We start from the raw sequence: 72,089 nt of genomic DNA, 5'->3' as shown, positions 1-72,089 counted from the left end.
GAAGCAACGACTGAGCTACTCAGCAACGCAGCGACGCAGCAACAGCTGCTGTATTTTTCGACGCAGCAACTGTTGCGTGAAGCCGCGACAAAAGGGGTCGTTGGAGGTGATGAAAGGAGCAGCTATGGAGGGTCGTTCGTGTAGTGACGACGCAGCAGCAACTGGGCGTCGTCTGTGGTGGCGTTCGGACGTAAGGTCGAAGAGCTGGGGTCCGACGTGAGAGAGGGTGGTGTTTAGACTGTGTCGTTGGTGGTTTTGGGTTAGGTTTGAGGGTCCGTTTGGTGGTGGTTTTATTTTACAGTAGGGTTTTTCGTTAGGAGCAAAAGGGGAGGAAGATGACGAGCAGTGTACGCCGGGTTTAATGGAGGAAATGCCGGACTGGTTTGGCGGAGCGGGGAGGAGACGGGATGGTCGTGTTTTCCGGCGTTAATGGAGGTGGGCGTTTGGTGATATTGGGTGTCGGACGGTGGTGATGGGGCTGGTGGTTATGGACGTGGGAAGCCAGGAGGAGGAGGGGTTGCCGGTGGGTTTTTTGACGCGGGGGGGGGGGGGGCAGTAGGTTTTTTTCACTTTCTTCTTTGAAGAAGAAGAAGGAACAGTGGTTGTTTTTCTTCTCGTAGGTTTTCTCCTTCTTCTTTTTTAAGAAGAAGGTCTACAGTAGTTGTTTTAAAAAAAATCGAAAAATCCCCCTTTCCTGTTGGCTTTCCCGTGTTTTGTAACACAATGCCCATGAAAAATGAGCCCCACGCGTGGTGGGGTTCGAGGCATATGTCCCCCACGCGTGGTGGGGTTCCCCATGTGTCCTGGACACTGTTTATTATGGGCTAGGTCCGAAAATTAGGCCTAAAACCGGGTAGTTTAAACCCGAATATTATTCTTTTGCCCGGACCCGAGAAATAGGAACACGTTGTTTAACTAGTCCTATGTAAGCAAAATAACTACCAAAAATAAGACTAGTATTTAAACAAAATTATATCTTTTTAAATATTTTTTCAGGATTTAAAATAGCTACAAAATATTAATGAAATTATTTTTGTAATTTTCGTTTTTAAAATATTAAGATAAAATATGAAGTAATATTTTTTGTATTTTTTCAAAGTTAAAATAACTATAACATATTAATAAAACTATTTTTTTGTAATTTTCGTTTTTTTTAATAAAGACAAAAATATGAAATAATATTTTTTGTATTAAAATGACTTCAAAACATTAATAGAATTATATATATATTTTTTGTTAATTTTCGAATTTATATAAAGTACCAAAATAAAGTGCAATTTTTGATTTTTTTCAAGTTTATGAGGGATACATAAACTAAAATTTATATATATACTTTTTTGTAATTTTTCTTTTTGCAATGAAATAAATTAAAAATAGTTAAAATAGCTATACTAGACCCAATTTCACATATTCACACTAAAAATGTGAAAATTCTTGGGGAGGGTCAAAAATCACGTGCTTACAGATTTAATCGAAAAGGTTTCGATATCGTTTTAGTCAAACAATTTGGCACCGTCTGTAGGGATTTCTTAATGAAATTTCCTAATCTCTTCCAGATCAAAAATCGGAAACATGATTACCCACCGAAGAGAGAGCTAAGGCAAATTCCAACCCATGCAGGGCGAAAACACAACATAGAAGAGGAAAGAGAGTTGAATACGGTCACCTGATTTAGAAACCATCGCCCCATCAACCATTGAAATGCCAGGCAAAACGAGCAACGCTATAAACCCACCCTCATTCACCGACTCATCGGATAGGGTAAGGAAAATATCATTTTGACTCACCTTCTGCTCTTTGCTCATGCAGAAACACAAGCGCCGCGCAGGCAAGCGAACAAAGAAACATCTCAACTGGAGAATGGGAAACTACTACAAAACAACCGAAATATCGCCCACCTGGCAATCCAACTTCTAGAAAATGACGCCCCTTAAGCCGTACTCTCTCTCCCTCACCAAGGGGTTGCCCTTATAGGGTGACGACGAGGGAGACATCCCCAAGTTCAAAGTATAATTCATCGTCCCGCCCACCAATGACATCTCCAAACTGGAAAGCTAAAAGATTAGACAAGGAAACTCCAATGTATGCACGAAACGAACACGAGCAAAACAATGACGTTTCATACTCTCCGACATTACCCTCTCCAATGCAAACAAAACCAAGCGAACTGGGACTCACCTAGGAAACTCAGAGGTTGAGCAGAACTGTGACTCCCCCAGAGGATACCAGGTTCTCCCAAAAAGCTGGGGCTGACAACGGGTTAATATTTCGACGAAAGATCGAAATGACACCCTTAAGTCCAAGAGCCTTCGCCAAAAGAATAGTTCGACCTCGATCGAACAACGACGGGTTAATAGTTCGACGAAAGTTCGAAATAACAACCTCAAGGCCAAGAGTCTTTGCCAAAATAAGAGTTCGACCTCGATCGAACAACGACGGGTTAATATTTCGACGAAAGTTAGAAATAACACCCTTAAGTCCAAGGGCCTTCGCCAAAAAAGAAGAGTTCGACCTCGATCGAACAACGACGGGTTAATATCTCGACAGAAGATCGAAATAACACCCTTAAGGCCAAGGGCCTTCGCCAAAAAGAAAAGTTTGACCTCGATCGAACAACGACGGGTTAATATTTCGATGAAACTTCGAAATAACACTCTTAAGGCCAAGGGCCTTCGCCAAAAAAGAAGAGTTCGACCTTGATCAAACAACGACGGGTTAATATTTCGACGAAAGTTCGAAATAACACCCTTAAAGCCAAGGGCCTTCGCCAAAAAGAAAAGTTTGACCTCGATCGAACAACGAAGGGTTAATATTTCGACGAAAGTTCGAAATAACACCCTTAAGGCCAAGGGCCTTCGCCAAAAAAAGAGTTTGACCTCGATCGAACAACGACGGGTTAATATTTCGACGAAAGTTCGAAATAACACCCTTAAGTCCAAGGGCCTTTCCCAAAAAGAAGAGTTCGATCTCGATCTAACAATGACGGGTTAATGTCTCGACGAAAGTTCGAAATAACATCCTTAAGGCCAAGAACCTTCGCAGAAAAGAAGAAGTTCGACCTCGATCAAACAACGACAAGGTAATACCTTGACAAATATTCGAAATCACACCCTTGAGGCCAAAAGCCATCACCGAAGAGAAAGTTCGAAATATTCCTGAGGCTAAGGGCCATCAGAAAATAGAAAGGGAAAGAAAGACTAGGACTCACGATGGGATAATACTTCGATATAAGCCCGAAAGTAACATCCCTACGGCTAAGGTTGTTATGAAAAAAAAGAGTTTAATACCATTCGGATGATGGGATAGCATCTCGACACATATTCAAAAACACCATCCCACCAACGAAAGTCGTCATCAAGATCCCCTTCAATCCGAACGGCATTAAATTCCCAAAGAATTAGGGAACTCGTCATGCGGGAATCTGCTTCTCACCGAAGTCATGAAAAGCAAAACAGAGAAAAAGTACAGGGCATATAATAATGAAAAATTTCTCTTTATACAAAGTCACTACGCAAACAGTGGCAGATTACATACGGTTCGAACCAACAGTCTAAAAAAAGGAGAGAAAAACAACGACAACAAACAAAAAAAAGGATAGAAAACAGATAAAAGATAGCAATTCTTTCACTCGGCGTCATCATCGCCACCCTCTTCACCGCCATCTTCAAGAAGTCTTCCCTCGCCATCCGCGCCTTTATCATCTTTCGACGTCGCGGAGTCATATCCACAATTAACACGAGCCTCTCGCGCCTTCGCTCGTGCTCCTTTATATGCGGCCTCGGTAACATTGCCCGCCTCCCACAAACTCTTATATATATCTCGCTGGGATTCAACATGAACCCAAAGCTCGTGCAAGTAGCAGGGAACATCGGCGGAGGAAGACTCGATTTGATCCAACAGTTTCTCCTTTTTGACCTCCAGAGCGGCGACCCGATCTCCCAAGGTCGATGCTTCCCGGTTGATCTCACCAATTGCTTCCTCAAGTCTCGCCTCCATTAGCGTGGTCGTCGCCCTCTCTGTTTCCTACTCGAATTGGAGGACGCGGATAGTGTTCTCCAGGGCCGCCACCCCTTGCCGAAGCCGAAGGCCAAGCACTCTCGATGCTCTCCAGCCCGACAACCTTTCTCTCCAACTCAGCCAATTTTCCCATCCACGCGCGCTCATCACCTCGACCCGGATAAGGTTCTGATTAATCTCAGAATGCATTAACCTCAGTTCCCCCTGAAGATAGTCACACTCTGCGGCCACCCCCTTGCCTAACTCAAGCACTTCGTCCTTCGCACGAATTTGCTCCTCAAGCACACTACTTCTGCAAATGGCCTCCATCAATTGCTGGTCCCTTTTCTCCAATTACTTGCCAAGGGATCGAGCATCAGGATTCTCCTTCAGCCGCTCGTGCATCTCACATCATTTATCGCGATAATGCCAATATTTCTCCAATGCCTTTAGGAAAATCTTTGTCCGAGTGTCAGCCCTACGAGCGCTCTCAATCTCCAACATATACATAAAAACGAAAAGATGGGTCAAGACCACATCGTCCAGGAAAATAAAAGAAACATGAAAGAAAGGCGGAACGTACCCTCAGGACCATAGCGGCCACTTCATGTATCAAGTCGATATCAGGAACGTTCCGAAGAGCCTCGTTCTCGGCAGCGAAACACAAAAGGTCAAACTGCGGCACCAGATCCTCCGTGTCCCCTAGGAGATTAATATCCAATGGGATCTCAAGAATACGGGACGAGCCTCCCGCATAAACCACCGTGTGGGTAAGACCCTCTTCAAACATCCTAACATCATTGGGATCGAGGTCCAACTTGGATTCATAGTCATCGACCACTATGCACTTTCCCCTTTAGCAGCCGAGGAGGAAGCACGACCAGGTAGTGAGGACGAAGGTCTGTCCAGAACGACAATAGTGGCCTCAGAAATCTGACCCCCCATCGCGGCAGGTTGTTGATCAATGACAGTGGCAGGAATTTCCATCGACGGGGCAGATATAATGGCTGGCTCCGTCTCCACAGGCGGAATTGTATCAACCCTCTCCCTAGACCCCGTCAAAGGAGAGTCTTCGTCTAGATGTATCATAGCCGGAGGTATTGTCCCGGACTCCACTCGTCGCCTCTTGAACGGCCCCTCTCCTTCCTCAGCACGGGAAGATTCACACGTCGGATGAGCAGCATGGGTCGGACCTTCAGTCTGAGGGGTGGCCTCCGTAGGTATGACCGCAGTCATAGACTCGACTGAAGCAGCCCTCCACGAAGGTCGAGCAGTAGATACTGCAGTAGGGCGAGCAGACGATGTAGGTTGACAAAAAGCCAATTGAGGAAGGTCGCCCTCCGCACTCTCCCTGACATCGACCAATAGCACATAAGAAACCAAGTAAAAAGAGAAAAGGGAGAAGTAGCGAACGGAAACGACATCTCACCTATAAGGGCTTACGTCCATATTTTTCATAGAAGGTCGACCAGGTGCGGACCCCTACCGTATGAGGAAGGATGGAACTTACCCACTCACGGATGCCTTCAGCAGATGGAGGGGATAGTTTCACAGCTGCAAAAACATAATAGGATTTTAGTACAACGGAAAGCGGTCGAACATCTCTCCGACTAAAAGTACAGAAACTTACGCGCAAAGTTCCACTTCTTAGGGAACCCCATAGGATTCGCCATGAGGTGCTCAGTCCGCACATAAAAATAATTCCCGTAGAATCGACGGTTAGCCCTGTCGTCCATCTTCACCACCAGACTCTTCGACTCTCGATGGTGCATGTGAATCATCGTACTGCGAATGAGCTGAGGGGCGAAGATATTGAGCATATGCCCCAAAGTTATCTCACGACTGGCGAGCTCCGCAAACTTGAGCAACATAAGGAACAGCTTATACAGGTACGATGAAAGTTGAGCGGGGCATACCTCGTAAAAGTGGCAGAAATCTACCACCATGAGAGGAAGAGGAAGCATGTATCCAACAAGAAAGGGGTAGGCGTAGAACATGCAGTACCCTAGGTGGTCAAAATGGACTAGGTCGTCCCCTACCGCCGGTAGTATTTCGATGTAGCGAGGAATTCCCCACCTAGCCTTCAATTTTATGATCTCCTCCTCTTTCATAATAGATTGAACAGGTTCTGGCTCCTCCCCGGTAGGACTGTAGAAGTCGGTCCATGCTTTCCCGGGGCGAGACAAGATCTCGGCTACTGACGGGACCTCCTCATCCTCCACCACTTCTGCACCTCCAGTGACCAGAACATCACTTTCCGGTGCCGGAATTGTGATAAGGAGGTCAGCGCGAGAAGAATCACCAGCCATTGTGTCAATTTGGTAAAGCAAAAAGATAAAGAAAAGGGAGGAGGAAAAGTTTTCGGTTAACTGGGGGCAATTAAAAATTCAAAGTATCAGGAAGAAAGTATATTCGCAAAGTTCTTTCAAGTAAAGGGCAAGAAAGTGTGTCAATCGAATGATGTGTTCCTTCTATTTATAAGAGACATAAATCCCCCAAGCACGAAACCCAAGAGTCGCCAATCGAATCTGATAGGGCACGAAATGTTTCAATTCCCTGGGAACGTGTGTCATAATGGCAGCAACCACGAACGATGTTTCAATCCAAATGACGCTTCGGTTCCGAAACAGCCGCAACGGTCCAAAGATATCTAAAGAGCGTCATTACCTCACTTGAGCCTAAGGATCATACCCAAGGGTAGGTAGTCAGATTTCTCTTAGATATGTAACAATCATAGTCCATCTGTCTGGCCCGACAGGGGACGACCCAAGCAGTCGGAGGGACTAGCTGTATTGGTCAAAATCTGATCGCTAGGGTTTTTCTGACCGACATCCCATCCAAGCGGCAAGGCAGCGAAAGACGACATGGTTTACTCCAAAACCAGTACTCGCAATACCCTTCGAGTCAGAAGAAACAACGTCTAGGGGACGACAAAGGCGGACGCAGTATGAAAGAGCATCAAACCAAGTACATAGCAAAGACTCCATAACTATATATATGAGGGAAAAGTTCCTGAAAAAGAGGGGCCGGCTTCTCTTTCTCTCTCTCTCTCTCTCTCTCTCTCTCTCTCTTTCCTATCTTCCCAATAGAAAGAAGAACAAAGCAATCTCGCCTGAAAAAGAGGGGCCGACTTCTCTTTCTCTCTCTCTCTCTCTCTCTCTCTCTCTCTCTCTCTCTCTCTCTCTCTCTCTCTCTCTCTTCCTATCTTCCCAATAGAAAGAAGAACAAAGCAATCTCCGAGAGAAGGTGTAAAATGGTCTCCTCCACTGATTAGTAGGAGACAAAAATAAAAAGTATCAATAAGACTAATTACATCTATCTCATCTTATGCATTATTTTCCGTTTAGTTTATAGATCTGGAGTCTATTACGTTTAACTAAGATTTACCCCTTCATTGTTTCTATTGATTCAATCGAAAAGGTTTCGATATCTTTTTGGTCAAACACTTATCACCTCTAGCTTGTTATTACTCCTCTCTTCCGCTCCTATTTATGTGTCACACTTTTATATTTAGACTGTTCCAAAAAGAATAGTATTTCTTCATTTAGAAATAAAACTTTAAATTTCTTATTTAATCTTTAGTGAAGAAATCAGAAGCGAAACCAGGATATGAAGTTTATGGTTTCGGCATTCTAATCTTTTTAAGTTGATGGGTTCTATATAATTAGTTTGTGTTCAATCCAATGGACTTTTAAGATATATACAAGATTTGAACCAAAATTATTGAGTTCGGCTAAACCCGTAACTAAAAGGCTAGCTTCGCCACCGAATGAAATATAACACATGTCAATGGCTTATTTAAAAGACTACAAATTTCAAAAAGTCTCTCTTGAACAATGTGTAAAGTCCATATTCACATAAAATGGAAAGAAAGCACTAATTTACTCTATTATGTTCTAAATTTTGTCAAATATGATGAAGCGAAACAAGACGTAAATCATGTCCCAAAAACAAAACTAGTCGAGACTAGAGTAATTGTCAATAGAAACGAAACCAGTAGTTTGATTATGATTATTTTGTATACTATCGTCGTTATTGGCATACTATTTTGATTAATTATAAGTTGACAAAAAAGAAAGTATTAACGCTGCAGGCTTGATGGATACTTCAATAGGAAAAGAGACTTGGCTAGCAGAACTCTCTTTTAATTAGGAGTTTCGGACAAGGGAGAGGAATACATGTAAAGACAAATCAAATACCACATAATATAACTAAAATTTAACATTAACATTAGTAGCACTACTTTGTAGTTAGGGCCTGATCTGAAATTAGGCTCCCTTAATAGTTCGTACAGACGTTAGGAAGAGATTTAATCGTTCCAACGTAATAACTTCAATCGATAGAAAACCTAAAACACTAATCTAAGGGGAATTAAAGAAGAAATTAAAAGCTAAAAGCAGCCATTCCGGCCCTTCTTTTCTTGTAATTAGCCTTAAAACAGGTTTGACGCAGCTTCTTGGTTCTTTCAGTTAGCTCCATTTCAGGTACTTTCTCTAGCATTCTTTGGTGCTCTTCTAGCATCTCTACTTCACTTGTCAGTCCCATTTCCTGCATTAATTAAATATGATATCACTACTAAAAATCACATGTTTACCGACGCAATTTACCGATAGATGTCCGTCGGTAACAAGGCTTTACCGACAGAAGTCGGTCAGTAAGTGGTTGGTAGGTAAATCCTTCCTCGGTAAAATGTACCGACAAAATCCATTAGTAAATTACCGACGGACCCCATCGGAAAGCCATCGGTACATTTCTGATAGCAGTTGGTCAAATAATTTATTGGTATATACCAAACAACCAATAATTAACTTAATAAACCACAAATTAACTCTTAATTAGTACAAAAACTTTATTAGTATTAACACGTACCTTAACGCTATCAATGAGAGTCTGCAAACTCTTAATCTTACGATGAGGCCATCGCATGATATTAAGTTCCCTACATCTTTTCTTCAACACTGTCAATCCAACTCTCAACTCCTTGGCTGCTTTGTTTATTGGTACATGAAAATACCTCTGTATCTCATCCAATTCTAAGGTATCACTCTTCTTATGCCTTCCATTATTATTTCGCTTCCTAATTAACTCCTTATTATTAGTTCCACTGCTAAATTCTATTTCTCCAACTGTATAGTCGTAGTAGTTCTTATCCTGCATATGAACTTCATTTCGAGCACTTGTCACGTTTTGACATTCCTCTAAAGGACTAAATGTCATGTTCTGCGGAATGTCTTCTTGAAATGGAGGTAGTCTGACGTCTAACGTGCCCAAATCTTGACATATTTCTTCCAACTCTTTAAGCTCAAAAAATGGTAAATTATTGTTTTGAAGATCGTTGGGAAATTGAAAGGGATCAAAGTACTCAAAGTTGAATAAACCTCCATTGGACAATATTCTTGAATCTTGTTGTTGCCATGTTCTATCCAAAAACAAGAAAAACACAAAAGAATACATAAATGTTAGTCGATACAATATGTATATTAAAGACCTATATTTAGTTCTTTCTTTTCCTTAAACACAAATTTGCATGCATATTGATGCTTTGAAATTTTTCTCACCAATATTGCACCTCAATATAAATCAAGATCATAACAACTAACTTGTTTTATGTTACTTACCCGAAAGGGGGAGGAGCGTGTTCTGAATATAACCAATCGAATTGATCATTTTGGTTTTCCAGCGTTAGAACATGAGAATCCATAATTGGAAAAATTTAGGGGAGATGGCGGCTGAAGAGAGAGTCAAGAAATTGAAAAGGCCAGCGGGGGTATATAAATTGGAATTAGAGGGAGAATAAATGAGTGATAAATAAATTGGAGTTCGTGCGAGTGGATTATGGGAGTTACAATGTATAGAAATTATGGGTTCTAATTAATGACCACGGGTTTTACATATGAATTAGTGTAGAAAAGAAAATGCGCTATTTATTGTACGTTGATATGATTAATTGTGGGACACGAATGTCTTCATCCTAAAATACATCTACATACATTTATTGTGTGCTTTATATGTGTGTTTACACTAGCAATACATGCATGCATTGGTTATGTAAATGTGATTTACACTTCTATTGGACCAGGAAAAAAATTGTCCACAACGTAAAAAAAAAAAAAAAAGAGTTAAACGTACATATACCGTGAAATATCTACCACTAAAATGTATATATACACCGTGAAATATCAGTGCAAATTAAATAAATTACACTATCAGGTTACCTAATTAATGATATCTACAACTTAAAATGTGGGATTTGTAATCTTGAATATGATAGATTACATCTTACAACATGTGAAGATGATGTGATTCTATAAAAATTCCTTATTTGATGTATATAGCTTAAATTTTCAAAAAAAAATATTATAACAGCATATATGTCGTCTACATTAAGTCTAACTTGTTTGTCTAGAAAATAAATAAATAAATTGCTTTAATAGGTAAAAATAAACTGATAGTGTAAGAAAACATTAAGTTACGAGTCTATTCAAATTAAATCCTTACTTCTATTATGGTAATTCTAAAAATTAGACTGCCGAAGATTCTTCTTAATTTGGATGGGTCGTAATGAACTTATCCTAATTGGTAATTGATGTATGAATATGAGTGCATGGTCAAAAGTATTGGGATTTACGTAGATGGAAGTTACAAATACAATTAATTAATCAAGTGTGAGGAGACTATATTATTAGGAATAAGGAACACAATGAATGGACTCAAATGCGTTCACAAAAACATTTAAGTTCATCCGTACAGCTTGGTTTTAGGGTTTTTTCATGGGTTTTTTTCTCTAATCCAATTAATCCTATGAGTTATATCTGAAACTCTTTCACTGATAAGCCCATACTTTGGAGCTTGGCCCAAACCCAGATTTTGTATGGGCTCTCTCCCTCTCTCCCCCTCTCTCTCTCTCTCGCGTTTTTTTTTTTTTGCGAAAATGACATTGTATAGTCGCTCTCAAAATAATAGCCGAAAGAATATATACTTTTTTTTTGTGTGTGTATATATACACACACACACACATTATGTATGTTATATACAAAAATTATACAAATTTTATACTTTTTCGGCTACCGAATATAAATAGTTTCTGGTGTGGGCTAAAATTAAAAAAAGCCCGTTTTCTTTCTTCTTCTTTTTTTTTGGAGGGGATGGGGGGTAACTATATATATAAGTAATTTTCAAAGTTTTCAGTAAGGTTTTCGGGTTTCCCGAAAGGGAAATCTCTCTCCTATAAGCATGTAAGTTATTCATCTTTATCTAAATTATGTTTCTGATAAACATTACCCCAGTTTGTATTTTACTAAATCTATGATTGTTAATTAGTTTGTATTTTACTGTTCTTATGATTATTAGTTAACACTATGTCTGTACATTAAATTATTATAGAACACTCTTAGTATATGGTTAGCTTCCCAATTTCTTAACAACTATGATGGATTAACCTGTAAATTCCTAGGAAAAAACTGGTTAAAAAACCCAATTAATGAAGAAAGGGTATAAGTGTTTAACCATGGCCAGGGTGAGGTTAAAGAAATAGAAGTTAAGAAAAGGGTAAAATCTTTAAACGATTGGGAAGAAGAGATGAACAGAGTAAAAAAAAAAGAGTTACGGGGTAATATCAGTTCATAATTTAGCTAATATGTTAACTTTTCAAGTCTATAGAATAAGAGAGAGAGAGAGAGAGAGAGAGAGAGAGAGAGAGAGAGAGAGAGAGAGAGAGAGAGAGAGAGAGAGAGAGAGAGAGAGAGAGTACCGAGTAGGATTTTCACAAATATAAGATTTAACTGAAAAGAATTTTACTATTAATGTCCAATAACCGCAACAACTACACCCATCCAGAAAGTTTTGCTAGAAGCCTTACTCAAAATTTAGAAGAATTTATAATAGACATAGATAGTGGATTCTATTCTATAATAGATCTAGCAGTACATTTTATCTACCTAGAACAAAATAACAGCAGTTGTTTAGATAAATATAGAAAACAACTATACTTAATATCGGAAATATTCAGATATCATCAGTCAATCTACTCCCACTACCAGAGAAGAAGGTTTCAAAGAAGGAGAAGAATATACTACTAGAAAATTTTTATCGTCTTTTATTGTTTCGTCTTTTATTGTTTTTAACTCTTTTATATTTTTAACCCTTTTATATTGGTATCAGAGCAAGAAGATTTTAGGACCAAACAGTTTATGAAACAATTATTGTTCGCTAAATATATAAGTTATCATCAACATCTGATATATATTAGCTATAAGACCATTAGAAACTATAAAAATATATAAGAATATTAGAATTAGAATTAGATAATTTTAATACCAAGGATTTTCAGAATTTCCTTTTTCATGAAATAAAAAGAACAAGTATTGAAATACAAGAGGAGAAAAATTATATTCAAACAACTAGAAATAAGATAAAATATATTCCACTAGGGTAAACCATATGTTAAGACAACATCCTATAGCCAAAGAAATAGCTTTTAACTATTGGCTTTTAAGAAGAGATATAATCAGAAGAGAAGAGCTAAAGAAAATACTAAAAGAAACTAAAACACTACTATCATCAACTTTAGAACTAGCTAAACAAATAGGAGAATCAGATTCCAAAATAAATAGAGAACAAAGTTATATAATTAAAAGAAGTATTAGTTTAGAAACTATATCAGCTTTAGAGTGGAAATACAAAGTATAGAAGGAGAAATATATTTACAAAATCAAAGAATAAAGTTTTTTAAGAAAAGAAAAATTTGGATACCCTTAAGATAGACAATATAGCTACCTTAAGAAACCTAGAATATTTAGATTTAAAAATATACCCAGAAAAGAAGTATAAAATAGTAAAAGATAATACGGTAATTAAGTGTAATTTTAGCAGTGGAGAACATATATTACATAGCGAAGACAAACAATATAATACAATAGTAGATTTAATAATAAATTTTGGAGAAAAAACACAAGAAAATAATAAAAATTTAATAAGAACACTAGAACTAGTAGAAGCGTTTCAAATTAAACAGAAAAAGACTCTAGAGAAATTAGAACAAAATTTAGACTTCATAAAATCACAAGAACTAGAAATAGACAGAAAAATACAATATCTAAATAATAAGTTTAATCTAGAAAAAATACCTACGAAAAACGAAATAGAAAAATTAATTAAAACTATTACTGAAAAACCTCAGGAATTAGAAATACAAACGACCAGGCTAATAGAAAGAACAACAGATCAAGTAGAAGTACTAAAAAGTGAAATAAGTGTTTTAAAAGAAGAAATAGACAAAATAAAAGAAATAGCTCTTTCATGAGTGATATAGAATTAGATCCAACATATGAAGAAGCATTAAAACTTACAGAAAGAATTTAACTCAACCCAGAAGGACTAACTAGTTATATCCCTCAAGGAAAGGCAGATCAAACAATAATAAAACAAAATAATACTTTAATAATATTACTTCTAGAAATTAATAAAAACTAGATAAAATTATTAAAGAAAAAGAGATAAAAACAGAAATCCTAAAGGTTGACGATCTAATAGAACAATTAAAAAGAAAGATCAAGAGTAAGTTTTTCAGATAATAGAATAGGCAATAATATGTTAGCAGGAATCTTAACTAGAAAAAGACAAGATGACAATCAGAAACTAGATGAAATAATAGATATAGACAAAGACATACAAATTTTTCAGCAGAATCAACTAAGGTTACTAAATCCGAAAATATTATATAATACAGGGTATTTTTCAAATAATTCTCAACTATATAGACATTATAGAGAAGAACAATTATCAGCTATAGGAAATAAAGTAGCTACATTAAATTTAATAAATCCAGACTCAGTAAAACAAATAAAGAACTATAAAAGGAATTTAATGCATATGGGATTAATAGTAATCGGATTAAAAGGATTAACTAGAAAAAACTTAGGAACTAAAGTATTAGTAGTAGTATATGACGACAGATGGTCAGATCAAAAGAAATCCATACTAGGTTTAACAGAGGTAGACATGACAAACAATGGAGGAATATTTTATATCAGCCCAGATTTTATGATAAATGTAGCAGAATTTGGAAAAATTATTAAATTAGGAATACAGACGAAAGGATATGAAGAAATGAATAATGGAAATAATTTATTAATATGTGTAGGTTTCATCGGAAAAATGGCAACAAGTAGTAATACAAGATTTAAAATTAAAGTAGACGATGTAGTCGAGGTAATGGGAAATAAAGGAATAAAACTAATAAAACCTATCAAAATAAATCCAGAAGAATATGCTGGACTAGATGGAATTTAGAAGACTTTGCAAAACCAAAAATATTTAAGCCAGAATCTCATTTAATGTACACAAACTCAAAAGGAGAAACCTCAATTAGATTTACTAATTACAATTATTCTACCCAAAAAGAAATAGACGATACAATGGAAAGCACAATAGAAGATACTGATACTGAGTTTATGAACATAGAAGTAATACCAGATGAATTTGAAGTAGATATAGCATTAGAAAAAGCAAAAAAACTAGTTAAGAAAAATAAAACTCAGACTTTCCAGTGTAAAGGATGTAAACTTAGAAAGCTAACCTTAAGCGAAGTAGAAGAACACTTTAAAAAATGTGAATTAAGAACAGATAATTGGGGATATAGAAAAGAAGAGATTTTACAGAAAAAATCAGAGAAAATAGATAAATATTTTGATGAAATACAAGATAGTTATGAAGAAACAGAAACAGAATCCTTAATAAGCCTAAAAGAATTGATGGAATCAACTAGTTCTAGCCCAAGCCCCTTCCAAAGAACAACCTATCAAAGCATAGTAGATACTAGCACTAGCACAGGGAATGTACCTTGACAAAGAGTTTACAGAATAGATCAAGAGACGGAAATAGAAAATGTAAAACCGTCAGGAAAAAGAATGTCTATAGAAGAACCTATAAGACTACAAGAAGGAGGAAGAAAGGGTAAAATATTAAATATAGCAGCTCATGATCCACAAATGTGGAACTCAGTAATAGACCTATGGAAAAGAATAGTAGTAGCACATTTTATAAAAACTTATAATGATACAGATGCAGAAACAACGTATAAATATATGGAAACTTTCTTAGGAGAATCAACTAAAGGCCTATGGGAAGCCTATAAAACAGAATTCCCACAAGATTTCCAAATGTTAATAGCAATGGGAGCAAATCCTTATAATTTTACAAATAAGATACATAGTTTAATAACAGGAGAAGATCCAAATAGTGGATTAGTAGTATTACAAAAAAATATTTTAATAAAACAAGAACAATTAAGTATAAGTAGTTGGTTTCATATAAAAAAGTTTTAAAATGATTATTTTTACTATTGTACTATAAGCGGGAATGCTTTCGATCAGAATTTAGGTAAAAAACTATTCAATAAATTACCAGGAGTTTTAGGAAGAGAAATAGAAGAAAGATGGTATAAAAGAGAAGGAGTAATACATAATCCTCATGCAAAATGGTCTATAGGACATAAAATACAGCATATAATAATGTACTAATTTACAAATACAGAAGCAATTAAAACAAAATAATATGAGTTTTTGTAGATCGACTGTATACACAACGCAGAGTTATGATAAAAATGAGTATAAAAGGAAAAAATATAGAAAATATAAACCGCAATATAATAAAGGATATAATAGAAAAAATTATTACCTTAGAAAATCATCAGCTAGAAAGCCATATTTAGACAAAGATAGACATGTTAGAAAATATAGAACAGACAGAAATTATAAAAATAAATTAGAATGCTTTACTTGTGGTAGTGTCGAACATCTGGCAAATACATGCCCAAAGAGAATTAATAATAAAACAAGGAATTCACAGTTAATAGAAGATTTTCAAGAAACTTTAATAAATGTAGATGAATATATGTCAGATAATGAAAGTATATACTCAATAGTAAGTGTAGAAATAGAAGAAAAATCCCGATTGACACCTCAGAATCAGAAGAAGACGATCAAATAAATGAAGTGGGATTAGAAAGACTAAATCTAGAAGAAAATAATTTTGCAAATATATCAGAAGAATGTGCCCATAATTTCGAAAGAAATAAAGGGTTAGATAGTAACCAATGTTTTATATGTAAATGGTACCCTAGTAGAAATAAAAGAGCTAAATGTAAGCTATGCTATTTAGAAGGATGTATAACTTGTATAGAAAAGGATTTTGAAACTAAAATAAATAAAGAAGAAAAATATCAAGAGACAAGTAATCCTACAATAAACTTGAGAATAATGACATTAGAAGCCAGAAGAAATGAGTTAGAAGAAAGAATACAGAAAATAGAAAAGGGAAAAGAAAAATTAGGAGATATAAAAGAAAGCATAGCGACAGTAGAAGAAGAACTAATGAGTATAGAAAATTATGACGCACTCATATGTAATGAAGATTAAAGATTAAGTACAATAAAAATCCTAACAAGAATCAAAATAGAAGAATATGAAATAGAAACCTTAGCTCTGGTAGATTCTGGATGCACAAGATGCATAATAAATAAAAGAATAGTTCCCCCAAATCTGATAAAAACTTTAGACAAACCAGTTGCAGCCATGCAAATGGATGGAACTCATAATATATATAAGCATTATATAGATAAAGCACAGATTAGTTTTATAAATATATGCTTAGATTTTTATAAACCAAGCTATAAAATAGATAAAATTTGGGTAAGATATTTAAATATAAACGTGGATTTTGTATTAGGATTAAGTTTTATATTACATAATAATGGTAGTTGTCTAATAAGTAGAGATGGAGTAATATTCTTTAAAAATCTTACACAAACACCAGTACAAACAATAGAAACTGCAACTAGAATAAGAACAAGACTAAATGCAAGCCAGAACAACTTAAAAAACCAAGAAGAATGTTGTAAAGATTGCAAAGATAAAAATACATGTTGTAAAGACTTAAAAGAATCTAAAACCTTAATATTAGAAGAAGATGAAAATAGAGATATATTAGAAATAGACATAGAAACAGAACTATACAACTTTAAAACAGGACTACAAAAAATAGGAATAATAAAAAACGAAAAAGATTTAGATAATATAATAAAGATATTAGATGAAATAGAGATAATAGGAGAAAAACCTTTAAAACATTGGGAAAATAATAAAGTAATGTGTAAATTAGATATAATTAATCCAGAATATATAATAAAAACAGCATCAATAGAAGCTACAAACCAAGATTTAGAAGACTTTAAAATCCAGATTAAAGAACTTATGGATTTGGGAGTAATAAGAAGATCTACCTCTAAGCATAGGTCGGCAACTTTTATGGTCAGAAATCATAGCGAAATAATAAGAGGAAAAGCAAGAATGGTAATAAATTATAAAAAACTTAATGATAACACTAGAACAGATGGATATAAGCTACCAGATAAGACAGAATTAATAAATAGAATACAAGGAAAAAAGATATTTAGTAAATTTGACTGTAAATCAGGATATTGGCAAGTAAAAATGCATGAAGAAAGCATTGAATGGACAACATTTACCTGTTCAGAAGGACATTTTGAATGGTTAGTAATGCCATTTGGATTAAAGACAACTCCACCAATTTTCCAACGAAAAATGGATAATATATTTGGAGAATATAAGAGATTTGTCTTGGTATATGTAGATGATATATTAGTATTTAGTAAAGATATTAAAGAACATTTAGGACATCTACAGACTGTATTTAGATTATTTGTAGACAATGGAATAATAATTAGTAAAAAGAAAATGGAATTATGCAAAAATTATATAAACTTTCTAGGATTAATTTTAAGGGATGTAAAAATAAAATTACAACCCCATATTGCTAAAAAGGCCCTAGAAATGCCAGATAAATTAGATAACACCAAAGAATTACAAAAATTCTTAGGTATAGTGAACTATGCGAGAAATTTTATAAAAGATTTAGGAAAAATAGCGGGGCCATTATATGCTAAGACAGGCTCTACAGGACAAAAACACTTTAACACGGAAGACATTAAACTAGTACAAAAGGTTAAAGAAAAGATAAGGAATATCCCCGACTTAAACATGCCATTAGAAACAGACTATTTAATTATAGAAACGGGCGGTAGTTTTGAAGGATGGGGAGCAGTTTTAAAAGCAAAACCAAATAAATATAGTGACAAAAATACAGAAAAAATATGTGCTTATCAAAATGGAAAATATAAAGAAAAGGGAAATATGAGTAGCATAGATGCAGAGATATTAGCAGTAATCTATGGATTGAATAGTTTTAAATTATACATATTAAACAAAAAAGAAGTAACAATTAGAACTGATTGTGAAGCAATAGTAAAGTTTCATCAAAAAATAAATACAAAAAATAGCAGTAGAAGAAGATGGTTAAATTTTATAGATACTATATCAATATAACTTAGTTTTTGAACATATTAAAGGAAAAGATAATAATTTACCAGATCAATTAAGTAGACTTAAAATTATGATCAATTAACAAAGCATATTTTGTATGTACAGCATGAGACCAGCAGTTTCAAAGACTACAGAGAAAGGGAAGGGCATTCAAGCCTCACCCTCAGACAAATATTTACAGACAGTTTTAGGTAATCTCCATTTTAAGCCACAGTCTTTCTTAGAACAGACTAATTTAGAAAGAATAAATTTTGGGAAACATAGTCTTATATTTTTTCCACCATCTAATATGTCTTTTAGAATTTTACCAGAATGTGTCATAGACAGACCCCAAAGGTGCTTAATTGATAACTTATGGATATCATATAATAAGAAAGACACTAAATATTTTATAGCAGCACTTAACGCTTTGGGTCAATATTTTACAGACAAAAATCAAGACAAAAGGTTTAAGTATTATGTAGTTATACATGGAAAAACAAAAGGTATTTTTCAGACATGGTTAGAAGTATTAGATTCCATTAAATACATAGAAAACCCTCTTTTTAAGGGATTTAATAATTTTACTGAAGCATTAGATTATGCAAGAGGAGTATTAGGGCCAAATTACTATATTACCCCAGCTCTAAGACAAAATCCAGAAAAAATCCCTCAATACAACATCCGAAAAGACGATGGTAAAATAATATTTTGCGATCACTGCTCGTCAATGACAGAAGCCTTCAAACGGTTAAATCAAAAGAATGACATCTTGACACAAGAAAATACGAAGCTCATAGAGCAAGTAAAGGTATTAGAACACATGATACAAGCATTGAGGTTCGAGTTAACACAATCACAGACAAACTCGCAGGCTCAGATTATACCACAACCAGATTCAGAAATGAACAGTCCAAAGAGTTCTCCATCTCAAATAAAAATGGATGAGACGGGTGTGCATTCCCCAAAGAATGCAGTAAGATCCACTGTATCGGATAGTGATACAGCTAGTCCGGTCCAAACGGTAACCGGTAAAGACAAATCAAATTCGTTGATGGCTGTCAGATTACCAAAAAGTGAATATGAAGGACCATCAAGAAGAAGATTACCAAAGACCTTAACGCAAGGAGAACTGCTAAAGAAAAAAGGAGTGATATCAAAAAAGAAAAAAAATGAGAAAATAGAAAAAATAATTAAACAGACAATAGAGAATTTTTTCCAAGAAAAAGAAGAACAAGACAAGCATATGGTTAAAAATTCAAGTCTCAGTCCAAGAAGTCCAAGTCTAAGTCCGAGATTAAATTCAAGAAGGGAACAAAGTTCCGAAGAAACTAATGACTATCTAAATTATCAAGATGCCCAAGACCCGAATGATTATGATTCTAGTATGAGTTTCGACTCAGAAGCCATCCATAATCTAGATACATAAAACCATCAGAATAGGGCAAAGACCAACAATACAAAAGAAGACCAGACCAATAATGAAAAAGTGGAAAGAAAGACAAGACGAAGAAAATACTGGTACCAGAAAAGAAGACGGCTGTGCTAAAAGTCGAAGATGATGTGACCAGACAATGACACTAAAAGACAAGCCAAAAAAGTTGAGTGGACTAAAAGGGCGCATAAAAAAGGAATCTTCGACAAAGCAACGTGCAGATGGGGCCCAAAGTTGTACCCTGCGAAGCTTGATAGACGGATTCCTAACACATTTTGAAATCCAATTTTCAAGTCCGGCTCAAACTCTCTATCTATAAAAGGAGAAGAATGAAGAGAAAGGAGAGCATCGAGAAAAAAAAAAAAAAGAACAACCAGTGAACCATTCAAAAAACCCATCCTCTCAAACTATCCAAAAAACTCTCAACCATCTTTGTAAAATACCTCTATGTATAATATAGTAATTTTCCCTCCTCCTCTAAGTTTGTAAGAAAAATAAGTTCATCAGCTTGTACGAAGTAATTTTTAAAGTTTTCAGTAAGGTTTTCGGGTTTCCCGAAAGGGAAATCTCTCTCCTATAAGCATGTAAGTTATTCATCTTTATCTAAATTATGTTTCTGATAAACATTACCCCAGTTTGTATTTTACTAAATCTATGATTGTTAATTAGTTTGTATTTTACTGTTCTTATGATTATTAGTTAACACTATGTCTGTACATTAAATTATTATAGAACACTCTTAGTATATGGTTAGCTTCCCAATTTCTTAACAACTATGATGGATTAACCTGTAAATTCCTAGGAAAAAACTGGTTAAAAAACCCAATTAATGAAGAAAGGGTATAAGTGTTTAACCATGGCCAGGGTGAGGTTAAAGAAATAGAAGTTAAGAAAAGGGTAAAATCTTTAAACGATTGGGAAGAAGAGATTAACAGAGTAAAAAAAAAGAGTTACGGGGTAATATCAGTTCATAATTTAGCTAATATGTTAACTTTTCAAGTCTATAGAATAAGAGAGAGAGAGAGAGAGAGAGAGAGAGAGAGAGAGAGAGTACCGAGTAGGATTTTCACAAATATAAGATTTAACTGAAAAGAATTTTACTATTAATGTCCAATAACCGCAACAACTACACCCATCCAGAAAGTTTTGCTAGAAGCCTTACTCAAAATTTAGAAGAATTTATAATAGACATAGATAGTGGATTCTATTCTATAATAGATCTAGCAGTACATTTTATCTACCTAGAACAAAATAACAGCAGCTGTTTAGATAAATATAGAAAACAACTATACCTAATATCGGAAATATTCAGATATCATCAGTCAATCTACTCCCACTACCAGAGAAGAAGGTTTCAAAGAAGGAGAAGAATATACTACTAGAAAATTTTTATCGTCTTTTATTGTTTCGTCTTTTATTGTTTTTAACTCTTTTATATTTTTAACCCTTTTATATTGGTATCAGAGCAAGAAGATTTTAGGACCAAACAGTTTATGAAACAATTATTGTTCGCTAAATATATAAGTTATCATCAACATCTGATATATATTAGCTATAAGACCATTAGAAACTATAAAAATATATAAGAATATTAGAATTAGAATTAGATAATTTTAATACCAAGGATTTTCAGAATTTCCTTTTTCATGAAATAAAAAGAACAAGTATTGAAATACAAGAGGAGAAAAATTATATTCAAACAACTAGAAATAAGATAAAATATATTCCACTAGGGTAAACCATATGTTAAGACAACATCCTATAGCCAAAGAAATAGCTTTTAACTATTGGCTTTTAAGAAGAGATATAATCAGAAGAGAAGAGCTAAAGAAAATACTAAAAGAAACTAAAACACTACTATCATCAACTTTAGAACTAGCACCAGCAGGTAAGTGTAAAACTATAACGATTGAATGTAATAGAGGAATGCCTATTCAATTGTCATTACTCGAGAGAAACGCTCACACCATCACTATAAACAACCAATGAAAAGTCCACCCAAAGTACCTAACATACCACCGGAACCACCGGATGATACTGTCATGGAAGAAGACATACCTCAATCCCATTCATACAAGGAAATACTCTTAGATAAGCAAAATACAACACAAGCTGACTACTTCACGTCAGAACTAGAATCCACCATAACGCAACAAAAAAGAAAGGAAACAACAGGTCCAATCCTACTATCTCAAGAGGATAAAAACAAGCTATATGAATCATGGCGTTACTCAGTCATCATAAATCTTTTTGGAAAGCGAATGCCACACTATCTCCTCCGATCTAAATTAGTTGATTTATGGAACCCATCCGAACAGTTAATCTTGATTGACCTAGGATGATATTTTTTTCATAGTCAAATTTGGTAAAGGGGAAAATCTAGTGAAAGCCATACAAAAAGGGCCATGGTTCATCTCTGGTAGTTTCCTCTTAGTCAGAAGATGGGAACCCAAATTCGTTCCATAAGAAGCGACATTATCCTTCACTGAAATCTGGGTACGACTACCACAACTACCCACTGAATTCTACGACAAAGAGGTCCTAGAAAAAGTAGGCAGAAAACTGGGGAAACTCCTAAAAATTGATACGTGCACCTCCGCCACTCTCAGAGGTAGTTACGCAAGAATATGTATCAAGGTATCCTTGGAAACACCAGTTGCTACCTCAGTTACAATAGAGGACCATAAACAGTGGTGGTCTATGAAGGAGAAAACGTACTGTGCACTAGGTGTGGAAGGATATGGCACACTACAAGAGGATGCTCGCACAAACAAAAACAACATCAACAACAAATATGCAAGACAGCCTGGAGTGCTCAAATACAAAGCCAAACGGTGATTCAAGCCAAACAATAAACAATGAGGAAGAAGAAGAATGGAAAGTTGTTTCATTCCCCAAAAGGCGTAAAAAAGAGAATAATACGCAGCAAAATGAAGCAACAGACAAGAGTAGAAAGAGCAAACCAATAGCAAAACCAGATGGCATTAAAGTCAAAATGTTCAATGCTACATCCGATAAGTTCCTTGAAACTCAAACTTTCCGATATACCTCTAAATCTAACCCTCTACAGGATAGAACCAGGCCCAACCCATAAATACAAAGATACAACAATCTGAAAAGTAAGTTACAGCCGGGCGGCCTACAAGAGAAAGTCCCAATACAAGCGTTAAAAGGAAAGCGGACCCAGGGACTGCACAGCAACACACAAATATTGGACAGGGGCCCACTGTAGGACACTCTGGAGGCATAGTGATAATGTGGAGGGATTCTTCCCTCCAAGTTGATGAAGTGGCTGTAAATTCTCAGGGTATCCATGCCATGGTTAAAGTATTACCCTTAAACCCCCCTTGGTTTCTTTTCTGCGATTTATGCTAGCAACTACATTGAGGATAGAAAGGCCCTCTAGGATAAGTTAGTTGATATCTCCAATAATCACAGAGGGAGTTGGTTTGTGGGTGGAGACTTCAATGAAGTCCTGAAATCAAGAGACAAGTTTGGGGGAAACCCTATAAACACCCAGAGGAGTAACTCTTTTTGGAATTGTATCAACAATTATCACCTTGTAGACCTAGGATTTAAAGGTAGTAAATATATCTGGTCAAACAAGAGGTACAAAAATGGGTCTTGTCTAATCCTAGAAAGAATTGACAGGTATTTTGCTAATAACCAATGGATAAATGAATACCTTGAAGCTAACATTACTCACCTCCCCAGGACCCATTCTGTCCACTACCCCATGCTTGTCAATCTAAGCAATACTAGTCATATTCCTCTCAATAAATCCTTTAGTTTGAATCAATGTGGTGCAACCACCCTCTGTTTCAGAACTTAATTAGGGATTCTTTTAAGCCTGATTCTTCCCTAATCCCTTCCACCATTTTGTTCAAGGAAAATGCACTTAAGTGGAACAAGCATACCTTTGGAAACATCTTCTACAAAAAGAAGAGGTTGCTAGGAAGGATTCAAAAATACCCTCATTATCCCCTAAGCACCTCAATGCAAAACCCTTGAAAGCAACCTCATTGATGAGCTTAGCTCTATCTTATGACTTCTGGAAAATGAAGTCTAGAATAAACTGGCTATTAGATAGAGATGTCAATATAAAATTCTTCCACACTTCTACTCTAAATAGAAGAAAGAGGAACAAAATCATTTTCCTCAAAGATGACTCAGGACAGTGGATGTTTGAACTTGGGGAAATCAAGCAATCAATCTCAAGGTTCTTCCAAGAACTTTACACAACATCCCTCCCCTAGTCCCAAAATGGCTTGTCCTCCTCTGAAATCAATGGGCATTGCCTTTCTCAGATTCAACAAACAATAATTGGGATGTCTCTTAGGGATAGTGAAATCAAAAGTGCCACATTCTCTTTCAAGCCCTTCAAAACTCCTGGACCTAATGGCCTTCATCCTTTCTTCTATCAAAAATACTGGGACATAGTAGGTGAGGATGTCATCCAATTCAACAAAAACTGTTTCTCCACATCAACAATGAACCCAATCATGAATGAAACCATTCTATGCCTCATTCCCAAATGCCCTCAAGTCTCAATGATAAAAAACTACAGGCCCGTAGGCTGATGATCTAACTCTTTTTGAAACAGCTGCAACATCTAACCAAGCCAGTTGCAACACGATCATGAGTACTCTCAACTCTTTCAACTTGGCATCTGGGCAAAAGATCAACCTTACCAAGTCTAAAATCTGTTTTAGTGCAAACTGTCAACCTCACCAAATGGAACTCATCTCAAACACTCTTTCCATAAAAGCTTCAGCAAACTTTGGAAAATACCTGGGCTTCCCAATCTTCCACAAAAGACCCACTCATAGTGATTTCTAGTTCATCATTGACAATCTCCACTCTAAAATGGCTGGATGGAAAACACGTATTGTTGAGTGGCAGAACTCACACATCAGTGAAGTACCAATTTTGGTTGGTACTCCACCCTATAAAAGAAGGATAAATGTTTATTAGTATTATTTCACTTGTAATTTTGGAGTGGAATAAAATATTGATTGTGTCCGAGGAAGTAGGCAAAATTGGCCGAACCTCGTAAATTCTGGTGTTCTTTTATTGTTGTCTTATTGTCTTGTTTATTATTTAGTGGTTGTCATAATTTTTTTGGTATAGTAGTTGTGACTCATTCACACTATATACATTTGGCTTCCGCAACAATTGGTATCAGAGCCAAGGTACTGTCTAAGTATGCTCTGTGGTTGCAGCATAGTCTGATCTTCCACATCATAAAAGATTTATCTTGGTAACTGAGTCAAGGTTCTGTCTGAGTATGCTCTGTGGTTGCAGCTTGGTCTTATCTTCCGCACCAGAAAAGAAATAATCTTGATTTGTGTCGTCAGCTATTAAATAATATTTGTGTCAAATATGGGAGGAAATAAACAAGAAGAATCTATATCAAGTGTCAACAATACGTCATCATTGACATCTTTGCTTATGACAAGAATTGTGTCAAATGCGAAATTTGCCGTAGAAATTTTTGACGGATCAGGATATTTTGGGATGCGGCAAGGCGAGGTTCTAGGTTTCCTTTTTCAACAAGGGCTAGATCTTTCCATTGAAGAGAAAAGACCAGATGTTATTGGAGAAGAAGATTGGAGAATTATCAACCGTGTTGCTTGCGGTACCATTCGATCCTACCTTACTAGAGAGCAGAAATATCCATACACAAAGGAAACTTCTGCAAGTAAATTATGAAAAGCACTGGAGGATAAATTTTTGAAGAAAAATAGTCAAAATAAATTATACATGAAGAAGAGATTGTTTCGCTTCATCTATGTTCCTCATACCACGATGAATGAACATATCACCAGTTTCAATAAGTTGGTCACAGATTTGCAAAATATGGATGCAACTTTTGATGATGGTGACTTGGCCTTGATGTTGTTGGGATCACTTCCTGGTGAGTACGAGCACCTTGAAACTACTCTACTCCATGGAAATAACGAAATTTCTCTCAGAGAAGTTTGTTCGGCTTTGTACAGCTATGAACAAAAAATGGGAGAAAAACAGAAAGGCGGAGAAGGAGAAGCACTGGTTGTGAGGGGTCGTCCTCAAAATCAAATGAGGACAAAGAAGGGAAGATCCAAGTCAAGATCTAGACCCAGCAAAGATAAATGTGCCTTTTGTCGAGAAAAGGAGCACTGGAAGAAAGACTGTCCGAAGTTGAAGAATAAGGCCAAACATAACAATGGAAAAGCCATTATGGATTCAAATGTAGCTGATTGTGATGATTCAGACTTCTCATTAGTTACAACAGAGTCATCAATATCATCAGACATATGGTTGATGGACCCGGCTTGTAGCTATCATATGTGTCCCAACAGGGACTGGTTCGTGGATTTTCAAGAAGTAGAATATAGAGTCATCCACACAGCAGACAACAATCCTCTTACCTCATATGGAATTGGTTCAATATGATTAAGAAACCATGATGGAATGATCAGAACATTAATAGATATTCGATATGTACCGGATTTGAAGAAGAATCTCATCTCTGTGGGAGCCCTAGAATCAAAAGGGTTCAAAATCATTGAAGAAAATTAAGCGATGAGAATATGCACCGGTGAACAAGTGGTAATGAAGGCCAATCGGAAGAATAATAACATGTACCGTTATCGCGGTAGTACAGTTATTGGGACAACGACAGTGACATCCAGTGACGACAAAGAGGCAGAAGCAACCAGGCTATGGCACATGCGCTTGGGACATGCGAGAGGAAAATCCTTGAAAACTCTATCAGATCAAGGATTGTTAAAAGGAGTAATAACTTACAACTTGTAGTTTTGTGAGCATTGTGTCAAAGGGAAGCAGACAAGGGTTAAATTTGGTACAACGATCCATAATACTAAAGACATTTTGGATTATATACACTCTGATGTTTGGGGTCCTTCCAAAACACCTTCATTGGGTGGGAAACACTATTTTGTAACTTTTGTTGATGATTTTTTCCGAAGAGTGTGGGTGTATACAATGAAGAGGAAAGATGAAGTGTTGGGAATTTTTCTCAAATGGAAGACGATGGTGGAGAATCAAACAGGCAGGAGGATCAAGTGTATTCGCACAAACAGTGGAAGTGAATACAAAAATGATCATTTCAATAAGGTTTGTGAAAATGATGGCATCGTCCGACACTTCACTGTCAGACATACACCACAATAAAATGGACTGGCAGAATGTATGAACCGGACCTTGTTGGAGAAGGTATGGTGTATGTTGTCCAATGCTGGCTTGGGCAAAGAATTTTGGGCTGAGGAAATTACATATGCATGCCACCTTATTAATCGTCTACCATCTGTTGCTATTGACGGCAAGACACCATTTGAAAAATGGTATGGAAAGCCTACAGTAGATTATGACTCTTTGCACGTGTTCGGCTCAATTGCATATTATCATGTGACAGAGTTAAAATTGGATCCAAGGGCAAAGAAGGCTATTTTTATGGGGATTACTTCTGGAGTCAAAGGATACCACTTATGGTGTCCTATGACAAAGAAAGTAATATTCAGCAGGGATGTTACCTTTGATGAATCTGCTATGGTAAATAAGGTAACAGAAGATACCAAACAAAATAAGGGTGCTTCTAAACAGGTGGAGTTTGAGGGAAAGTTTATTTTTCCTACACAAGAAGCAGAGGAGGAAATAAATGAAGATTATCCTTTGGAAGAAGAGCCAGTAGAGAGGGAGATTCTAACTCAGGAACCTCAACAACAACTTGAGTCAATAGCAACTAGCAGGCCAAAAAGGACAATAACAAAACCTGTTTGTCTCATAGAGATGGGTGCTTGTGCCGCCTCAATTGTAGTTAATGATGTTTCTACCACTTATAAAGATGCAGTCCAAAGTTCAAAAGAAGATAAGTAGAGGATTTCCATGAATGATGAAATACAATCCCCTCATCAGAATCATACATGGAGATTGGCCAATCTCCCGAAGGGAAAGAAAGCAATTGGGTGCAAATGGGTATTTGCAAAGAAAGAAAGATTTCCTAACCAAGGAGATGTTCGCTACAAAGAAAGATTGGTGGACAAAGGATATGCTCAAAAGAGGGAATTAATTACAATGAAGTGTTTCTCCAGTTGTAAAACATTCCTCCATTAAATTATTTTGGCTTTGGTAGCACAATTGGATTTGGAACTAGTTCAGATGGATGTAAAAACTGTGTTTTTACATGGAAACTTGGAGGAGGAAATCTACATGACTCAGCCAGAAGGATTCAAAGTTTTTGGAAAGAAAAATATGGTGTGCAAACTTGAAAAATCATTGTACTGATTGAAACAATCTTCTAGACAATGGTACAAACGATTTGACAAGTTTATGTTGCGGCAAAGGTACAAGAGAAGCAAATACGATCATTGTGTGTATTTGCGCAAGCTTAAAGATGGTTCCTTTATATATCTTCTCCTATATGTTGATAGCTTCCAAGAATTCGGAAGAAATTGATAAGTTGAAGATTCAACTGAAGAAGGAGTTCGAGATGAAGGATCTGGGTGTGGAAAAAAAATTCTTGGCATGAAGATAATAAGAGATAGACATTCAAAGAAACTCTATTTATCTCAAAAAGAATATTTGAAAATAGTAGTACAACATTTTGGCATAGATGAAAAGACTAAGCCAGTTAGTACTCCACTTGCTCCCCATTTTAAGCTAAGTACTACTATGTCGCCAAAAGATGAAGCTGAATGAGAGTATATGTGAAAGGTACCATACACAAATACTGTTGGTAGCTTGATGTATGCAATGATTTGTACTTGACATTTCACAAGCTGTTGGAGTTAGTAGCAGATATATGTATAATCCAGGAAATGAGCATTGGCAAGCTGTGAAGTGGATTCTACGGTATATTTATAATACTGTAGATGTTGGGTTAGTTTTTGAGCAGGAAGGCAATCAATCAGTAGTTGGATATTGTGACTCAGATTTTGCGGGTGATCTGGACAAACGAAGATCAACTACTGGTTATGTGTTTACTTTTGCAAGGGCACCAGTTAGTTGGAAGTCTACTTTGCAATCAACAGTTGCTTTGTCTACAACAGAGGCAGAGTACATGGCTATTATAGAGGCTGTGAAGGAGGCAATTTGGCTTCAGGGATTGCTAAAAGAGCTTGGTATTAGACAAAAAGGCATCACAATTTTTTGTGATAGTCAAAGTGTTATTCAATTAGCGAAGAACCAAGTTTATCATGCAAGGACGAAGCACATTATGTTCGGTATCATTTCGTACGAGAAATCATAGAAGAAAGTAGAGTCACGGTGAAGAAAATTCATACTACAGAGAATCCTGCTGATATGCTGACAAAAGTGGTGACTGCGGTCAAGTTTCAACATTGTTTGGATTTGATCAACATTGTTGAACACTGAAGATTGAAGATGAAAACACAACCAAAATATATTATTGAGAGAAAATTGAAGACGTGGAATTTTGCCAAGGTGGAAATTTGTTGAGTGGCAGAACTCCCACATCGGTGAAGTAGCAATTTTGGTTGGTACTTCACCCTATAAAAGAAGGCCAAATATTTAAAATTTAAATATACCTCTCATTTGCCTTCTCATCTTCTTAAGGCATTTGTATCTTCTCTCTTTAGTATTATTTCACTTGTATTTTAGAGTGGAATAAAATATTGGTTGTGTCCGAGGAAGTAGGCAAAATTGGCCGAACCTCGTAAATTCTGGTTTTCCTTTTATTGTTGTATTATTGTCTTATTTATTATTTAGTGGATGCCATAATTTTTTGGTATAGTAGTTGTGACTCGTTCACACTATATACATTTGGCTTCCGCAACACGTATGCTAAACATGACTGTGAGAACCACATTGGCAAAAAACATCTCTGAACTCAATCCCAAATCATGTAATGCAATACATCAAATTGCCAGCAAAAACAACCAAAGATATTGATAAAGTACATAGGAACTTCATCTAGGGCACTACTGCTACTAAAAGAAAGATGCACCTGGTCTCCTGGGATACAGTCACTATGCCTAAGGATAAGGGGGGATTGGGGATTCAAAAAGCTGAATTGAAAAATAAAGCCCTTCACTCAGGACTTGCTTGGAGGCTATACCAAAATACCTCAGCCCTCTGGACAAAAACTCTGATTGCAAAGCACTGCAATTGGAGGATCCCTCCAAACAAAGCTAAGTCTCACACCTGGCAATGCATCCTAAAAGGGTGGGAAACATGCATGAAAGCAAAAAGATGGGTAGTGCATTCAGGAAACAAAGTCAGTTTTTTCAATGATCCTTGGATAAACAACCTCCCAGCTATAAGGTCCCTCATAGAAGGTCCTCTGACAAGAGAAGACATGACCAAAACTGTAGTCTCTGCTCATCATAATGGAACTTGGGATCTCTCTACACTCTCTCTCACCATCCCCCAAAATATCCAAAACTCCATCTACAACACATTCATCCCATCCAACCTAATTAAGGAAGATAGAATGATCTGGGGAGCCACCTCAAATGGAATCTATTCCACAAAATCTACTTACTCATTTCTGGATACTTTTCAACACCAAAGACAGGAAATCATGACCCCACAATTTTTCATGGATCTGGAAACTAAAAGTTCCCAAGAAGATCTAGTCCTTTTTTTGGCTACTATTCCATGAGAGGCTCCCTACTGGAGCTTTTCTCCACCATGTTGGGATACAAACAGACCCTATGTGCAGCTTTTGCAATCAGGCAAACGAGACATCATCACACATTTTCTTTGAATGCACTAACTCCAAACTCTTCTGGCAAGAAATCATCTCACAAAGCACAAAATACAACACTGCTCCTATACCATCTTTCACTACTAGGGATTGGCCAACCACATGGGCATCCCTTAAGAAAGAGCACTATAACAGCATCATTACATGGGAAGAGCTACTCCCTTTCTGCTTCTGGCAAATATGGCTCACAAGGAACAACAATCTCTTCAATAACAAAAAGGAAAGGGTAGACTCAAAAAGTGTTATAGCTAAGGCAACTGAATATGTTATCATTATGTTGAATAAAGAACCCAAAACCAAAAAAAATATTTGCGTAAAATGGGAGCCAACAAAAAACAACAACTACAAGCTCAACACTGATGGAGCTGCAGCAGGAAATCCTGGAAGGGGAGGAATGAGAGGAGTGTTCAGAAATGCAAGTGAAAATTGGGTACTCGGCTATACGGGTTCCATCCAATACACCACTAACACTCATGCAGAATTGCTAGCCATCCTGAAAGGGCTGCAACTTGCAGAAGAAAGACAGTTAACACCATTGGAAATAAATACTGATTCGACATAGGTAATTAGAATGTTAATAAATGGGAACCTTCCTTTTGACTCACTTATTCATGAATGCTTGTCAATCGTCCAAAGACTAGGCGCCGTGGTGGTGAAGCACAACTATAGGGAGACCAACAGAGTTGCTGATCTGCTGACAAAGGAGGGCACTAACATGAATTTTTTTGAAGATATTTTGTAACAACAGTTCCTCCGGTATTTGTCAAGCATGTATTTTGGGCAGACATTGCAGGAACTGTTTTTGAAAGATAAATTATAGACTGTAATTAGGGATGTTCAAAACCGAACCGAAACCGAAGCTTAATGGCTTATTGGTATCGGGTTAACGGTTTAACGGATGGGGAACAAATTGAAATTTTTTCATTAACGGCTTATCGGTTTGGGAGCGGATTATTCAATTTTCTTAATGGATAATCCGTTAACCCGTTATATATATATATATATATATATATATATATATATATATATATATATATATATTATCCATATTACGGATAAACCGAACTGCGTTTCCTTCATTCTTCTATCTTTTTTTCTTAATTTTGAGTTGGAATTATTTGAAACAAAAAGGAACGGAATTTTTTTTTCAATTCTTTTATTTTCTTTATTGTAATTTTTCCTATTCTGTAGAGAATTAAGTCTAGTCACAGATTATATAGGCACTGCATTCAAATTGGAATTTTTTCGTCAGTATCTGATCCAACACAACCGTCAGAAAGCACTTCTTGGTCAATGTCAGGTAAACAACTTAAATTGTTTCTTTTATTGGCAACTTAATCAACTACTAGAGGGAAAAAAAAATAATAATGCCCTATACAGTTATTATTTTTACTAATTACACGATGAGTCTTGGTAGAGAATTAAAGAAATGAAATGGGTTTGGTCAAGAGAACATTTAGATTGTAGGTGCATATTTTCTAGTAATTCATTGAATATAATTTGAATTAGGTCGATAAATCGCCCGATAACCGCTCGATAAGAGTTAAACCGATATTAATTCGCCCGATATTTTATCGGGTGGCTAGCGAATTAATACATTTAAAAGCCGATAACCGATAAGCCAAACCGTTAAGAGTAAATAACCGCTCAATCCGCTCGATAAGCAGCCCTAACTGTAATATTACTAACGATAGCCTGGTAGTGGGGGATTTGATATATCCACCCGCAAACATTCCGTCTGTAAACCTGACGGGTAGATTGTTTTATAATATGCATCCAGTTTAACAAAAAAAAAAAAAGAATATAATAGAGGACAAATACAAAGAAAGAAAGTAGATTGAAAATATCTATGTTCTCACATAGAAGGCAGATTCTTCTTGTCCAAGCGGTGTTATGTGATACTACTTTAGCGCACACACACAACACACACACACACACACACACACATATATATATATATATATATATATATATAAAAGCAAATCTTTCAATTTAAAGACTAAAAAGTCGAGTCTCAAAAATCTATGTATATATAAGCAAATCTTTACAGTTATAAGCTGATTTCTTATAAATTTAGTAAAATACTGACAAAATACAAAGTAAGCAAAAGATTCGCATAACTTGTTCCTGTTAATTGATGATTAATGCTTACTCACGACAATACGTTTACATTAAGTTCAAATGCTTTCTAGGAAATTTTTTAGGTCTGTTTAGAAATGTGTTTGTTAATAGTTGTTTAACTTGTTATATAATCAACGGCCTTCTCACCCTATTTTCTTAGTAATTTTTTCCACCATTAGTCAAATTGAGTGTTATCCAATTGGGATGGAGGGTAATGCTCATATTTATGTGTTAATAGACGAATCTTGCGAAATTAATCGAAGTTATCACAAAATGATTCGAATACCATGGTTATAAAGAGAGACAGAAAATCTGTTGCTATTTTGACTTTTGGCTTTGGTGGCATGAGAAAGAAAAGCCAATTAATTCCAGTTTTTGAGTCTTTCTTGTGGACCCTCCACCATTCACGGCATTGATTTGTTTACTGAAAAGACTAACAATTGGAGCTCATGGCCCCTTTATATAAAGCACAGAACTCGATTCATGTTATTTATACACACTTTGGCTTAATCATTTTATTACATATTATCATGCTTGTGGAATACTTGGAGTTTATATAATCGGAAGTATGAAATTTTAGTTCACCCATTGCTATGTATTTCTGGATAGTGCTGTGCTCCTTTCCTTGGAAAATGTTAGTAGTGTTCATTCTTATTTTCTGGAGTTTGGTTAGATAGCAAAAAATATTTTTAAAAAAATATATAATATAAACAAACCCTATATAAGACAAAAATGGTAAAAGCGGCGGAGTATTGTAGGTCGAGTTCCAGGGGCCAGGGTGGCTGTAGCAATGTTAGGGGGTGGCAGTAGCGGCAGCGTCGAGGGGTGGGGAGAGGAATAGAGGGTGGGGAATATGGTGAAAAAGATTGCAAAAGAGTTTTGAAAAAAGATTTTTCTTCCTTTCGGTAGAAAGGTTATTTTTCTCCCATTGGAGGAAAATAAGTTGCTAAGAAAAATATTTTTTAAAATATTTAAGTCAATTGAACTCGGGAAAATTAAAAATATTTTTTTTCATACAAAAAACACCCGTAATGTTTCTGTAATTTGATGATTCTATCCTCTATGTAGTTCATACTCAAATTATATACAATACACTATATGTGAGTTGAAGTTTAGTTAGTTAAAGAATTTTTCTAATTATTCTGGATCGATTAAAAAAATACTCTAGAAAAAAAACATGGGATTTTGCTTTTAGTGACTAGATGTGACATGTCTAGTCATGCTTATCGGTCAAAAATTATACTTATACAAAGACGATTAAGAAAAAGATACTATTATTCAATTAACATATCAACTTATGAAGACTCTCATATCAAAAATCAAATCATTTTCTAGATAAATAAAAGAAAATGTAAGTCAATAAATAGAGTTATACTATTACTGGGACGTAGTACTCCCTCCGTTCACTTTTACTTGCCCACTATGAACTTTGGATACCCTTAAAAAATTAATAAATAAAGTGCATAATTTATTATGATACCAGTATTAATTGATGTATGTTTTAATGGATTTGAGAAAATAATAGTAATTAATATTGACATTGTGGGTATAACGGAAAAAAAGAAATTATCTTTTCTTGATATGGTAAAAGTGACAATAAAAGTGAAAATTTATTTTTAGAATACTGGACAAATAAAAGTGAACGGAGGAAGTAATAAATTGGAAACAAATATTTCCGTTAACGGTTTAACGTCTTCTTAAGAAATGGAACTATTTCCAATTTCTTTCCATGTTTAGAACTCATCTCAACAACTTTAATATTCTAAGAAAATAAAAAAGTAGAGGAGATAGGTTGGATGGTAGACCCCAGAACAAGTAAATTTTGTCAAGTATGTGGTAAACTCAACTACTCAAGTGTGATTATTGACAATGAAATGAACATTTCAACATAAAGTGCCACTAGAAATGTTTATTAATTACTACTAGTACTAATTACTCCATTAGAGATTAGAGATTATGTGGATGCTTCACTTCTGCACGCCAAAATTCCAATCTAGTCAACTAATCTGTTACATTACTAGCCTTTTTCCAATGGACTGAAAACTCAAAGATTATGACAAAAAATAACCAAAAGAAAATGAAAAGGCAACGGACACATGATTTCCATTTCTTCAAAGCTTAGTACCTATGTATCATAAAAATAAATAACATTGAAAAAAATTACTAAATCTGATTCTAAAAATACAAAGACACTATTTTCTGTAGTTAAAAAAAATAGTAGTCCCTTTTGTTATATTTTGTGCGGCATTATTTTCATATTAATTTTTTTTAAATAATATATTTTTATATTAACAAATAATTGAACTTTAAACTTCTCATTTTCCCTCGATAGCATGTTTTTAATGTTACATAAATTCTGTAACATGTCTAAGACAATTTTAATATAAATCCTTCTTTCTTTTTTAAACGGTGTCCAATCAAATATAGTCCCATATTTTTTGGAAACTTTCCAGGAAAACAGCAATCGCTGCCCTATGGCTGCATATTGGATAATCTGCTTACTGTGCAATAGCTTGCAAATAATACAGCAGATGTAAATTGCCCTAGGCAAGTCCGGTGTAACAATCTCTAAGCCTCTAGCAATGCAAGGAATAAAGGTAATTCAAGTAAAGTAGAGAAGAAAAGGGCAGGCGTAGCACAGTGCATTAAGCTTTCGCTATGTGCGGGTTCCAGGAAAGGACCAAATTATAAGAGTCTATTATACACCATCTTACCTTATAATGATAGTAATTTTACCAGTTACGTTAAGACTCGGATCCGAGCAGTGCACGGAAGAAGAGGGTCAAATGCTAATTTACCCTTAAAAAAAATAATGAGGGCAAGAACAGTACAGTAGAGAAGAGACGACATGATCCACTAAACAAAAGCAAGCAAACGTTGTAGCAATGATTAGAAAGAGGAATTTTGGGTTTTGCAAGAATGGCCACATTTCTTTTTTCTGCTTCCTAAACCAGTACACATTCTAATAATATTCTCTCTCAAAACCCTCTCTCCCACTTTTTGAATTTCTAATTTCTAAGACGTGCTCGCCTTGATGCACGGCTGTCCCCATCTTCTTCACCACTTCTACTGCTTTGCCATTATCAATCCTCTCAAATAACCCACAAATCATCTAACACAATAATTTTTTGTCCTTTTCCTTTGGTTTAGTCAAATTCTTGGTACCAACCAAATTTGGTCTCTTTCATTGAATGGCCCTATTTATTTCCCCATTTCTCTTTTAACAAACTCATGTTGTTCAATGTGGAACTTGGTGTCGGTTTCATATCTCTACTAGCTTAAAAATAATTTCCAGGTTAGATTCTTTGTTACTTTTCTTTAGTTCTGCTTTGTGGGGTTTGCTTGATTTGGTTGCTCAGAAAATGAAAGAAAGATTTTCAAATTTGGCCATGTGACCAGTTCTTTACTTTTTTGCAAGTTTTTATATCTTGTAGTTTTATGGGGTTCTCATTTTAACTCAAAGTTTGCAGCTTTTTCATGATTCTTACTTTTTTGAAGTGTCTATTACAGTGGGTGCTGATATGTGTGAGTTTGTTCTGAACAATTGAGAGCGTAATTGTTAAGTTTCAGACAAGACTGACTTTTTGAAGTTCCAGGGCTCAAAGTTAAATGATTTAATTATTTTAGGATAGTTGCAGAGATAATGTAAAGCATTATCCTGACATAATCGTTTCTTGATTTTCTTATTGTATCTGTCTGGTGTGAACTGTTGGCTTGTTTTTGATTGATTCATTAGCAGCTTTAGGACTGTAGTAGTATATGTTTTTCTGAAATGAAATGAATCGTTGGATCCTAGCTTAACTCATTAATAGTTGCAGAAGTGAATTTAAAGGATGTATTAGCAAACAATTAATAGCTTTTTTTGCAACGTTTTTCGTTCTTTCTTTTAAATGTTCCCGTCATGGTTGTTACAGGATAAGAACTGGTTACCAATTGCTCAATGGAGACCCTAAATTCACCAGCTAAATTAATGACTTTTCCGAGAGAGCCAGCCAACTTTGATGAAGTTTCTATGCATCAAAGCATGCTATTTTCTGATAGTCTTACGGTAACCTCCTCTCTTCCTCAGCTGAAAATTGGTATTTTTCTTTTAATTGGATCTTGGAAATATGGAAGCTAATGCCTCTTGGTTGACATAATGGTAGAAATGACTACGTTTAGTTTTCATCCCTAACATTTGAGTCCAATGTTTAGAATTTGGAAGGTGTATATATGCCTATTTTACTGAATTTCTATCTCTGATTTGAAACTTGCTAGTTAGTCATTTTAGATCTTGAAGAAATAAACTAAAGAGTGGTACAGAATATGGATTATTCTTAAATACTTTCATTGTTGATTTGGTATTTAAAATTTTTGCTATATATCTTGGTCTTATGTGTTTCTGAAATTCATGCTCTTCTTGCATTTTCTTTCTTCAGGATTTGAAGAATCTGAGAAAACAACTTTACTCAGCAGCTGAATATTTTGAATTGTCTTATTCTAATGACGAGCAAAAAGAAGTGTGAGTTATCTGTCGACTTGCTGGAAAGCTCAATTTGATTTTTCCATGTCTTTTTTCGTATTGCTTCTGACATACTTCTCTTCATACAGTGTGGTAAATACATTGAAAGATTATGCCATTAAAGCCCTTGTGAACACTGTGGATCATTTGGGCTCTGTGACATATAAGGTCAGTGATCTCTTGGATGAAAAAGTTGATGAAGTTTCTGGAACAGAGCTGCGTCTATCTTGCATTGAGCAGGTAATAACCTGCTTTTTTTTCCGGATATCAAAACTTTGTGAATATCATGTTAAAAGAATTCTGATAGGATAAACCATGGTGATTTGCACGAAAAAGTGACCACTATGTAAAAACATATGTGTGACTAATCCTCTTTCTAATGTCATATATTCAACTCTTTCTTTGAAAAGTACCTTTTTGCCTTTAATTATGTTCTTGTTCGCTCTTCCCTCCTTGCTGCACAAACGTATGAAGATACTATAACGACAATACTTCTTATAGATAGAACTCCGTAATTGAGGTAAAGATACTTATCGAGTTCCATTTGGTAGAAGAAATGTAGTTCACTGATAATCCTTGTAAAGACTGCAAGATGCTAACACCCTCTGAAGAGCCAATGCTTGGCAGTTGGTGCTGTGCAACTTTCTTATATTTTGTGTCTGAAGATTTCTGTGTCTAGTTAATGTTTTGTAGGTGAAGTGAATGCACAAACACACACTTTCATCAAGAAGATTATACACAAAACTAAACAGCGAAGCTAGCTATGAGTCTTTTATGCTGTGATATATTGTTATGGTGTGATCCTAATTCATTAGGCTTTCTTTGAGAATTTAAGAATTGGATACAGATCAGGATTTAGTTAATTTTTTTTCCGCTTTATTTCTTCTTTGGCTGGCGCGGACCTAATTTGGATATAGAGTTGGAACTCAACTGTCAGAATGACTTAGACCCAGCACATGGGTGTAGATATATGCATATTTGATCTTGTTGCTCTACTAAATGGATCAAGAAGTTGAGCACTACATTCTTGACTTGAACAGTCACAGTGTCTGGGCAATCTCCAACCCTAATCCTCCCCCCTCCCCCCCCAAAAAAAACCGGCAGCCCTAAAGCAGTTTTCTGGTACTGAGACAAATGATTACAGTCTGCTCGAAAATTACAGATCGGCAGTCTTGTTGATCCTCCCTCAGGTTACTATCTTTGTACTTGATAGTGAGAATGTAAGTTGTGATATCTCAGCTCTTAGTTGTTTTACCTGGTTTTCTTGTAGAGACTAAAAACATGCCAGGAGTACATTGATCATGAGGGCCTATCACAGCAGTCATTGGTTATTCATACTCCCAAGTATCACAAGCGATATATATTACCAGGTAATTATGATTACATCTCATGAGTATATCTTTCAAATCTGTTCCTTAAAGCAGTATTTGTCACTCTCAATTCTGAGAATTTGGAACATTCAGCTATTTTTGAAAATTACCTTTCAGTTGGGGAGACAGTGCATGGCGCTAATCTCACCAAGTTAAAGTACCAAGGATGTAGTCTTGACGATGAAGATAATTGGAATCAATTTAGAAATGGTAGTATATTGTGTTTTTTGCCTTCAGTGTTTGAGTTTCCACTAAGATTCTTTGTGAAAAATGAAATGACCTGAGCGGGTTTCTTTTCATGTAGCTGTGCGAGCAACAATTAGAGAAACTCCACCATCTGCAGCTGGGTAAATTTTTCTTGCTGTTTATATTATCCATCTCCTATTATGTTTTACATTCATGACCATGCAAAGATTTATATACTGCAGGAAAGGATACTCTCCGGCACCTTCTCCACGACTTCTCCAGCAATATGGAAAATTTTCATTCTCCGGGACAACACCAAAAAAGGAATTAGGTATCTTCCCGTCATTTTCTTGCATTACAATACTTAATGCTTATAATTTTCCACCTTCTCTTTCTCAGTGGTGCTTGTAATTAATTTATTTTCTTCTTCTTGTTGTACCCTTTGGGCGTTAATGTACCAGCAGACAAGCGAACAGTTTCACCACATCGGTTTCCTCTTTTACGAACTGTATCCCTTGCTAGTCGACCGACTACCCCCAAAAGTTCTAGGCCAACCACCCCGAATAAAAGTCGATCTACTACTCCAAACCCCTCCAATGAGAGACGGGTAATTACTTGGTCTTTTATATTTTACATTTGTTTAATATGTTAATATTCAGATCTAGTCTTGATAAGTTTTGAAGTGCTCTGGTAACATTGTGCTCCTCCAACCTGCTCCGCGAGTTGTCTTGTTCGTAGTTGATTTTCAGGTTTTTAACTGTTAAATTGTGCTTTACCAGTACCCTGCAAAATCAGCTTCAATGCGGCTTCATGTGGACAATATAAACACCAAAGACGCGGAGCAGCACGCCAGCAAAAGTAAACGTCTGCTTAAATCTTTGCTCAGCCGACGCAAATCAAAGAAAGATGAAACACTATATACATACATAGATGAATATTAACAGTACAGGTTCAAAGAAGACGAAAAGGAGGTGTGATAGCACTTGCAACACGAAACCAGGAAAATGCTTTATTGTTATTGCACTAATGCTTACTCTTCTCCAATTGTTTACGGAAAACCGGGGACATGCGGCGTTGTTATTACACTGCTTACCTTTCCTCAATTGTATATTAAATTTTGGCAATGTATTGGCAGTTTGTAAACCCGATTATAAGGAATTGATTAGTTGTCTTGTTCATGGTCTTGAAAGATTATAAAGTGATATAGCAAGGATTTTAGGGGCTGGCTGGATAAAATCTGAGTTGAAGTTGAAAAAAAAAATTGAAGTTGAAGCCGAAAAAAAGAAATTGTGGAAGTTGAAGTTGTGTTTCGATATTTGTAGTTTTTTGGAATAAAATTTTTGTAAAAGTTGAAGATATGAAAAACTTTACTTAGCTACTATTTGGACTTGAAATTATCAATAAATGCAGAAACTATTTGGACTTGAAATTATCAATAAATGCAGAAACTTCAGGCCAGTGTGTGTTTGCACATGGGAAGGTGACAAACTAGCCTATCCATTGTCGCTCTCTGTCATTTTTGCAACCGTTATCCTCTATAACTTCCATAATAGATTTAAAATATGTGATGAACTCTCCCAATATTCTAAATATATACTAATTATAAACGAGAGCCAACGTTATAACCATTTGAAAGTATTTTCTTTGAAGAAGACAGAAGCATCAACTTTACCACATAATTCTCAATTTTATATAAAATAATGTATCTGCAATTTTTTATTAGTCAAAGACATCCTTAGCATTGTGAATGCCTTCTTTACTTTTTTCTGTGCCCTTTGAATCACTGAAAATATACTTAATGAAATTCCTGTGCAACTTTTGAAGTATAAGGAATACAAATATCATCTGAACTTTACTTTAAGAAAGAGGGTATACATATACTTTATCACGAGATTTTGAGCTGCAAGAGGTTGCTTGAGCATCTTTGTTAAGGCCAAAATCAAGTGCTACTCCGTTGAGGGCTTCTTGTAGTTCCAGAGAAGTACATGATAAAGATCAAATAGATGAAGATAATCTGAAAATTTAGATTATTAGCGGGGAGTATCCCACATTCAATTACAACAGCAAATGGTTTTCTCTCTATGGCACAGTTAATAAAATAAAAAATGTTCAACAATACTCAGTAGAGGTCTCTATTCCTTCTTTGGACCAAATTCTTCAATAGTCTTTGTTGCGAGTGTGAGTACATCTACGAATGCACTAAACGATGCACGAAGAAATCTTGCTTCAACAGCCTCAAAATGCCTGTAAAGCAAGCGTCAGGAGAAGTTTCAGTAAGCTATATGATGCAGAATTTTACAAGGAAATAGCAAGTGCATTAGTAGAAACTTATGTTGTGCGGACTCTCCAAAATGCTGCAGCACTCGTATTGGATCCTTCAAAAATACACTATGTTTCTGAAAACTTAATGATGCAGAATTTAAGAAAGAAATAGCAAGTGTATTAGTAGAAACAAGTGCTTACACTGAAAGCTTCCCATTAGATACAGACATATGCCTCTTCACTTTATCTGGCTGCAACTGCAATTTTTAATTGTACAGAGTTGAAGCACAAGTTGGGATCGGAATAAATGCTACAACGCATAAAAAACTCAGAATCATTTTACCTCTTTATCAACAGCCAACGCAGTATACACAATGTCAGCATTTTCTTCAGATCCAAGATCTACTTCCAAGTTGCTGCAAAAAGTACACCTCATAAAGTTAGATAAGAAGAAACAGCATCACTCCTTTTCATGGGAATACAATTAAAAGTGCATTAACATAGAGTAAATCTCATTATTTCTAGTGACTAGATGTCAAACGTTTGCTACTCTGTTCTTCAGTTCAGATTCTTTTTGAGAAAGGTAACATGTATATTCATCAGCACCAAGTTGGTACCGACAGTCATATTTACAATTACAAAAGGCCTTGTTCATCTTACAAGGCTTCAAAAAATTCAAAAAAGAAGTCTCTACATCATCTACCATTCAATTCTGATTCTTGAGTTTAAGGAAAGACATATTCTTAGCTGAAAGGCTTTTAAAGAAGTAGAAAGGTCCAAAAGGAATGGATACGAAAAAGGAAGAGCGGAACAACGACCGTAAACAAATTCAGAGGACTAACTTAGTAGTCAAACAATGGGATACGGAAATTATGTATCTTAGAAAGAAGCAAGCCCGAGCAAGTACATACATTATATGAAAGCTTCACGTCCAATGAAATAGATTTAGAATCGCATATGGTCCATAAACCACTTTACAAAGCATTAGATACCTCTAAGAAAAATGAAGACACAATACTCCACTAAAAGCTGGTGAACTTATGCGAAATTAGAATTAGACAAATGCAAATTTTGACAATAGTGGCCAACCACTTTTTTTCTAGAGGTCAGAATAGACATGAAGGAAAAAATCAGTTGCATTAGATTGTTATATAAAGCTTAGACTTCATTCCAATAGTGTTGATACAAAACTATTATACACTACGGGGGACATCAGAGAGACATTACTTGTTGATAGTGTGACATGTTTCCTTTAATAAGACCAGTATATTATTTATATATGCAATATATATACTCTGTTTCCCCCATCCTCTGAGAAAAGAAACACAGATAGTTCAGCCATGCCCCATTACCTGAAAACCAGGTACCCCCAAAAAAAAAGTTAGAAGAAAACAGCAGAAAAGGAGAAACCTTTCTAACAAGGAACAAATAAAACCATAAGGGTATGTTCAAATGAGTGGCTAAACCAAGAAAAACTGGCAAAGAGCATAAATATCTCCTTTTAATATACATAATAGGTAAACTAAGATTTATTTGTTGGTGGTAAGAGGAACTATAGTATAAAGAGAGAAGAGAAACTACCAGTTGAAGTCCCATTGAGCCGCCACACCATCCATCACTTCCTGGACACCATAGTAATTGAACAGAGATGAAGATTGTTGACCAATTAGGGTTTTGGACTTTTGGGGGTTTTAGGGTAAAAAAGTACAAGTTCAGAAATCCTACCCGGGAAATGGATTACAAAATTTCTTATATTAGGGTTTAAAAGATTCTTGTTACCTTATCCTTTACCAAGCGAATTACTAAGACCTCGCTTGTTTTTTTTTAAAATTAAGACGTCTGAATCTAAATGCACGTCTGAATATTAAGATGTGGTATGCAGATCTGAACATTGAATGATTAAGATTGTTTGTTTTTCAACATGTGGTATGTCTAAATTCATACAAATATATGTTCCTACTATTACTAACAGACAATAAGGCTTATATTTCAAGATAAAAACATATACAATTCAAAAAAAAGTGATTAAATATTACATCAATTAGTGAAAATATTAACTTGAACAAAAAAAGTTATTATTTGAGATAAATTGAAATATTATAAGATATAAATTAATATTTTAACAATTGGATCTTACATAAAATATTAATTTTTGAACTCAATTTTAAAAATTAATATTTTATATAAGATCCAATTGTTAAACTATTTGAACTATAAATGAATATATATAATAATAACAACAATTGTAGTAACGAAATGTAACCAAAAAAATATTTTGAACGTAAAGTATTCATACAAGATATATGACTTTTAGCTTCATTTAGTAATATTATTATTTATAAGTGTTAATTCAAATTAGTAAGATGTTAGCGTTTGCAATGCATTACATTGGATCTTGATGTAAAAAACTTTATTTGCTAATACAAGATTTGAGTAGTTTAATTCGAAGTTCTAGAATATTTCTTATGTTAAAAAGTAAATATTCTTTGTTTTTTTAAAACCTTTTTTACACGGATTTTATACTTTTTTCTACAAAGTTCAAAACTGTCCAAGTCAAAATATTATTACGTATTTTACAACACTTTTTGGGGCTTCAAAATTTTTGGGGCCTAAAGCGAACGCTTTACTAGCCTCACCCTTAGCCACCCATGAAGATAAGTTGTATATTTCTAAGCAAATAATCTGTTTGAAGATTGCAAAGATGTAGTAAATGGTATGATCTTAAACACAAAATAGGAAAAAAATTGAGGGAGGAAGTAAAGAAGCTATTCTTGAATAAACAAAAGAAAGCATGGTTCAATTATAAAACATGTAACATATGACAGAATAATTCAAGAGCAATAGCGCATAAATATTCAGAAAGCACTGAAATATAAATCTTACTTATGTATACATTATCCAAATTCTAGCCAAATATGAAACTATAGCGGCTCTAATTTCAACAACACAGAACTGCATTATCCGAATTCTAGCCATAGCAAAGTTTCTTAATTTTGGACGAGCTTCATAAACACCAATTACGGTTTATATTTCAAAAAACTAGAGAAATTGAATTTCAGTCACTAATATGCAATTCTTGAAGAAAACAAGAGAAGTTTCAAAAGAGACTATGTGAATCTGCAAAAGAGAAAAAAAATTGCTAACAATTTAGAACACGTCCCAATTAAGATTTACGATTTAGAGAATCGGGATGTCAACAAAATCAAGAAAAAATACAGAAAATTCAGAGATTCAATCAAAATAGAATATCCAAAAGTGAGAACAAGACACAAATAAGAGGCAAGCAAAACCTTCTAGTTTAGCTGCTTCTCAATCGTATTTTAAAAGGGGGTTTTTTAAACCCTAAACTCGAAACTGAAATTTACCATTAGAAAAGTGGAAACAAGATGGAGAATTCCAAGTATAATTTTCAAAATCTTACCCAGAAAAATATTCGGCGGCTGCGAGAGAGACGTGTGAAGGATGAAATTTGTGTTGGTTTAGAAGAAATAGCCTGATGTCAAGAGAGAGAAAAAAGCACAAGGCGTGTATTTTCGGTATTTTTGACCTCAATTCCAACCAGACCTATTCAGACTTTTTAAAAATAAAAAAACAAATATATACTTAATGGGCTAAGATGTGATTCATTAAGTACAAACAAATGACATCTCTTTATGTTTTTATATATTAAGTTATTTTGTAAAATATTAACTAAATATTAGTCATTTTTAGACATTATATCATCACTCATCAATTTTTTTTATGAGCTATATATGATCAACCTCTCCATTTTCAAATCTCTAAAAGACCTTTAGCAACAAACAAACAAAAAGAAAACTCTAAAAGACCAAAACAATCCACTTTATAACTCTAAAGAAAAAAAAATTACTTTAATTTTTTTTGACAAATCTTTAAAGAATCATAATAAAAATATTTTCGTGTTATTTGTTTGTATTTAGTATAAAGTCATAGAAATAACAATAAATTTTATAACTTATACTTTTTTCAATAGTTTTTATTTTATCACTCAAATATATCATTTAACTATTATTTAAAATTATATACTCATAGATATGAAAATGTATAAAAACCAACGCTTTTGCCATTTCTATCTTCTCGTAAGTCCGCTCATATTATTATGTTACTAATTTCATGATACGTGCGTTGCGCGTGAACCTTGACTCAAGAAAATAAATTTATTAAAAGATCACATAATATTATTTTAAAATTTATATTTAAGTATAAAATGAAAGTTAATGGAAGAATTATAATATTATGAAACTGATAATTGTTGCTTCTATTTGGCTAATTATGTAAATAATTACTACTAAGAATTATATAGCAAATAGGAGTAGAATATTAATAATCTAAGATTAATCAATGAGATATGAAGAAATTATGAAATATTGTTCCATTGGTTAGATTAGACTACCTCTTCGAAAGAAACAAAACTTTGAAAAGCTATTAGTGAAAATTGATTGTTGCATTTCTTGACTATAGTATTATTATTTAACACAATCTTAAATATTTTGTTCACTGATTGAAAATTAGGGATTACGATTATTTATTCGGCCTTTATTATATATAATAGATGTTGCCTTATTCTAAATGTTACTTCCACATATTAACTTGACCAGTGAAAAATATAACTTGAATTTGTTTTCCTTGTAAAAAGTTTTACTATAATTTAATATCGTGATTAAATATATTGTGAAAAAGAATATATTACAAAGATGAAAATAATATTACCTCCTCATCTACAAGTGTTAGAATCAATCGAAGGCCTTAATTTGTTGCATTTTAAAATACTTTAACTATTCCATATTGAATAAGTAAGACTTCAAAATTATATTTGCTCAAATTGTTTAGTAGTACACATTCATTCACACAATTAATTTCAGTTGCTATTGCGAGTACATGAAATCAAGTCCACACAATGAAAAGGTAGTAAAGTCATAAAAGCCAGTCAAAATTTTAAAATTTTTATTTAAAAGAAGATTTAGATACTTGGACCAATAATAAAGATTGCTAATGCGCTGATTCATTTTAATCCAACCAGAATGCGCGCACCATTAAATTTCAGGATTGATATGATTTTATGACATGTATAAAAACACACCTCAAAATTCAGGATTAATATGCTTTTTATGACATATGCAAGAACATTTTACGTACAGTAAAACTAACTTTTCAATAGTAGCATAAATATCGTATAAAACTAAAGCAGTTAAATTAGCATATAATTTATGTAATTCAATATTACATAATATCTCAAAGCTCAAAGAGCAAAAGAAAAATCATAGTTGAACTACAATAAAGCTTTATAACTTTCGGAATATAATAAACTAGTCTCTGGGAACGCGCGTTGCACGTTTAACCCAAAAATACTTAGCATGAATATTGTATCGCAAAATGATAAATTTTTAACTGTACAAATTTTAAAACTTCCTTCGAGATTTAAAAAATAAATCAAAAAATAGAAAAAAAAATATGTAAAACACATAATAGTAGACAAACTTTAAAAATTAGAGAACTCTCAAAGCTATGCTGCGAAATTCAACAAAGAGATCGATTGGTCTACCTGATATAAAGATAAAAGCTTTGATGGTTGGCGAAGAAAAAGATGAAAAGAGAGATAGATAATAACTTAGCTATTGATAATTTGATATAGTGCTAACAAACCAAGAAGCAAATGCGTCATAATTCTTTTGGAAAAATCATCTGAATTGCGGTACGGTGTGTGAGCCATGTCTTCATTGTATACATAATAACATCTAAGTGAAAAATATTTTGATTACCTCTCAAAAAGTTTTTCATTTTCATTGTGTGCACGTCTGGATTAGATCCAAAGAAATAGAACCACCTCTATTCCATTAGAATTTGAAAAGGCAATTAACAACGGGAATTGCAAAAGTTAATTGGCTATTGATGAATGATATGATGCATAGTAATGCTAAAACATTACCTCACATGAAAACGTGGGTTAATAATGTTAATGAAATCACTGAATTATCCCGCAAGGATTAATGTCAAAAACAAACTTAAGAAGATTTTAAAAGAATAATTTAATTGTTAAAGGATAAAAAGCTCACACATGAAGGAAGCAAATAAAATGTACTTTTAGCAGGTAGAGGGTAAATTAGTCACTTAACTTTTGAAGGATACTTTAATAAAATAACATCACTTAAAAATCTTTACACTTATAATATAGTATGATTATAGAAAGAATTACATAAAAATACATATGACTTCACACCATAACAAAAAATGACCCATGTTTTTAAGTTTTACCTGACCTAGCCCATATTATACATATTTTGTAAACACTTGCTCTTGCAAATTCAAAGTTCTTACAACCATTGCTTTTAAAAGTTATGGAATTAAATCAGTGTTCTCACAACCATTGTTTTCACTCTCTCTTCTTCTCACATCTTTTACATATGCTTCAAGGGGTCGTCCACCATTACTGCTTCTCCGCCTATGTCACCTGGTTGCAATGTAAAAAAATTGAAGAGAGAAGTCCACCATTGAAGGCCATTCAAAGCTTTGTTTTCGAAAATAGAATTTTTTGAGTTTGTTTGTTGTTTGGATTGGGTGATGTTCCAATTGATTGAGAATATCAAAAGGAGTTCAAAATTTAAATTTGAAGTGATTTGGAGTAGATTTGCGCAAGATTTGAGTTAAATTTCAGAAAAGACGCAAAGAAGAAGACGAAGTCAGTTTTTTGTATAATTTTATATAATCTTGTATAATCGTATATATGAGTGTATAAACACATCTTATACACTATTATACACTTTTATATACCTTTATACAAGCGTCTGTAGACGAACTTCTTCCACGATTTCAGTTGCAATTCTTGTTCAAAACCAGTCCAAATCTCCATTAAATGACTTCAAATTTTATATACAACCTTCTTATACTATTTCTAACAAGTCTAAATAACACCCACTCCAAATTTCTCACAAAATTAAATTCAAAATTTAAACTCACATATTTAAGCTTGTTAAAAATCTAATTTTCACCACCCAAATGGATTTGATTTGTTGAACTAATATTTGAGTCACAGTTACTGATTCGAAAATTAACTTAAAAGCTTGAGCAATCTTTTTAAAAAATTAAATAGTAATTTTGAGAACCTATTGGAGTTGGAAGTTTAATCTTAGCCTATTATTTTTGGGCTAGTTGATTGTAAATTGAAATATGACTATAAAATTGAAAAGTAGGGAGCCAAGCTGTTCTTATGTGAAATTTTTCCTAAATTATACCACAATAAAGAGATTGTATAAAATATTATTTATGAGATCGATAAGGAGAATTGTTTACCTGAATGTCACAACCCTAAACCCAAACTCGGTCGTGATGGTGCCTCTCGTGAAGACAAGGCCAGCCGACACTTCCCATTTCTATTTTTAAGCAATTAGACAATACTATTCAAGTTTAAAGCATGATAAATAACCCAAGGTTTAAGCAATCAACAGTATAAATATGCAGAAGAACAACCCAACACAAAAACTAGTCATGAACATCTAAACAATCCGGAATACTCCAAATTAAACTACAAAGTTTAGTACAAAAACTAAGAACATGAAGAAGTAAGATAGGGAAGAGCTCCGAGCTGCGAACGCCAACAGCTACCTAGAGACTCCTCGGATCCGCCTAAGCCGGAAATGATCAGCACTCAGGAGCGGGATCAGATACGCCTGAATCTGCACATAGGGTGCAGGGAGTAAAGTGAGTACTCAAACTCAGTGAGTAATAATCATAAATAAAGACTGAAAGCAGGAAATCACGTAAGACACAAAGCATGCTATAATGAAGCAGTAAAACTATTAAAACAGTAAACCAATGAAATAGGTAAAAATCCTTTAACTCAAATTTAACTTCATGAAAAGCCTTTTTCAACAATTAAGCAGGTAATTGACAGTCAGTTATGAAAATAAACACATAAAGGTTCGCCCCTCGGGCACAATATCAACAAATCCGCCCCTCGGGCAATATCTCAAAACAATACTAGCCCCTCGGGCTCAATTTCAGAACAGTACCAGCCCCCTCGGGCTCAATCTTAGAACAGTACTAGCCCCTCGGGCTCAATCTCATATCACAATGGGTACTCGCGCTCACTGGAGGTGTGCAGACTCCTAGGTGGGCCCCTTACGGCCCAAGCGCAATATCAAGCCACCTCGTGGCATCATCACTAGGCCCTCGGCCTCATATCAATCAAGCCACCTTGTGGCGCACATATCTTAGGCCATCAGCCTCATAATCAGTATTAAATGTTTCCTCACAATATAGGCCCTCGACCTTACTTAGTCAAAATCCTCACAAGCCACTCGGGCAAAAGTAAAACATGATTCTCAACACAAATATATCATTTAAAAGATCATGTAAATGTTAAAATAGAATAAACATGGCTGAGTATGAAAACAGTGAAATATAACGTGACTGAGTTCAAGTATAAAGTCAAAACAGTGAGGAAATACCAGTAAAAATCCCCGAAGGGTTCAAATAGTTGGCACAAGGCCCAAATATGGATGCAGGGTCGAATTTGTCTACCCAATGTTGATGGGCTTCGGGAGTTGATTTTAGAGGAGGCCCATAGCACGCGGTATTCTATTCATCCGGGTGCCGCAAAGATGTATCAGGATTTGAGACAACACTATTGGTGGAGGCAGATGAAGAAAGACATAGTTGGGTTTGTAGCTCAGTGCCTCAATTGTTAGCAGGTGAAGTATGAGCACCAAAAACCGGGTGGGTTGCTTCAGCAGATAGAGATTCCGGAGTGGAAGTGGGAGCGGATCACCATGGACTTTGTAGTTAGGCTCCCACGGACTTTGAGGAAGTTCGATGTCATTTGGGTGATTGTGGATTGGCTGACCAAGTCCGCGCACTACCTAATTTCGCGTATTAGCTTAGATTTTTTTTGTAGAATCAATTACTTGAAGTGTTATTTAAATTATGCGATTGAATTGAATAGATTTGGGTCATTTAGAGTCGAGTATTCGTGGCAAGAGCGTGGTTTCGAGTTGATTTTGAGCTGGTTCGAGGTAGGTGGCTTGCCTAAACTTGTGTGGGGACTTACCCCTTAGGATTGGTATTGTGATAATTGAAATGCCTTATACGTGAGGTGACGAGTGCGTACTTGTGCTAATTGCTGAAAATCCTATTTTCACTAAAATAGCTTAAATTGTGTTTTTCCTTGCCTACTTACACTACTTGGAATTTAAACCTGCTGTTAACTTAGAGAAGCATGTCTAATTGACTTAATTGCTTTATTTGCGTTAGCTGCCTTATTTGTATTACGTAAAGCATGCTAGGTTAGAATTGCCTGTGTTACTTTGGTATGAAGTTGAGTTATTTGAGTATTCCTTGTGCCATTGTTGTGTGTTTTACTTTGGGACTACGAGACGGCATCCCGGGAGATCCCTTGTACGTATTTATGATTTGAGCCGAAGTGGGGGATACCGAGAGATCCCTAGCATGTATATTGAGGATACCGAGAGATCATCTTGATACCAAGATATCCCTAGCATATATTGAGGATACCAGGAGATCCTCGGGATACCAAGAGATCCCTAGCATACATTGAGGATACCAAGAGATCCTCAGGATACCAGGAGATCCCTAGCATATATTGAGGATACTAGGAGATCCTCGGGATACCAATAGATCTCTAGCATATATTGAGGGTACTAAGAGATCCTCGGGATATCAAGAGATCCCTGGCATATATTGAGGGTACTAAGAGATCCTCAGGATACTGAAAGATCCCCGGTTATTATCTTTGTGAAAAGTGGTATTTTCTTGTGGTTGTTTTTGTCTCTGTTTCAGTTGTTGTTATCCCTATTATACTGTATTAATCTTACTATTAGTTTTCAACTGTACTGCTTATCTTATTCTGTTATACCTGATATTTCATTTAATCTAGGTAGGGCCCTGACCTTCCTCGTCACTACCCGACCGAGGTTAGGCTTGACACTTACTGAGTACCACTGTGGTGTAATTATGCCCTTTCTGTGCATGTTTTTTATGTACAGATCTAGGTACCTCCATTCAAACTTATCACTCGTGAGGCGAGGCGCTTGTAGAGACTCCGAGGTATATCTGCTGCATCCGTAGACCGGAGAGTCCCTTTCTACTCTCCCTTTTGTATTAGCCCTTCTGTACTTTCGTTTGATTGTTAGATATTCCGGAGTTAGAGGCTTGTAGTCATTCAAAGGCTTGCATTCATGAGATTTCGGGTTTGTGGAAATGTTATTAGTTTCAAGAATTGATATTGTGTATACCAAGCGGCACTTTAAAAGACTATTTTATTTCATTAATTCAGGTTTTAAATTGTTTCTTCCGCAAATTGGTTTATTTTCCGCATTGTTAGGCTTACCTAGTCGTAGAGACTAGGTGCCGTCACGATGGTTCATGGAGGACGAACCTGGGTCGTGACACTTAGATTCTTAGTTTCTCTTAAATTTTGATAAGTTATGGGATTTAGTTATAAAGAACAAAGGATCCTTATGTTGTGATATGTTTTGATGAAATATCGAGTGAACAAGATTTTGAATCATTGGTAAGAACTGATGGAACACTTTGAGTTGATATTGTTTAGTGAAGATCTTGTCACGACCCCCGTTTGCCCTCCGTGAACCATCGTGATGGCACCTAGTCTCTACTACTAGGTAAGCCTAACAATGCGGAAAAATAAACCAACTTGCGGAAGAAATAAATAAAAACCAAAATAGTGAAATAAAACAAAATTTTAAAGTGTCGCTTGACATACACAATATCAACTCTCAAACTAATAACATTTCCCAAAACCCAGAATCTCATGATCACAAGCCTTTGAATGTCTACAAGCATCTAACTCCAGAATATCTAACAAGGAAACAAAAGTACAAAAGGGCTAATATAAAAAAGGGAGAGTACAAAGGGACTCTTCGGTCTACGGATGCGACAGATATACCTTAGAGTCTCTACAAGCGCCTCATCTCACGAGTGATAAGTTTGAATGGATCTACACATGAAAAACATGCGCAGAAAGGACATGAGTACACCACAGCGGTACTCAGTAAGTGCAAGCCTAACCTCGGTCGGGTAGTGACGAGGAAGGTCAGGGTCCTACTGAGGTTAAATAAAATATAAGGTTCAATAGTGTAGAACAAAATAGTATGAGTAAGTGCAACAGTAAAAGTAACACATGATATAAAGGACGACAACAATTACTACAGAGGCAAAGTAAACACAGAAAGAAATACATCTCAACACAAAGATAGCAAACGGGGATCTCCTAGGATACCGTCCTGTAGTCCCAAATATAAATATCCAGTGGATCTCCCAGGATACCGTCCCGTAGTCCAACTCATAATGCGAGGGGATCTCCCGGAATACCGATCCGTAGTCCCAAATATAAATACTCAGTACAGGGGGAATCTACCGGGTGCAGTCTCGTAGTTCCAATGTAAATGTGCAGGGGGATCTCTCGGAATACCATTCTGTAGTCCCAAAGTAAACATACAGGGGGATCTCCCAGGATATCGTCCCGTAGTCCCAAAGTAAACACACAACAATAATAAGAATAGTACACAGTTCAATTCAAGTTCCATACCAAGGTAAAATAGGTATTTCTAACCTAGCATGCTGTTCGAAATCCAAATAAGGCAGTTTGAGCAAGTAAGATAATTAAGTCAATTAAACATGCCTTTTTAAGCTAACAACAGGCTTAAATTGCAAGTAATATAAACAGGAAAGGAAACATACTAGTAATTATTTAATGAAAATCGAATTTTCAATAATTAGTACGAGTACGCACTCGTCACCTCATGTACAAGACATTTCAATTATCAAATAATACCAAATACTAAGGGGAAGGTCCCCCACACAAGGTTAGACAAGCCACTTACCTTGAATCAACTTAAAATTTACCTGAAACCACGTTCTTGCCACGAGTACTCGACTCCAAATGGCCCAAATCTATTCAATTCAATTACATAATGTAAATAACACTTCAAGTAACTAATTCTACAAATAAATTCTAAGCTAATACGCGAAATTAGGTAAAAATGACCAAAATGCCCCTCGGGCCCACATCCCGGAATCTGGTAAAACTTACATTTTCAGAATCCTCATACCCTCACGAGTTCATTTATATCAAAATTATCCAAATCAAAGGTCAAATTCCCAATCAAAATTTGAATTCTAGGTCTAAGAACTTTCTTCCAATTTTTCCCAAAATTTCACCTCCAATCCTAAATTAAATGACAAAACTAACAATAGATTAATGGAATACAACTATAAAGGGTTAAGGAGTTTTTACCCAATGATTTCCTCTTCAAATTCCTCCCAAAATCACCCCTCTCCCGAGCTCCAGTTTGATTTTTCCAAGTTTTGAACTAAACCCTCAATTCTATCTCTTTTCTGACCAGTGGAACTGCATCTGCGGTCCTGGGATCGCACCTGCGATCCCGCTTCTGCGAAGACCCGGTCGCATCTGCGACATTTCATTAAAGGGGGATTTTCCACACCTGCGACTTCCTTACCGCAGATACGGGCCTCTTCTGCGGTGCCCTGACCGCACCTACAGTCAACTCCCTTTTTGCCTCAAACCACTTATGCAGTTCTTCTACCGCTTCTGCGGTCTCGCACCTGCGGTCCCCAAGCCGCAGGTGTGGTTATGACAGCAGATTTGAAACTTCAGCTGCAAACTCTCAACTCCAAATTTCCCGTTAACCCCCCGAAATCATCCTGAGGCCCCCAGGACCTCAACCAAAAACACAGACAAGTCATATACCACTGTCTATACTTATACAAATCTGCGCAACACCTCAAACAATATCAAATCAACCAATTAGCATCAGATTCAAGCTTAAGAACTTCAAAAACTCTCAAAATACGCTTTCTATCAAAAAGTCTATCAAATCTCGTCCGAATGACCTAAAATTTTGCACACACGTCACATTCAACACTACAGAGATACCCTAACTTCCGGAATTCCATTCCGACCCTCAGATTAAAATCTCATTATCGAATCGAAAACTTCAAAAATTCAACTTTTGGCATTTCAAGCCTAAATTAGCTACGGACCTCCAAAACACAATCCGAACACGCCCCTAAACCAGAAATCACCCAATGGAGCTAACAGAACCATCAGAATTCCATTCCAAGACCGTCTTCACACTGTTCCGACTATGGTCAAATTTCCAAAACTTAAGCAGAAACAAACACGGGTGAAATAGTTAATAGGGGATCAGGGCGTAAATTCTTAAAACGACCAGCCGGGTCGTTACATCCTCCCACACTTAAACATTCGTTCGTCCTCGAACGAGCATATAGACATACCTGAAGTAGTGAAAAGATGAGGGTAACGGTTGCGCATATCCTGCTCGGCCTCCCAGGTCGCCTCCTCGACCGGCTGACCCCGCCGCTGAACCTTTATTAATGCAATGTTCTTTGACCTCAGCTTTCGAACCTGCCTGTCCAATATTGCCACTGGCTCCTCAACATAAGATAGATCCTTGTCCAACTAGACTGAACTGAAATCCAACACGTGCGATGGATCACCGTGATACTTCCTGAGCATCGAAACATAAAATAGCGGAGGAACTCCTGCCAAGTTGGGAGGTAAGGCGAGCTCATAAGCAACCTCCCCAACATGCCTCAATATCTCAAAAGGGCTAATAAACCTCAGACTCAACTTTTCTTTCTTTCCAAATCTCATAACGCCTTTCATAGGCGAAACTCGAAGTAGAACCCGCTCTCCAACCATATAGGAAACATCACGAACCTTCCGGTCCGCGTAACTCTTCTGTCTGGACTGGGCTGTACGGAGTCTATCCTGAATCACCTTAACCTTCTCCAAAGCATCCTGAACCAAGTCTGTGCCCAATAATCTGACCTCACCCGGCTCAAACCAACCCATCAAGGATCTACACCGCCTGCCATATAAAACCTCATACAGTGCCATCTGAATGCTAGATTGATAGCTATTGTTATAAGCAAACTCCGCTAGTGGCAAGAACTGATCCCAAAACCCTCCAAACTTAATCACACACACACGGAGAATATCCTCAAGAATCTGAATGGTGCACTCGGACTGTCCGTCCGTCTGAGGGTGAAATGTTGTACTCAACTCCACCCGAGTACTCAACTCATGCTGAACGGCCTTCCAAAACCGTGATGTGAATTGAATACCTCTATCTGAAATGATAGAAACTGGAATACCATACAGACGAATAATCTCCCGGATATAAATCTCTGCTAGACGCTCCGAAGAATAGGTAGTACACACAGGAATGAGTTTATGGGTAGATTATAACATGTAAATTAGTAAAAATTATGGGTTTAAATGAAAACCTAGGGTTTATCAAAAAATGAGATTTAACCATGAAATTTGTTATGGAATTTAGTAGAAATCATATACTTATGTTCCTAAGATTATGGGTAACAACTTCCTTTAAAACTTTCCGGAATTCGAGCATGTGGGCCCGGGGTGAATTTTAGGAATCTTGCAATTTAGGTTGGGTAATCACTTAAATGGTGGGATTGTGAACTTTTGAGCATAGATTGATTAGTTTATGTAATATTTGACTAGTTTCGAGTCATTCGCCGTCAATTTGGAGATTTGGGTGCGTTCTTGAATTGGGAAGTAGGCTTGAGACGAGGTAAGTCTCATTTCTAACCTTGTAAGAGGAAATTAACCCCATAGGTGAATTAAATACATGTTTAAACCTATTTGTGGGGGTTGCATATGTACAAGGTGACGAGAGTCCGTACATAGCTACTAGTATGCTATTGTCCGGGTAGTTTAGGATCCGTATCATGCTATAATTGGAATGTTGTGTCCTTACTTGCTAAACTAATCGCTTAAACCATGTTATAAATTTATAAAAGGATTGTATGAAGTTAAATTCACTTCCTTGGAGGTTTGTATGAATTACTTGACTGTAAATGAGAAATTTTTGCTTTCTTGAAAATAAATTGTTATTTGTGGATCGGGCCGAGCGCCTCGGTAGTAAATATATGTATCTACGGTTCACGCCATTCCACCCTCCAGCAGTGCACATTTTAATATTATGTTGGACAGGGTCGTACGACCTTAACATAATTGTGCATGTTAATTATTTGGAACTCTCCTTGATTTATACTGCTTAAATGCTTTGAAATATAAGTTGTTACATGATATGACTGAAATTGACATGTTATTTATGAAAGAATATCTTATATCTTCCTATTATTGAACTTTTAGTATTATTCATGATATCTATGCCTAACATAACACTTTAATTATATTATTGTTGGCCCTAGTAGGTGTCAAGTCGACCCCTCGTCACTATTTCTTCGAGGTTAGACTGGATACTTACTGGGTACATATTGTTTATGTACTCATACTATGCTTCTGTACTTAATTGTACATGATCTGAGGCAAGTACATCTAGTTATCCGCCAGGCTCGCATTCCTGATCTTGGACTGAGACTTCACGGTGAGCTGCCTCCTTCGAGCCGTTCAACAGCATGCCGAGTTTCTTTTTTTTTGTTTATGCCTGTCTATTCTATTTCAGACAGGAGGATAGTCATCTTTTGTATATTCTGCTAGTTGCTCACACACTTGTGTCACTAGATCTTGGCACATATATTAGTAGACTTGATTTTTGAGTTGTATTTCTGCAGTCATGATTTCTTCTAGTTGTTTCCGTTTTGCTTACTTTAAAAATTCATTATTTATCAATTGCTTTAAATTTAAGTAAAGTTAGATATTGGGATTGTTTAATAAAAATGAGAACTCACTAGTTCATCAGTGTTGGCTTGTCTAATAGCGGTGTTGGGCGCCATCACGGCCTATAATGAAATTTGGATCATGATACATTATATATTGGATATAATTGTAATTGTAATCAATTTTTTTTGGGAGAAAACATAAAATTTCCGTGACTTTCTTAGAGTTTACATTGTTTGGGATTCTTTGTTTTTTTTCTTTAGTTTTCAAATTCTTTAGTTTTTTTTTTAATTATGGTTTTTATTTTGTCCCCTTTTGTTCTGGTTTATTGTCCCTTTTAAATGGTTTAGGATTCAATTTCCATTGTCTTTTTGGTGTATATTTAGGATTCAATAGTCTTAGTTTCCTGATCGTAAGGTTTAGGATTTTAAATTACCAGTTAATTCTTTATGTCTTCACTTTGTTTAGGTTTTGGATTCAATTTAGGTTTCTAAATTTTTTGGTTTTGTTTAGGTTTTGGATTCAATTTAGGTTTCTAGAATTTTAGAACCAAAATAATTTAAAATAAGGAGAAGCTGGCCATTTTTATAAAAGAAGCCATTATTTTATATTCTTTATCATAAGATGTTTATAATATCGGTGTCCGCATAAGAAAATTTGCTTGTGAGATGAGGTAAATTCTTTACCCTGTACTATTATGTTGAAGTTGCGTAATAATGGTTATTCGTGTGTTATCACTATTTTTTGAATACCAGACAATCTTTTTTAAAAAAATTCCCTCTGTTCTATTCCAATTTACCGTTACAAAAATACATGATTGTTCCTCATATCTTCTCCTTTCGATGTACATTTAGTGATTTTTTTTAGAATTGTTGCTTGGTAATTTACTTTGCCTTATAAACAAAGTGATTTTGTACTTTAGCGTCTAACAAATATGTTCGTTCGTGCATTATTGATAATTGATAAATAACTCTACTTGAATGTTTGTCAATTGTGATTTGTATTTATAATGTCTCATATAAGATCATTGGCTAATGTCTCGTTACATGATCACTTATTTAAACTTGACTCATTTACAAATGTTGTACAGTTATTGGCTCGTTGTATTCATCACATAAAATTAATTACGCATTCTAACTCATATCAATTGATTATTTTATTAATTTAAAATTATTTTCACTCTATGATTGATAATATTAATTACTAATTGTTAAGCCAGCTCAAGTAGTTCATATATTGTAAGGAAAAGTAAAAATTGGTTACCTTTTTTAATTGATTATGTTATACATATCACAATTTTAAAATTGGGTTATTAGAGAATAGCCCTTCGCAATTGGCATTTTTGCATCTAACCAAAAATTAGTTTTCATTAGTTCAGTGTGACGACTCGGCCAGTCGTCTCATGAGTTACAGCTCTATTTTTTCTATTTCTGCTTTTTTATGCTTTGTTTATGCGTGTTATATAGTATCAGGTTGGTCGGATTGAATCCAGAATGATTTTGGTAAGGTTTGAGAAACTTAGTCTCTTTTGAGGAGACTTAAGTTGGAAAAGTCAACTAGATATTGACTTATGTGTTAGAGGGCTCGGATGTGAGTTCCGATGGTTCAGATAGCTTCGAGAGGTGATTTGGAAATTAGGAGTGCGATCGGATTGAGTTTTGGAGGTTCGGAGTAGATTTAGGCTTGAATTGGCGAAGTTGATATTTTGGCGATTTTCGGTTGGTAGGCGAGATTTTGATATAGGGGTCGGAATGGAATTCCGAGAGTTGCAGTAGTTCCGTTGTATCATTTGGGATGTGTGTGTAAAATTTCAGGTCATTCGGACGTAGTTTGATTGAGATTTTGATCAAAAGCGTAATTTAGAAGATTTTGGAATTCTTAGGCTTGAATCCGATACGAATTTGGTGTTTCGATGTTGTTTTGAGCATTCTGAAGGTTGGAACAAGTTTGAATGAGGTTATGGGATATGTTGGCATATTTGGTTGAGGTCCCGGGGCCTCGGGTGAGTTTCGGGTGGTCAATCGGACCATTTCATGATATTTAAAATTGCATAAAACTGTTGTGTGTTGCAGAAGATTTAGACCTTCGCGTTCGCGAAGGGTCAGTTGATGAAGGCTAGGATTTAAGCCTTCGCGTTCGCGAGGAAGGCTACGCGTTCGCGAAGGGCTGGATGTTTGTGCATCGCGTTCGCGAGAAGGGGAGCACGTTCGCGTAGAGGAAATTGGTCAGCTGGGTTTGAGGTAGAGTTGTTCATCGCATTCGCGATGAGTAAGTCTGAGGAACCATCGCGTTCGTGATAGGCATGTCGTGTTCGCATAAAGGATTTTTGGTCAAAGTCATTTTTGTGCTTCGCGAATGCGAGGCGTTGACCGCGTTCGCGAAGAAGGATTTCAGGCATGGGCAGAATGTTTAAATACTCGTCTTGTCTGCAATTTTGGGGTTTATTTCCTCCATAGTTGGTCATTTTTGGAGCTTTTTGAAAGGGATTGAAGAGAGATTCCAGGAGATTCACTTGGAGGTAAGATTCTTGGACTTAAAACTCGATTCTAATGGGAATTCCACCTAAATAATCATGGAAATTAAGCCAAAAATTGAAGAACTAGGGCTTGAAATTTAGACTTTTGATTGAGGATTTGAAGGATCATTTGACGTCGAATTTCAAAACTTTTGATATGTATGAACTCGTGGGGAGATAAGGAATCTATTAATGTAAAAATTATCGAATTCCGAGACATGGGCCTAGGGGTCGGGTTTTGGAAATTTCAGGATTTGTGTCGTATTTTAATTATTTTTGCTCGGGTTTCGTTGCCTTAGCATATTTTAACTTCCTCGTTCTGATTTTGGATAGATTCCACGCGAGTGGAGGCTGATTCGAGGGGCAAAGGCGTCACGAGCTAGAGATTTGACCGGTTTGAGGTGAGTAATGATTGTAAATGATATTCTGAGGGTATGAAACCCCGGATTTGCACATCGTTGTGCTATATTGAAGTGACGCACATGCTTGATGACAAGCGTGGGGTCGTGCACTGTTGGGGATTGTGACTTAGTCCGTCCTGAATGACTGTTTTATCACATATTTGACTGAAATATATTTGTTATCATCATGATTTGGGCTAAATGCCCACGTCTCGGAATCATGTAAAATTTACATTTCCAGAATCCTCACACTCTCACGAGTACAGTTATACTAAAAGTACCAAAATCGGACCTCAACTGGTGCCTCAAATTATCACTCAAATATCTCTAATTAGTCAAGCCCTAACCCCCAAATTACCACTGATTTTCCTTAAATTATCATGTTTATAATGATAAAAATCACCTCAATAATGAGTTTAGGTTCCAAGAATCTTGCCTCCTCGAAGTTCCCTTGAATTCCCTCTCAAAAACCTCCCCAAAAGCTCACTTCCCTTATGGAAATGGTGAAAGAATAACTCAAATTCGCGAAGGCAACTATTTATATATTCTGCCCAGCAATGCCGCATCTGTGGTCCACTCATCGCATCTGCGATACCGCTTCTGCGGTTCTCACTTAAAACCTCTCTGCCGCACCTGCAACCTAGAATCCGCATTTGCGGTCTCACAGGTGCGGTACATATGCCGCTTCTGCAGTTCCTGGCCCCTTCCTCATCTGTCGCTTCGGCGGCTGCATTTTGCATCTGCGGGAGTCGCACCTGCGGCCTCTTAACCGCAAATGCGGTTATGATAGCAGCCATAGCTTCAGCAACAACTCCAAACTCCAAATCCTTCCGTCAACCATCCGAAATCATCCCGAGGCCCCCAGGACCTCAACCAAAAGCACAAACAAATCCAATAACCCTGTCCAAACTTATACCAATCCTTAAAACACCTAAAACAACATCGAAACGACGAATCAACCACGAATTCAAGCCTAAGAACTCCAAAACTCTAAAAATACGCTTTAGATCAAAAAGTCTATCAATCGTCGTCCGAATGACTTGAAATTTTGCACACACGTCACATTCAACATTCCGGAATTCCATTCCAACCCTCGGATCAAAATCTCACTATCGAACCGGAAACTTCAAAATTTGACTTTCGGCATTTCAAGCCTAAATTAGCTAAGAACCTCCAAAACACAATCCGAACACACTCCTAAACCCGAAATCACCCAATGGAGCTAACAGAACCATCAAAATTCCATTCCGAGGCCGTTTTCACATAGTTCTGACTACGGTCAAATTTCTAAAACTTAAACTCTCATTTAGGGACTAAGTGTCCCAAAACTCTCCGAAACTCCAAACAATTCCTTCAGGCAACTCACAATAGCAGGAACAAACACGGGGAGAGTATTTAATAGGGGTTCAGGCCGTAAATTCGTAAGACGACGGACTGGGTCGTCACATCCTCCTACACTTAAACATTCGTTCGTCCTCGAACGAGCATAGAGATATACCTAAAGTAGTGAAAAGATGAGGGTAATGGCTGCGGATACCCTGCTCGGTCTCCCAGGTCGCCTCCTCGACCGGCTGACCCCGCCACTGAACTTTTACTGATGCAATGTTCTTTGACCTTAGCTTTTTAACATGTCTTTCCAATATTGCCACGGGCTCCTCAACATAAGATAGATCCTTGTCCAACTGGACTGAACTGAAATCCAACACGTGCGACGGATCGCCGTGATGCCTCCGGAACATCGAAACATAAATACCGGATGAACTCCTACCAAGCTAGGAGGTAAGGAAAGCTCATAAGCAACCTCCTCAACACGCCTTAACATCTCAAAAGGACCAATAACCCTCAGACTCAACTTCCCTTTCTTCTCGAATCTCATAACGCCCTTCATAGGTGATACCCGAAGCAGAACCCGCTCTCCAACCATATAGGAGACATCACGAACCTTTTGGTCCGCATAACTCTTCTATTTGGGCTGGGTTATTCGGAGTCTATCCCGAATCACCTTAACCTTCTCCAAAGCATCCTGAACCAAATCTGTGCCCAATAATTTGGCCTCATACGGCTCAAACCAACCCACCGAAGATCTACACCGCCTACCATATAAAGCCTCATACGGTGCCATCTGAATACTGGACTGATAGTTGTTGTTGTAAGCAAACTCCGCCAGTGGCAAGAACTGATCCTAAGACCCTCTAAACTCAATCACACACGCACGGAGCATACCCTCAAGAATCTGAATAGTGCGCTCGGAATGTCCGTCTGCCTGAGGGTGAAATGCTGTGCTTAACTCCACTCGAGTACCCAACTCATGCTGAACAGCCCTCCAGAACCGTGATGTGAACTGAGTACCTCTATCCGAAATGATGGAAACTGGATTACCATGCAGACGAACAATCTCCAGGATATAATTCTCCGCCAGCCACTCAGGAGAATAAGTAGTACATATAGGAATGAAGTGCGCGAACTTGGTCAGCCGATCCACAATCACCCAAATAGCATCGAACTTTCTCAAAGTCCGTGGGAGCCAAACTACAAAGTCCATAATGATCTGCTCCCACTTCCACTCCGGAATCTCTATCTACTAAAGTAACCCACCCGGCCTCTGGTGCTCAGACTTCACCTGCTGACAGTTGAGATACCGAGCTACAAATCCAACTGTATCTTTCTTCATCCGCCTCCACCAATAGTGCTGTCTCAAATCCCGATACATCTTCGCGGCACCTGGATGAATGGAATACCGCGAACTATGGGCCTTCCTAGAATCAACTCCCGAAACCCATTGGGTACACAAATCCGACCCTGCATCCTTAATACCCCGTTATCACCAATAGACACATCTCTGGCATATCCATGCAGAACCTTGTCCTTGAGGACAAACAAATAAGGGCCATCATATTGACGCTCCCTGATACGATCAAATAATGAAGACCGAGAAACCATGCAAGCTAGAACCCGACTGGCTGGCTAAGGCCTGAACATCCATCGCCATAGGCCTCTCCGATGCTAGTAAATAAGTCAATCTCCCCAAACTCTCTGCCCGGCGACTCAAAGCATTGGCCACCACATTGGCATTGTCCGGGTGATACAAAATAGTGATATCATAGTCCTTCAGCAACTCTAACCACCTCCTTTGGCGCAAATTTAGATCGTTTTGCTTGAACAAGTGCTGCAAGCTCCGATGGTCAGTATAAATCTCACAGGGAACCCCATATAAATAATGGCGCCAGATCTTCAGGGCGTGAACAATGGCTGCTAACTCAAGGTCATGGATAGGATAATTTTTTTTGCGAACCTTCAACTGTCTGGACGCGTAGGCAATTACCCTACTGTCCTGCATCAACACCGCTCCGAGGCTAATCCTCTAGGCATCACAATAGACCGTATAAGACCCTTAACCTATAGGCAGTATCAAAATCGAGGCTGTGGTCAAAACTGTCTTGAGCTTCTGAAAGCTCGCCTCACGCTCCTTCGTCCACTGGAATGGAGCACCCTTCTGGGTCAACCTGGTCATGGGGCTGCAATCGATGAAAACTCCTCTACAAAACAACAGTAGTAGCCCACCAAGCCAAGGAAACTGCGGATCTCGGTAGCTGAGGATGGTTTGGGCCAACTCTGCACGACTTTTGTCTTTTTCGAATCCACCTGAATACCCTCACTCAATACCACGTGGCCTAAGAATGCCACTGAATCCAACCAAAACTCACATTTCCAGAACTTAACATACAACTTCTTCTCCCTCAAAGTCTGAAGCACAGTCCTTAGGTGCTTCTCATGATCTCCCCGATTCCGAGAGTACACCAGAATATCATCAATAAAGACAATGACGAATGAGTCAAGATACGGCCGTAACACACTATGCACCAAATGCATAAAGGCTGCTGGGGCATTGGTCAGCCCAAATGACATAATAAGGAACTCGTAATGACCATACCGAGTCGTGAAAGCAGTCTTCGGGATATATGGCTCCCGAATTTTCAACTGATGGTAACCTGAGCACAAGTCAATCTTAGAAAACACCCGTGCGCCTTGAAGCTGGTCAAACAAATCGTCAGTATGAGGCAAAGGATAACGGTTCTTCATTGTAACCTTGTTCAACTGGTGATAATCAATACACATACGCATAGAACCATCATTTTTCTTCACAAACAATATAGGAGCACCCCAAGGTGATACACTGGACCGAATAAAACCCTTATCAAGCAATTCCTGTAACTGATCATTCAACTCCTTCAACTCAGGAGGAGCCATACAATACGAAGAAATAGAAATGGGCTAGGTACCCAGCAACAGATCAATGCCAAAATCAATATCTCTATTCGGCGACATACCCGAAAGATCAGCTGAAAACACATCGGGAAAATCCCATACTACTGGGACTGAATCAACTGAAAGGGTATCAATATTGATATATCTCACATAAGCTAAATACGCGTCACACCCCTTCTCAACCATTCGCTGAGCCTTAAGGAAAGAAATAACTTTACTGGGAGTGTGATCTAAAATACCCCTCCACTCAACACGCAGTACACCTAGCATAGCCAGCGTCACGGTTTTGGCGTGACAATCAAGTATAGCATAATGGGGCGACAACTAGTCCATGCTCAAGATAATATCAAAATCTACCATGCTGAGCAACAATAAATCGGCTCTGGTCTCAAAACCACTAAAAGCAACTAAACACGACCGATAAATGCGATCCACAACAAGAGAATCTCCCACATGAGTAAAACATAAATAGGGGAGCTCAAAGAATCTCAAGATATACCCAAATGCGGAGCAAAATAAGAAGACACATAAGAATAAGTGAAACCTAGATCGAATAGAACCGATGCACCTCTGTGACAAACCAGTACAATACCTGTGATGACAGAATCGGAGGCAACAACCTCGATATGGGCAGGAAGGGTATAATATCTGGCCTGGCCTTCCCCTCTAGCTGGCTGAGCAGGTGGGGTAGCAACTGTTGTTGTGATCATAGCCTGAGAACTCTGCGGAGCACGCTGTGGCTGAGAAGTCTGTGGAGGTGCACTCCTCCCAAGTCTAGGGCAATCCCTCACCATATGGCGTATGTCACCATACTCAAAACAAGCTCTGGGAGGACATGGCAGTGGGAACTATGCGGTATGGGTACTCCAAGGCCCCTAAACACCTGAAATATTGTGTGAAATCTGAGATGCAAACTGAGCTGGCTATCCCACAAAACCTCTAACATGCTGTACTCTTCCTCCATAATAAGGACCAGTGGGTCTCTCCAGTCTACGAGGTCTCCTCACTTCCCTATACTCTCTCTCCTGACCTTGTCTGTCCTCTATCTCCTAGACCCACCTGTCCTCTACTCGGCGAGAGTGTCCTCACCACCCACTGAACTAGGACCACAGGATGTGTTGCTTTGACACCTGGAACCCGACCAATGAGAACTCACTGCTCTGGAGTGGGGGTGGCGGAAGTCTTGGTCCCTTCCCCAATCTGTGAAGTAGTTGGTATAACTTGAATCAACCCCGCCTGAACTAATGTACCAAACACGCTCAGGAACTGTTCTAATATCTTCTGAAGTGCTAGAGTAGTAGTAGTAGTAGGCGTATCCGCTGCCTGGGATCTGGCTGGAACTACTGGCGGCTCCTCGGTGGCAACTTGCGCGGGTACTCTAGCTGCACCGCGTGCTTGTCCTCGGCCTCTACCCCGACCTCTACCTCTAACGGCTCTCGCAGGGGGCGCGAGTGTCTAATCATCTCTTGTAGCACGTGTCCTTACCATCTGTGAGAGAATTGAAGACAAAGGTTTAGGATTGTGATATCAAGAACCTCGCACGACAAGGAAATCAAATGAAGTGGAACTTTCCTAACAGTTACATAGCCTATCGTAGATAAGTACAGATGTCTCCATACCGATCTGCGAGACTCTAATAAATCAGCTTGTGATTCATGACTCCTATGAACCTAGAGCTCTGATACCAACTTGTCATGACCCCGGTTCGCCCTCCATGAACCATCATGACGACACCTAGACTTTATGACTAGGTAAGCCTAACAATGCGAAAAATAAACCAATTTGCGGAAGAAACAATTTAAAACCTGAATTAGTGAAATAAAATAGTCTTTTAAAGTGCCGCTTGGTATACACAATATCAACTCTCGAAACTAATAACATTTCCCAAAACCCAAAATCTCATGAACACAAGCCTTTGAATGAATACAAGCCTCTAACTCCGGAATATCTAACAATGAAACGAAAGTACAGAAGGGCTAATACAAAAGGGAGAGTAGAAAGGGACTCTCCGATCTGCGGATGTGGCAGATATACCTCAGAGTCTCTACAAGCGCCTCGCCTCCTGAGTGATAAGTCTTAATGGAGGTACCTGGATCTGTACATGAAAAATATGCACAAAAAGGGCATGAGTACACCACAGCGGTACTCAGTAAGTGTCAAGCCTAACCTCGGTCGGGTAGTGACGAGGAAGGTCAGGGCCCTACTGAGATTAAATGAAATACCAGGTATAATAAAATAAGATAAGCAGTATAGTTGAAAACTAACAATAAGAATTAATACAGATAATAAGGATAACAACAACTGAAATAGAGACAAAAATAATCATAAGGAAATACCACTCTTCACAAAGATAATAACCGGGGATCTCTCAGTATCCCGAGGATCTATTAGTACCCTCAATATATGCCAGGGATCTCTTGGTATCCCGAGGATCTCTTAGTACCCTCAATATATGCCAGGGATCTCTTGGTATCCCGAGGATCTCCTAGTATCCTCAATATATGCTAGGAATCTCTTGGTATCCCGAGGATCTCTTGGTATCCTCAATGTATGCTAGGGATCTCTTGATATCCCGAGGATCTCCTAGTATCCTCAATATATGCTAGGGATCTCTTGGTATTCCGAGGATCTCTAGGTATCCTCAAATACGTGTTGGGGATCTCTCGGTATCCTGCACTTCGGCTCAAATCATAAATGCATACAAGGGATCTCCCAGGATGCCGTCTCGTAGTCCCAAAGTAAAACACACAACAATGGCACAAGGAATACTCAAATAACTCAACTTCATACCAAAGTAACACATGCAATTCTAACCTAGCATGCTTCACGTAATACAAATAAGGCAGCTAACACAAATAAAGTAATTAAGTCAATTAGACATGATTCTCTAAACTAACAGCAGGTTTAAATTCCAAGTAGTGTAAGTAGGCAAGGAAAAACACAATTTAAGCTATTTTAGTGAAAACAAGATTTTCAACAATTAGCACAAGTACACACTCGTCACCTCACGTACAAGGCATTTCAGTTATCACAATACCAATCCTAAGGGGAAAGTCCCTCACACAAGGTTAGGCAAGCCATTTACCTCGAACCAGCTCAAAATCAACCCGAAACCATACTCTTGACACGATTACTCGACTCCAAATGGCCCAAATCTATTCAATTCAATTGCATAATGTAAATAACACTTCATGTTTTCTACAATGTATGCTAGGGATTCTAAAAATGTAAATTTTACATGATTCCGAGACATGGGCTTGAGGGCATTTTGGTCAGTTACTTGAAGTGTTTTTTATATTATGTAATTGAATTGAATAGATTTGGGCAATTTGGAGTCGAGTACTCGTGGCAAGAACATGGTTTCGGGTTGATTTAGAGCCGGTTCGAGGTAAGTGGCTTGCCTAACCTTGTGTGGGGGACCTTCCCCTTAAGATTTGGTATTACTGTTAATTGAAATGTCTTGTACGTGAGGTGACGAGTGCATACTTGTGCTAATTGTTGAAAATCCAGTTTTCATTAAGTAATCACTAGTATGTTTCTTTTTCTGTTTATATTACCTACATTTAAAGCCTGTTGTTAGCTTAGGAAAGCATGTCTAAGTGTTTTAATTGCCTTTTTTGCTCAAACTTCTTTACCTGAATTCCGTGCAGCAAGCTATGCTAGAATTACTTGTTTGCCTTGATAAGAAATTGACATTTCTGAATATTTTCTGGATGCTGCTATGTAATTACATTTGGGACTACGGATGTGGGATTCTGTTAGATCCCCCTTGTCTATTTATTTGGGACTACGGATGTGGGATTCCGGTAGATCCCCCTGTACAGTTATATAGAACTACGGGACTGCACCTGGTAGATTCCCCCAGTACTGGGTATTTATATTTGGGACTACAGATTGGGATTTCGGTAGATCCCCGCGCACTGATAGTTGGACTAGGGAGATCCATCGGATATATATGATGGACTACGGGACGGTATCCCGGAAGATCCACTGGATAGATGTAATTGAGACTACAGGACGGTATCCTGGAAGGTACCCCGGTTGTTATCTCTGTGTTGAGTTGTATTTTCTTTCAGTGATTATTTTCTCTCTATTCTACTTGCTGTTGTTCTTTCTATTCTATGTTATTTCTTACTATTGCACTTAATTCTACTATCTTATTCTACACTGTTAGACCTTATATTTTATTTAACCTCAGTAGGGCCCTGACCTTTCTCGTCACTACACAACCGAGGTTAGGCTTGGTACTTACTGAGTACCGTTGTGGTGTACTCATGCTCCTTCTGCGCATGTTTTTCATGTGCAGATCTAGGTACCTTGACTCAGTCCTATCACCCTTGAGGCGAGGCGATTGTTCTAGAGACTTCGGGGTATATCTGCCACGTCCGCAGACCGATGAGTCCCTTTCTATTTTCCCTATTGTATTAGCCCTTCTGTATTTCTTTTCCTTGTTAGATATTCTGGAGTTAGACACTGGTAGACATTCGAAGGCTTGTGGATTCATAGGTTTCCGAGTTTTGGGAAAATGTATCGGTTTTAAGAGTTAATATTGTGTATGCCGAGCGACATTTTTAAACGCTGTTTATTTACTCTATTTCTGTTTTAAATTATTTTCTTCCACAAATTTGGTTATCTTCCACAATTTAGACTTACCTAGTCGTAGAGACTAGGTATCGTTACAATGGTTCACGGAGGGCGAACTGGGTCGTGACAAGTTGGTATCAGAGCTCTAGGTTCATAGGAGTCATGAATCACAAGACGGTTTATTAGAGTCTCGCTGATCGGTACGGAGATGTCTGTACTTATCTATGAGAGGCTATGTAACCGTTAGGAAAATTCCACTTTATTTGATTTTCCTGTCGTGCGAGATTTTTGACATCACGAATCTTAAGCCTCTATCTTCCATTCACTCATAGATGGTGAGGACGCGTGCTACCAGAGATGATCAGACAACCGCGCCTCCTGCGAGAGCCGTTAGAGGTCGGGGCCGGGGTAGAGGCCAAGGACGCGCACGTGGTGCAGCCAGAGTACCCGCGCGAGCTGCCATCAGCAGTTCCAGCCAGAGCCCAGGCACCGGATGCGCCTACTGCTACTACTGCTCTAGCACTTTAGGAGACATTAGCATAGTTCGTGAGCATGTTTGGAACATTAGTTTAGGCGGGGTTGATTCAGGTTGTACCAACTACTTCATAGATCGGGGAAGGGATTTAGACTTCCGCCACCCCCACTCCAGAGTAGTGAGTTCTCATTGGTTGGGTTCCAGGTGTCATAGCGACATAGCCTGTGGTCCCAGTTCAGCGGGTGGTGAGGACCTATCGCCGAGTAGAGGATAGGTGGGTCCAGGAGATAAAGGGCAGACGAGTTTAGGAGAGAGAGTATAGAGAAGTGAGGAGACCTCGTAGACTGGAGAGACCCACTGGTCCTTATTTTGGAGGAAGAGTATGGCATGGTAGAGGTTTTGTGGGTCATCCAGCTTAGTTTGCATCTTAGATTATTTCAGGTGTTCAGGGGACTTGGAGTACCCATACCACACAGTTCCCACTGCCACGTCCTTCCAGATCTTGTTTTGAGTGTGGTGACACACGCCATGTGGTGAGGGATTTCCCTAGACTTAGGAGTAGTGCACCTCCGCAGACTTCTCATCCACAACATGCCCCGCAGAGTTCTCAGGCTATGGTTAGAACTCCAGTTGCTACCCCACCTACTCAGCCAGCTAGAGGTGGAGGTCGGGGAGGTAGAGGTCACCCTAGAGGGGGAGGCCAGGCCAGATACTATGCCCTTCCTACTCGTACTGAGGTAATTGCCTCTGATTCTGTCATCACAGGTATTATACTGGTTTGTCACAGAGATGCATCGGTTCTATTCGATCTAAGCTCCACTTACTCTTATGTGTCTTCTTATTTTGCTCCGCATTTGGGTGTACCTCGGGATTCTTTGTGTTCCCCTGTTTATGTTTCTACTCCTCTAGGAGATTCTCTTATTGTAGACCACATTTATCGATCGTGTTTGGTTGCTCTTAGTGGTTTTGAGACCAGTGCCGATTTGTTGTTGCTTAGTATGGTAGATTTTGATATAATCTTGGGCATGGACTGGTTGTCGCCCCATTATGCTATTCTTGATTGTCACGCCAAAACCGAGATGCTAGCTATGCCAGGTGTACCGTATGTTGAGTGGAGGGGTACTTTAGATCACACTCCCAGTAGAATTATTTCTTTTCTTAAAGCTCAGCGTTTGGTTGAGAAGGGGTGTGACGCGTATTTAGCTTATGTGAGAGATGTCAGTGTTGATACCCCTTCAGTTGATTCAGTCCTAGTGGTATGGGATTTTCTCGATGTGTTTCTAGCTAATCTTCCGGGCATGCCGCTGGATAGAGATATTGATTTTGGCATTGATCTATTGCTGGGCACTCAACCCATTTCTATTCCTCCGTACCATATGGCTCCTCCTGAGTTGAAGGAGTTGAAGGATCAGTTACAGGAATTGCTTGATAAGGGTTTTATTCGGCCCAGTGTATAACCTTGGGGTGCTCCTATCTTGTTTTGAAGAAAAAGGATGGTTCTATGCGTATGTGTATTGATTATCGCCAGTTAAACAAGGTTACAGTGAAGAACCGTTATCCTTTGCCTCATATTGACGATCTGTTTGACCAGCTTCAGGGCGCACGGGTGTTTTCTAAGATTGACTTGTGCTCAGGTTACCATCAGTTGAAGATTCGGGAGCCAGATATCCCGAAGATTGCTTTCAGGACTCAGTATGATCATTACAAGTTCCTTGTTATGTCATTTGGGCTGACCAATGCCCCAACAACTTTTATGCACTTGATGCACAGTGTGTTCCGGCCGTATCTTGACTCGTTCGTCATTGTCTTTATTGATGATATTCTGGTATATTCCCTAAGTCGGGAAGATCATGAGTAGCACCTGAGGACAGTGCTTTAGACCTTGAGAGAAAAGCAGTTATATGCTAAGTCCTCGAAATGTGAGTTCGGTTGGATTCCGTGGCATTCTTAGGCCACGCAGTGTCGAGTGAGGGTATTCAGGTGGATCCAAAGAAAGTAGAGGCCGTGCAGAGTTGGCCCAGACCGTTCTCAGCTACAGAGATTTGCAGTTTCCTTGGCTTGGCGGTTTACTATCGTCGTTTTGTTGAGGGGTTTTCATCGATTGCAGCCCCTATGACCATACTGACCCAGAAGGGTGCTCCATTCCAGTGGACGAAAGAGTGTGAGGCGAGCTTTCAGAAGCTCAAGACAACTTTGACTACAACCCCAGTTTTGATATTGCATACAGGTTCGGGGTCTTACACTATTTATTGTGATGCCTCGAGGATTGGCCTTGGAGTGGTTTTGATGCAGGATAGTAGGGTGATCGCCTACGTGTCCAGACAGTTGAATGTACATAAGAAGAACTACCCTGTCCATGATCTAGAGCTTGTTGCCATTGTTTGCGCCTTGAAAATCTGGCGCCATTATTTGTACGGTGTGCCTTGTGAGATTTATACTGATCATCGGAGCTTGTAGAACATGTTCAAGCAAAAGGATCTTAATTTGTGCCAGAGGAGGTGGTTGGAGCTGCTGAAGGACTATGATATCCCTATTTTGTATCACCCGAGCAAGGCCAATATGGTGGCCGATGCTTTGAGTCGCCGGGCAGAGAGTTTTGGGAGTTTGGCCTATTTACCAGCATCGAAGAGGCCTATGGCGATGGATGTTCAGGCCTTAGCCAGCTAGTTTGTGAGATTGAATCTTTCGGAGCCCAGTCGGGTTCTAGCCTGCGTGGTTTCTCGGTCTTCCTTATTTGATCGTATAAGGGAACGTTAGTATGATGAACCTCATTTGCTTGTCCTCAAGGACAAGGTTCAGCACGGTGATGCTAAAGATGTGACTATTGGTGAGGATGAGGTATTGAGGATGCAGGGTCAGATCTGTGTACCCAATGTTGGTGGGCTTCGGGAGTTGATTCTAGAAGAGGCCCACAGTTCGCGGTATTACATCCATTCGGGTGCCGCGAAGATGTACTAGGATTTGAGGCAGCACTATTGGTGGAGGCGGATGAAGAAGGATATAGTTGGATTTTGTAGCTCGGTGCCTCAACTGTCAGCAGGTGAAGTATGATCACCAGAGACTGGGTGGGTTGCTTCAGCAGATAGAGATTCCGGTATGGAAGTGGGAGCTGATCACCATGGACTTTGTAGTTGGGCTCCCACGGATTTTGAGAAAATTCAATGCTATTTGGGTGATTGTGGATCGGT

The 72,089-nt window shown here is 37.2% G+C and overlaps 3 protein-coding genes across 6 annotated transcripts; 1 reads left to right on the top strand and 2 right to left on the bottom strand.

The window, feature by feature from the left end:
- Positions 1 to 8,820: 8,820 nt before the first annotated feature.
- On the bottom strand, positions 8,821 to 9,719 carry LOC142161754 (protein NLP4-like). The gene is made up of 2 exons (XM_075256015.1): positions 9,615 to 9,719; positions 8,821 to 9,415 (listed from the first exon to the last, which is right to left on the bottom strand). Exons 1-2 carry the CDS (start codon positions 9,695 to 9,697, stop codon positions 8,821 to 8,823), a joined length of 678 nt encoding a protein of 225 aa, XP_075112116.1. The 5' UTR covers positions 9,698 to 9,719.
- A 25,891-nt stretch (positions 9,720 to 35,610) lies between these two features.
- LOC107773158 (protein ABIL2) lies at positions 35,611 to 40,092 on the top strand. 3 transcript variants are annotated; one of them, XM_075255559.1, is made up of 10 exons: positions 35,611 to 35,954; positions 36,574 to 36,707; positions 37,078 to 37,160; positions 37,250 to 37,400; positions 38,431 to 38,530; positions 38,648 to 38,740; positions 38,835 to 38,877; positions 38,959 to 39,047; positions 39,181 to 39,323; positions 39,496 to 40,092. In XM_075255559.1, the coding sequence occupies exons 2-10, from the start codon at positions 36,600 to 36,602 to the stop codon at positions 39,655 to 39,657; spliced, it is 972 nt and encodes a 323-aa protein (XP_075111660.1). In that variant the 5' UTR covers positions 35,611 to 35,954; positions 36,574 to 36,599; the 3' UTR covers positions 39,658 to 40,092. The 3 variants fall into 3 exon arrangements, with proteins under 3 accessions (XP_075111660.1, XP_075111658.1, XP_075111659.1); XM_075255557.1 differs by having other exon boundaries at positions 35,615 to 35,954; positions 39,178 to 39,323; XM_075255558.1 differs by lacking the exon at positions 35,611 to 35,954 and adding an exon at positions 36,060 to 36,184 and having other exon boundaries at positions 39,178 to 39,323; positions 39,496 to 39,894.
- Positions 40,093 to 40,718: 626 nt separating this feature from the next.
- LOC107773017 (uncharacterized) lies at positions 40,719 to 44,548 on the bottom strand. Of its 2 annotated transcripts, none has more exons than XM_075255561.1 (5): positions 44,400 to 44,548; positions 42,560 to 42,600; positions 41,322 to 41,394; positions 41,180 to 41,235; positions 40,719 to 40,960 (listed from the first exon to the last, which is right to left on the bottom strand). In XM_075255561.1, the coding sequence occupies exons 2-5, from the start codon at positions 42,592 to 42,594 to the stop codon at positions 40,849 to 40,851; spliced, it is 276 nt and encodes a 91-aa protein (XP_075111662.1). In that variant the 5' UTR covers positions 42,595 to 42,600; positions 44,400 to 44,548; the 3' UTR covers positions 40,719 to 40,848. The 2 variants fall into 2 exon arrangements, with proteins under 2 accessions (XP_075111662.1, XP_075111663.1); XM_075255562.1 differs by lacking the exon at positions 44,400 to 44,548 and adding an exon at positions 44,269 to 44,383.
- Positions 44,549 to 72,089: the final 27,541 nt, after the last annotated feature.

Source organism: Nicotiana tabacum, chromosome 6 (genome assembly GCF_000715075.1).
Source record: "Nicotiana tabacum cultivar K326 chromosome 6, ASM71507v2, whole genome shotgun sequence".
In the NCBI taxonomy this organism is placed as follows: Eukaryota; Viridiplantae; Streptophyta; class Magnoliopsida; order Solanales; family Solanaceae; genus Nicotiana; species Nicotiana tabacum.
Note: the sequence above shows the minus strand (reverse complement) of the source record. Positions and strands in the feature narration are given on the sequence as shown.

What these genes read in the sequence shown, in the direction of transcription:
- LOC142161754 (XM_075256015.1), bottom strand. Translation starts at nt 9,697, where the DNA reads ATGGATTCTCATGTTCTAACGCTGGAAAACCAAAATGATCAATTCGAT. An exon ending in CACGCTCCTCCCCCTTTCGG is followed by an intron (nt 9,416 to 9,614) that starts GTAAGTAACATA and finishes GTTTTTGGATAG; the next exon opens with AACATGGCAACAACAAGATT.
- LOC107773158 (XM_075255557.1), top strand. Translation starts at nt 36,600, where the DNA reads ATGGAGACCCTAAATTCACCAGCTAAATTAATGACTTTTCCGAGAGAG. An exon ending in CAAGCGATATATATTACCAG is followed by an intron (nt 38,531 to 38,647) that starts GTAATTATGATT and finishes ATTACCTTTCAG; the next exon opens with TTGGGGAGACAGTGCATGGC. An exon ending in AACACCAAAAAAGGAATTAG is followed by an intron (nt 39,048 to 39,177) that starts GTATCTTCCCGT and finishes TTAATGTACCAG; the next exon opens with CAGACAAGCGAACAGTTTCA.
- LOC107773017 (XM_075255561.1), bottom strand. Translation starts at nt 42,594, where the DNA reads ATGGATGGTGTGGCGGCTCAATGGGACTTCAACTG. An exon ending in GCTCAATGGGACTTCAACTG is followed by an intron (nt 41,395 to 42,559) that starts GTAGTTTCTCTT and finishes TACTTTTTGCAG; the next exon opens with CAACTTGGAAGTAGATCTTG. An exon ending in TCTAATGGGAAGCTTTCAGT is followed by an intron (nt 40,961 to 41,179) that starts GTAAGCACTTGT and finishes CTTGCTTTACAG; the next exon opens with GCATTTTGAGGCTGTTGAAG.